Raw genomic sequence first — 72,089 nt, forward strand, 5'->3', positions numbered from 1 at the left:
TTTAGTATGCACCCATTCTTACTTATCATGCATGCAATAGGTGCACCGGACGCGGCAACTTCATTCGAGCTCCAAGTGAACCCCGAGGGCCAAGAGATCAACCCGGAAGTGGAGGTCCAGCAAGCCGGACTCGAGGAGCCCGAAGAAGAGATTGAGTGCCCGAACCACGAGCCTGCATCGTTCATGAAAGGCAAGCCCCGGAGCATTTTAAGTCTCCCACTTTATTTTCGAAAGCTTACTTGATTATGTTATATCTATTGATGCATTACGTATAGGAGTTGTGATGAAACCCTTGCTGCATCTTACTCATTCCTTGTCAAGATATCTTACCACTACCTGGTTATAGAGTTAGGATCGAGTAGCAGCTTAGCCATGCTTTAATCGGTAGAAGTCGGGTGATATCATGTAACCTGCGCGAGATAGGGTTGTGTCGGATCACGATTGGCTATATGTGCTATCGTGGAAGGAACCTGATTAATTTGACTTAAGCCGGGCAGAGTTTTGCAAGGTTGTAGTAACTCCATCTGTGGCAGCTAAGGACCGATCGTTGTATGTCCTCTTGTCATGTTGAACCCATGCCTAACACTTAGTTGGCCGGATAACTCGTTCCGACTGCGAAGCCTAGTAGTATGACTCAGGCCGGAAGACCGGCAAGTATAAAGTGCGCACTACCGGAGGAAGTGCGGTGTGCAGGGGACCATTGGCGTAAGACCAAAGGCAGGTGAGTTAAAATTCCTGACCTCCCTGACAGAGTGGTAGCCCTGGGAGTGCGGCGCTGATCGGAGCCGCGATTCCTGAGTCGTATCAAAGGTGACCCGCTTGCTCTCTGACGGGGGATGCTTGGGTGAGTGCTAGGAATAACCCTCCAGCTGGATAGGAATCGATTCGAATCGCCGTCTCTCCCGGATAGTGAGAACTTGACAGAGCAGCGGCAAACGTAGCGTTCACTAAGAACAATGGTTCGTGATAATGATGATAGCAAGGGAGAACATATGATGAACTTGATATGGTTATTATTGCTTGTAATAATCAAGTGAGGTGCTTAGTCTAGGTGCTAATCTAGTGATAGGCTAATGATGATTAATATAATGCTTTTACACATGGTGTAGTAATCACTTAAGCTTTTGGCAAATATGGAGTCAAGCCAGCTACACTTTATACTTAGCCTTGCATGATCCTTGGTGTCTTTTATGTTTAACTAGACGAGTAAGTCTAGCTGAGTACATCCTCATACTCAGGGTTTATTCCCACCTATTGCAGATGATATCTTTTATGATGGCTTCTGCAAGACCTGTCTCCATCCCGCTGGGGATGAAGAATAAACCGTTGGGCACGGTTCTCTAACTACTTAGTATCTGTTGCTTTTGGATGGATGGCATGAGACCCTAGTAGGAACAAAAACTTGTGAAATAAACTTTGGAATGTGAGTTGTAAACTATTTTGCTTCTGCTACTTCAAACCTGTGTTGTAATAACTCAGTAACTCCGATGTGGTGCCGCTTCAACGACAATGAATGACTTTGTAACATTCGTTGTGTTATGTTGAACTATTACGATCTTGGTTTGTTGCAAATTGGTTTGAAGTCCTTCATGATTTCAATTGACTACCGGGATTATATGGGCTCATGTTTGGAAACTTGATTGCTAGTCGATCATTTCTACACTTGAACTCTTATAATTTGGTCGGTTCTGTGACAGTGATATACAAAAACTTTTCATTTACCCTTTATCACACACAACCATGTGTTTGCAGCTTGTAGATAAGTCACTCTGCTACCCCGTGGGAATCATGGAAGAGATCTATGTGCAAGTAGGCAACTCGTACATACCTGCAGACTTTACAATAGTGAACATTGGTACCAATGAGAGGTAACCTATCATTCTGGGACAACCATTCTTGAACACTATTAGAGCTATTATCTATGCCAGCAATGCCAAGATTACTTTCAACATCAAGGGCAATAGGGAATCTTTTTCTTTCAAGAATAGGACATTGTCATTCCTTGCTCAGAAGGAAACTATCAGCGGTAGGAACAAGAGTAACACCCAGAACAAGGCCGAAACCAAGAATAAGGGCAAACAAAAGGCCCACAAGACTGAGACAACATAGATGGTCACTGCAATACGCATGGAGTATGACCATCTGCTCAAGTCTCCACATCTAATCAAGAAGGATGATCTAGGTGTCCTGACCATTCTATACTCCATCAATAGATGCTACTTCTGAAATACTATTTGTGACACCATATTAGGCATCAACATAATAGCCAAGGTAACTTATGAATTTCTATATCGTAATATGCCTGTGGACCCTACCTATGCGCAGCTGCAATTGGCGGACCAGTTTCGCTTCATGGAAGGGATAGTCAAAAACGTCCCTGTCCAGATTTACGAACACTATGTCCCAACTGACTTCTTGGTTATTGACGTGGGAGAAGATGAATAGGATCCACCCATCATCCTAGGAAGACCGTTCCTCAACACCACCAAGGCCATCATATACATTAGAACAGGGGAGGTCCATTTCCAATTCCCCTCAGAAAAGGTACGCCCTCACTTCAATAGCAATTATATAATTGAGGAAGATCCCAAGAAGAATAGGTCAAGGTGAAGGTGATGTACCCACCACTAGAAGAAGAAGAATGTTGTAGATGGATGGGCCGACTATGGAAGGAGAGGTTTCAAGATTCAAAGATCGATACCCCGACGAGAACACCTTCAAAGAGGAGGTACCAGCAGAAAAGAGATAGTGATTCCAGACACTCTCTCCTCCAAGTCACCATCACCAACAGGAGAAGTATGGAAACCAAAGGTAAATTCAGAAACAAATCCTGCACAGGACACAACACCTATGGTGCCATCCGATGTGCCTCTCAATCAGTGAGCGAACAGAAAGGACATGTTCGGAGGACTTAAAATCACCGAACGCCGCGCCAAGAGGTAACTTGATATTTATCTGTATTTTCCTTTACCATATCGTTTTTCTTAATTGCATTAGTAGTTGCATCTTTATTGCTGCATTAGAAAGGAAAATAAATATGTATTGCATTGTATCAAGAAAATGCTAAGCCCCATGTATTTAATATGTGATGTAACAGCTCACAAACTTATCTACTGTGGAGGCATAAAAATAAGTTTTAGTATATTTATTTTCCTGTCTACATACTATAAATATGAAAAGGATAAAAATATATTGATTCAGCTAAAAGATAAATTTGTACACTACAAGAGGTGGGTGGCTTTTTGACGTATTTAGCATGACAAGTCCATAATGTCATTATATTATCTGTTTCATGACATTATATTTTAGACACCTTGACTTAGTGACAAAAAAAATTATATGTCACAACAAATATTATATAACTAGTCCAATTTCATCTAGGGACGATTTTTTGTATGTCATAAGGTCTATTTATATGTCACAACATCTAGTAATGGTATTTGATATGTCATAAGGTTTATTTATATGTCACAAAATACTTATTGAATTTTTATTAGATAATTTACAAAGAACATTGCGAAGTCACCTCATATTTTTCTAAAATTTATGCAAGAAAACTTACCAAGTCACCTCATATTTTTTTTATTTATGTGAGCTCACCATTTTTTCGTCTAATCGAAACAACTATAAATTAAATGAATCCTAAATAAATCTGGTCGAGCCCACAATGGCCCACTAGAAAAATCACCGTACGCCCAATCCTCGACCAGCCCCCCACCAGAAATATCTCCAAAATTGGGCTCGTCCAGTTCCCCACCAGAAAAATCTCCAAAATTGCCAAAAATATTTGTGGGTGCTGAGCTCTGAACCAAACACCTTGCCTTTGCATATATGTACCAACCACTGAGCTACACAGGTGTTTCGGTTACTTGACGCATTTTATTCTATATAACATTATCCAGAGGTGCCAGCCAATGTAAATTAGGCCCATTAGCACCGAAGTATATATATGTGTCAGTAACCCTAAATCCTAGCCCCAACCGCCACTTCCCCATTCTGGCATTCCCTGCCCGATGCCCCGACCCCAGCTGCACCGGCGCTGGTGCGACTACACGAGTCACGCTCGCGCGCATGACGCGTCCCTGTTCCCATGCCTAGCCGCTCGCGCGCGCCCAGCTCCCACAACCCCCACTGCCGCAAGCAGCGCCTGCAACAGATCGGTGCATCTGCAACAGGCAAGGGGCAACACACACATCTCTCTCTCTTTCTCCGTTTCTTTCCCCTTCTTCCAGATCCAGTGGCTGCAGCTCGCTCTTCTCCCTATGCAGCACCAGCACGAGCCGCGACAACAACGACAACGCCACTGCCCGGACAGCACCGGTGCCAGCGCCACCGGCTGGCATGTCTCTGCATCCGAGTGACGAGATCTGCCGGCGACGGCGGCAGCTTGCCGGGGTTCTTGGGGACGAAGAACTGGTACGCGCACGTGGACGACGTGCTCCCGCAGGAGCCGGAGGATGGCGGTAGCGTCTGTGTTCGCGCCGACGCTGGCAGGTGCCGGAGATACGTCTTTGCCTTCTCCGCTTTGCATCCCTCAACCACGTCCTGCTCGGCTACGGTGAGAAGAGCTCCACTAGAATGGCGTTTCGTTCTTGGTGCAGATTTGGTCTTACTTGTTAGGCTAGAAGTGGCTGTAGCTTTCCCTTCCTTTGGTGATTTATTCAAAACTTGGACAACCGACAACTTGGCTTGCGATTAGAGGGTTGTGTTGACTTCTCATTACTGCAAAACAGGAACAGGAGCTCCGTGTTAGTATTAGTGTGCAATATCTACAAAAGCATGTTATATTAGATAAAAAGAGTCATATAAAACATTATTCGTAATCAATCTGTTAATGCCAATCTTGTGGATACTGAATCTGTTCTGCAGCAATGTTTTGAAGTCTACTGTGTGTAATGGGATGGTGTCAAACTGTTCTGCAAATTCAGTTGGTGTCTCTGACTCATTAAAAGGACAACACCAACGCCATGATTTTTGATTTCTTCTCCTAGCTGGATTGCATGCCTCCACCTTCCACTTTTGCAGGTATATACATCTAACCTTCAAGCCGAACAACCTGTTTATCCCAATCTGGAACAACATGAATCGTTCATGTGGAGATGGTCAATTTTGTTACTGTTGTTCAATGCTTGATGATAGGTGACATGTAGTATATACATCTGCACTAGAATCAGGTCATGGATGTGCTCATATGCTTGTAATAGATTCAGTAATTCAGATGTATTTTGACCAATTTACTGTCATGAGGTTTTGTTTCTTGACTGGCCAACATAACTTCAGTGAATTTTGCTTATGAGCTGATATCCTGCTAGCCTGCTGCTTACATGAATTTTGCTTCTAGCAATAATATGCCATGAATTTTGTTTCTAGCAATATACAGAGAGCGCAGCTGAGACCATTTGCAACATGAAGGTAGTTTTTGGTTGCTATTGTTGCTATGTTGAAATGGAGGCCTATCTTGCGATGAACAAGCTTCTGCGATGAACAAGTGTGTGCAAGAACTTGAGAGCGAATTGCAAACTAAGAAGACAGGATCAGTGGCGCTGCGATCATAGGTGGCTGATCTGCAGAAGGAAGTAGAGGACCAGAAAGAGTCCGCAAGGAAGAATGGAGAAGAAACCGAGAAGGTGAAACAACAAGGAAGTGAAATCCAAGCCTTCCTTTGCTCCTTGTTTGGTAGCAGGTGTTCATCACCTGATGCTGACTAGTAATCTCTCTAACCCAAGTAGGATTAGGCTCCGCTGCTGCTGGTCATGTGATGTTATGGATATAGCTGATGTTCTGAAGACATTTGAGATTCTTGATGTGGCCTATGTTCTGTAGACATTTGAGATTCTGGATTTGTAGCCTATGTTCTGCCATCATTTGTGCTTTTGGTGTTGTATTGCAGTTTGAAACCTATATAAAATGCGTATGAAATTCATGGGCTTAGAAAAAAATATGGGCTAAAACGCATGGGCTAAGAGCTATATGGGCTGAAAAATGACTGCGGGCTCTAGCAGGCCAAATTCATTTTATGACGTTTTTCTCCTTCCTGCCATGTCAACAATTCATCTGACATGGCAAGGCTAGGATTTAATGACACCAAACCAGTGTCATAAGATTATATGACAATGAAATCACACGTCATAAACTTATGACATTTAGCAAAATAGATGTCATAAAATCATTTTGTGACAGTGGCTTTTCGACATTACAGTTTATGTCACCTTGATATCATAAAACTCAATTTGTGATACAAATTGCATATATTACGATATAATAGAATGTCAAAAAGCCACACACTTCTTGTAGTTGTATAAGAAAGTTCTAGACTCCCAAAGCTTAGAGGTTTAGTACCAACGCTTAATCAGTTCCGCAAGCTTTGTTATCTATTTGAGCTTCACAGGCTTCAAAGGATCAAGAAGAACTAACATGCAGAAGGACGTCCTGTCCCCTATCGGAGCACTATCCACATCAAACAAGTGTTGTTTCTAATAGCAACTACCCATGACACTTAGGGAGGATCAGTATGCCTTCATTGCCCGTCAGCAACCTCGGCAGACTATGTCAACATCCAGCTTGGAGGAGCAACCCCCGTATACCGAGCTAAGTATCCCTTACTCACTTATCTATTTATTCATAGTACGGTTATAATAAGATAAAAAGATGAATAACCTTAGAAACCCAATAACTATTTTATCTTTCATAATTAATCTTGCTAGGAGAGATCTTAATGAATCTGTTAAAATGAACCTCTAAAATAAATTCTTATATGGAGATGATGAATAGTTGCTCTGTTGTAATTCCTTACAAGTACCTAGCTTTCAACCTTGTACTCTCCCTAGTATTAGACACAACTGTTTAGACCTAAGACTTTGCTTTGAGCCAAAAACTTGTGGGTAGCAATTGCTTGATCTAAGTCTAGATAGTTGATGGATAGGATATGGGAAGGTTTTGAGCTGCTATCAATCTTGCTCCTAGAGATGCTAGAGTTTCGGAGAATTTTATTTTGAAAATCATAAATTGCTACATGATGAGTTCTTATATGATGAGATTAAAATTCCTACCACAGCAAAATACTCATGCTTATTAGATTAGGAAAACCTCCAGTTATATTTTAACCTATAAGCATTGAGGGTAGTTAAGCTGTGTAGACCCTAAGAAACTAGTGATGCTGTTAAATTTGATATTATGTGCTCTCCATCCATTGATCTTAGCTACTTATATCCTTAGAAGTATGCAACCACTTACATCCACCACATTCACTACGTGCTACTGCTGTTCCTGGAAGTACCACCCACATATATGGAATACATTCTGTACTGTTTCTATCCTAGAGGCACGCACTTATGCTACTCATATCCTGGGAGTACACATTTACTTATTCATTCACCCATAAATTCCACAGCCACTTAGAAATTGTTCTACTCCTACATTGGGAGAAGACACCCAAAAATATTTGTTATGTCTTATTCTACTATTCCAATGAAGCTACTCCCTATTGTTATCAGAGCATTAAAAGGGATTGGCTGATCTATGTTAAAAAAGGTGAGAAAAGAAAGAAAGAGGACAAAAGTCCCAGTGCAAAAGAGAAAAAAACAGCCAAGTCCTTGTTTTTAGATTAGAGAGGTATGTTATCCCCAAGGAGCAATTGTAGAACTAGATATACACCATCAGTTATCACCCCTCATAACCACTTTCATTCTTCTCATTTATTCACTGCACTCACATGCACATATGACTTGATTGTATAATTAATTTCTCTAGATCCATGGTTTAACTATGCAATACATGCAAGTAGGTTTGAATTGTCTTTCCCACCTATGAGCTCCACATAAACCAATTTGAAGTAGGGTGAGAGAGAGAAGGCAGTTACGTATTAGTGATATAAATACTATATTCTCACTTGTCTTGGAGAGATCCAAAAATACACATGAGAGACTAGAAAGGGTCATACAAGGAATCTTGGGAAATTTAAGTTTTTAACATTATAGCGAATGGCGACTCCTTAGATAGCACTTTAACTGTTGCTGATACAACTTTACCACTAAATAGAGAGAAGTGATACGAAAATACCATATTTGCTGCTATAGCACGCCAGCACCACACTTCATGTTGGATCTGAGTCAATAGGGGCATGTAAAATGTCCCTCCTACCCCTCCTCTCTTGTCCTTTGTCCCAGACCCACTCTTGCACATGTTGTATCCCTACCGTGGTGGCTCTACCGGGCTGCGGGCACCAGCGCGCCATGACGGAGTCGAGCTGGAGCAAGGTGATGGTGGATTCGAAGTCCTCCTAGCACGAGATTTTGAGGGTGGCGGTCTGTCCGAAGGCAACCTTCTCGGCAGCGCGCTGCATGAATGGTGGCGGCTAGCTGGCAGTCATGAACGGCGGGGACAAGGAGTGCAGTGGCCGGCATGCAAGCGTTGGTCACGGGCAGGCCGACGAGGCGGCCAACATGGCGGGCACGTCGTTGCACAGCCGCCAGAGCTGCTCCCTGAGCTCGCGCACCACCGTCGGGATGTACCCGATCACGGCCTGCGTGTGTGCCAGTGCAAGTGTCAGTAGGGCTTTACGTACACATCAGCTTCAGATCTATCATATGCTAATTGTTGTTTGTACATATAGTATAGTAGTAATAGCTCACGTACGCTTGTGCTCTTGTCCTTGTCGGCGGCGTAGGAATAGTCATTGCTAGAGACCACGATGAGCGCGACCCCGTTGCCTTGGGCTGCTGTCGCTGCAGGCTGCTATTGATCCTGGAACAGATTGATCTGCACGCTGATACTGCGCTGGAAGTTGCTGGTGTCCAGCACGCACACACCGCCGATGGTGAAGTTCATGCCGCAACGCTATTGGCGTTGGCATTCCCTTGGCCGAAGCTACATGCCGCATGGTTCCATTTAAAATTTTCAAGCAGAAACGGACACGAGTTAGTAGCTACTGATAGCACTTTACTTGTAGCAGGAAAAAAGAAACAAAAAACCATAGTACAACTTATACTAGGAGTTGACAATTTGAGATGCACGCGCGCATGTGCTGGGTGTTTAATAAGTGACTACGTAATTACACCATATAGCATGCCATTAGCCACAGATGTAGATTCAGATTGGCCATTTATACTACATATTATATGTAAGGTCCGGCGGATCGCCGGAGCTTGGAACGTGCCGGCACTGACGACGTCGGGTGCGCGGTCACCACAGTACACGAACGCGAGAGCAAGAGAGAGAGCCCGAGACTCGGTGAATTGGTTTCGCTGCGAATGGCGCAGCCTTCCCCGATGCAACAACTTTCATTGATATATGGCTCGATCCGAGATACCAGCCACGGTTGGCAGCTGCGTGGTATGCCGTCATTTGCGGTCATCCACGCGACAAGCACGGCATGCTCACCATGACGGAGTGAGCCTATCCTGGGCATGGTCACAGCGTCGAGACGTGCAAGTCTCCACCTCAACCTGTGATTCTACGTGCTAACCAAATGTTCACAACTTAATTGAACTATTACAATGCATCTAAGAAAGGGAAACATGCACTTGCCATGATTATGATGAGCTCTGCTCCAACATTCACCCGCTTAATTGTGGCAAATCTCACTGACGCCCAACTTCTGACGCATCTCAATGAACTTGACTCTGCCCAATGGCTTTTTCAGTATATCAGCCAGCTGCTTGTTAGTGCCAACGTGCTCCACTTCTGCAATACCATTAGCAACACACTCCCTTATATAATGATACCGAGTATCTATGTGTTTGCTACGTTCATGAAACACTGGATTCTTACTCAGCTCGATAGCTACTTTGTTGTCCATCAGAAGCCTGAATTTTTCAACATTTCTTCCTGCCAAATCTGCAATGAGCCTACACAGCCACACTGCAATATACTCGGCCTCACAACTTGATAGGTACACAACTCTTTGTTTCTGAGAGCACCAAGTTATCACATTCCCATTCAGAAAGAACACCACACCTGAAGTGCTTCTTCTCTTCTCAAGATCACCAGCATGATCACTGTTAGAAAACCCCAACAGTTTCAGCTCTGAAATGGCATAGCTCCTGTATGTGCAACCATATTCAGTAGTACCTGCAATGTATCTCACAATTCTCTTCACTGCAGCTCAATGTTCAACAGTAGGAGTTTCCTTGAATCTACTAACCATCCCCACTGCAAAAGCAATGTCAGGTCTAGTATTGACCAAGTACCTCAAACTGCCAACTATGCTCTTGAATTTAGTCACATCTCTAGCCATATCTGGTTTCCCAGGCAACAGTTTACTGTTTTCTTCCATTGGAGTATCCACTGGATTACAGCCCTTCATTCCACACTGCTCCACTATCTTTGCAGCATATGCTCTTTGGCAAACAATTATTTTTCCTGGTTTCTGACTCACCTCCATTCCCAGATAGTAACTCAAAAGCCCCAAGTCACTCATACTGAAAGTCTTGCTCATCAGATCCTTGAATTCTGCAATTCTTCTCTTGTCAGGACCACAGATGATGAGATCATCTACATACACTCCTAGCAACAGTAGTGAATCACCACTGCCTTTTTTTATAGACTGCATGCTCCTCTTCACTCCTGCAAAACCCCAGCTTTACAAGTTCTTGATCAAGCTTTGAATTCTAGGCTCTTGGTGCCTGTTCCAGGCCATACAGAGCCTTTTCTAGTTTCAGCACTTCCCTATTTGGTTTGGATTCAGAAATCCTAGTGGCTGTTGGACATATACTTCCTCCTGTAAATCACCATTCAAAAAATGCAGATTTTACATCCATATGATGCACTTCCCATTTTCCATGAGCAGCTAGAGCTAGAACCAACCTGACAGTCTCTAGCCTAGCAACAGGAGCAAATACCTCATCATAGTCCACCCCATGCCTTTGAACATATCCCTTTGCCACAAGCCTAGCTTTGTGTTTCAGAATGCTGCCCTTAGGATCCCTCTTGACCTTGTATACCCATTCCAAGCCTATTGCTCTGTGACCCTTCGGAAGAGTTGCATAATGCCAGGTCTTGTTATTCTGAATTGACAGCAACTCACTCATCATGGCTTCAACCCAACACTCTTCTTCCAGTGCCTCATCCACACCTAGTGGTTCATCAGCAGCTAGCATGTAGACCCCACTATATTCATAGTCCTGAACCTCTTCAGTTGTATCAAACAAGTCATTCAGCGTCCTAAATCTCAGTGGCCCTCCAAAAGTTTCTTCAGAGTGCTGACTTGGTGGTGTTGCAAAGTTGTGCCCAGTAGGTGCTCCTAGGTTGCCTTGGGGGCTTGGTGTAGCCTCATCATGACCCACTACACCTCCTTGAATAGCAGGTCCACCCCCTAATTCGTTTGCTGCAGGAATATCAATGTTATCACCTATTGTCGGATTTCTGTCAGCCTGCTACAATGCATCTATGAAAGGGAAACATGCACTTGACCGATTATGATGAGCTCTGCTCTAGCATTATAGCAGCATGACTATGATCATCAGCAGAGTACGAAGAGAGCATGGGCAGGGGCAGCCGTGGTCATTTATCACCCGAGGCTGACCTAGATCCAACATGAAGTGTGGCGCTGGCATGCCACGTCAGTAAATGTGGCAATTTTGTATCACTTTTCTCTATTTCGTGGTAAAGTTGTATCGGCAACTCTTAAGATGCTATCTGAGGAGTTGCCACTCGCTATAATGGTAAAAAGTTAAATTTCCCAGGAATCTTTGAGTTTTATTTGAAAATCTTGAAAAACTCTGGAATAATAGTTGATCAAAGAGCGAGAAACATAGTGTGTGACTTAACTATTCTACCTTTCAACTGCTCAAGACCTAAGTGATAGCTATAAGCCCCATGGTGAAAGGTAAAATGACTGAGTTTTGAGTTAGAATAGTTCACTCTAATCCAAAGGAGAGTCCTTGTTTGAACGCATGTGTACCTGTGAGGTGTGAAAGTATTGTAGCAACTCCTCATCCATCACTGAGCAAAAGTTAAGCTTGGGGGAGTTTGTTGATAGTAGATAAGTAGTCTTTTTTAACCATCAATGTAGCATGAGGGAGGACTAAAATCTGAATACTATCTAGCTATAGGGGTTATCAGTAACAGGATTCTAGAAGTTTTGGTGATTGTCTATTTCTGTATTGGGTTATCGGAATAAGAACAAAAGAAGGTCCACGTGACAGATTTACATAGAGAGAAGACCTGAATGTCAATTCTTGAATACTCTAGAAGACTCAGGAAGACACCACCTAGGCCCACCTCTTATAGGCAAGGGGCGGGCGCCCCACCTGCTAAGGGCGGCCGCCTGAGGGTAGAAGCCAATAGCTTCAACCTCGTGGATCCTGCTGTTGGCAATTCTTAATGCAATCACCAGAGGGAGACACAAAGTCTAGTCCCTGGCAATGGTGCTAGAAATGCTGGTTGACACTTCTTAGTAGTACTAGGGGAGGTCAGAGGTTAACTACTATCCTAGAAGCATTGGGTTGATAGTTCTTAGCTACACCTAAGGTCAGGCTTGAGTTGGCTAGTCCACCAATGCCTAGCAGGGTTGTCACTAAAGGACTTAAATCAAAATATTATCTAGCTATAGGGGATATCACTAATAGAATTCCACGAGTTTTGGTGATTATCTATTTCTACAGGGGGTTATCAGAATAAGAACAAAAGTCAGTCTATATGTCAGATTTACATAGAAATAATACCACAAACTTCAACTCAGGAGTAATCTGGAAGGTTCTAGGAGGCTCCAGACCAAATGGGAGCTCGAACCAGCTCGATGGCCGGGCGGGTGCCCCACCTGTCAGGGGCGGCCGCCCGGAGATCTCCACTAATCACAGCCAGCCTCGTGGATCCTGCCTCCACCACCTTTGAGGAGTAATCTTGAGTGCACGTTTAAGTCGGTTTGATCCAAGGGTTGTGGTGCTTCCTATGGGGCTATAAATACAACCCTAACCCACCTAGAGGCATCTCCTTCATTAGCTACATCTACAACAAAAATTAGGCATCTAGTAGAGAAGTAGAGGTCCCTCCAGTTCATCTAATTTTAGTTCTAGTTCATCTAGTTCTAGTTCTAGTTGTCTAGTTGTATCTAGAAAATAGGGAGAGAGGAGGAGAGAGCTGAAGAGGAGCCAGATCTGTTGGATCTTCCTCAACATTGTATTTTGGCAGCATCTGGTTCGTTGCTCAGCAATCTCCAAATTCCTTAATTATTATTTCTAAGTTCAGTTCTTTATTTCATTCTTACTTCATTATACTCACTTGATCTATGTTCATATTGAGTGCTCTAGTTATTCTAGATAATTAGAGTAGTAAATGCTAGCATAGACGTGGTGTCTAGGCTATAGTTTACCTGAGTTTGTGCTCAATCCCACGGATAGTTGTGGTAGCCCCAGGGGTGACAGCCCTATCAGGCCTTTATATTCCACCATGTTTGGGTTGGTGTTTCGTAGAGCTTTTGGCAGCCTTCTCCCGACTACTTTCTTCCCAGTCTTAATCGAGTGTCGGAAAGGACCTGCTGCTCCATGGTAAGTATAGTATAGTAAGCCTGATCTTGATAACCCAATCAACTTAGAAAACATTAGAAGATTCCTCTGTACCCACCAAAAATATATATATCTTTCTTCTCTTATCATTATCCTTGGATGACCTTGATTCTCTAGTAAACTTCATGTTCCCCGTGGAAATCAATACTCTGGAATACTCTCGGGTGAAAGCTACATCAGTATCCGTGCGCTTGGGGATTTTTCTATGTGCATTTAAAGTACTCAACAAAATGACATTCCAATGTTGCAATCCGTAAAGACTTCACTGAGTAATAATTTTTCTATGAAGGATTTAGGAGAAGTAGCATAAATTTTGGGCATTAAGATCTATAGAGATAGGTCCAATAGGCTAATATGATTAAGCCAAGATATGTTCATAGACAAGGTGTTAAAACTGTTCAACATGGAACAATCTAAAAGAGGGTTCTTGCCTATGTCACATGGTATACATTTTAGCAATAAGCAGTATCCTTCATCAAATGAAGAGCACAAATACATGAGTAAGGTTCCATATGCTTCGGCAATTGGTTCCATCTAGACCCTAAACCCTAAACCCTAAACCAATCTAGGTGAAAGTCACTAGACACTTGTTAAAACCTTAAGTACTTGAGAAGGACTAAAGATGTGTTCCTAATCTATGGAGGTGACGAGGAGCTCATTGTAAATGGTTATACCGATGCTAGCTTCCAAACTGACACAAATGATTCACAATTTCAATTAGGTTTTGTGTTCACAATAAATGGTGGTGCAGTAAGCTGGAAAAGTTCCAAGCAAGCGACGATGACTAATTCTACAACAGAGGCCGAGTACATCACAACTTTTAAATCTGCGAAGGAAGGTGTTTGGATGAGGATGTTCCTCATTGAACTTGGTGTGTTTGTGAATGCGTTGAGCCCATTGAATCTACATTATGACAACAATGGGGTGATTGCACAGGCTAAGGAGCCAAGAATCACCAGAAGAACAAACATGTGCTATGGAAGTTTTACCTCATTCGAGAGTTCATTAGGCAAGGTGAAATCAAGATGTGCAAAAGACATACAGATTTGAATATTGCAGATCCTTTGACAAGGGCTCTTCCACAGCCTAAGCATGAGGCACACTTGAGGTCTATGGGTATTAGATATCTTAGAGATCAACTCTAGTGCATGTGGGAGATTATTGGAAATATGCCCGAGAGGTAATCATAGAGATGATGATATTATGAGTGTATCCATAACATATATTATGAGTTGATTGAATATCCATTATAGACAAACTTATATTGACTGACAATTATGTGAATTGTTTGTGAAACTCTTTTACTTATATGGTTATTCTAAAGTTGTCCCTGATTAGAGTTCGTGTGAGGACACACATGAACATTAGATTAGCACATATATTAGTTGATAACTATGTTTCACAAGTCATAGACATAGAGATATCAAACTAACAATGTGGCCACATGTATGACATGGGGCTGGACTGACCCAATGTAAGATGTTCTTATTATCTCTTTATGCATCATGTACGTTATGCCCATGGACCTAAGATTGTCGTATGTTCTCAAGATGTGAAACGACCTACTTAGGGACTATTAAACGCTACTCCGTAATAGGGTAGTTATAAAGGTGGTCTTCGGGTTTGTCAGTAAACATGCTATGAGACATAGATAATGAAGATGGAACTTGTCCCTCTCTATGTGTGATAGATATCACTGGATCACTCAAGTGTTTGGATCAACAAATGCATGGTCATGCTTGGGTTAAGTGTTAACCCATGAGTTGGACCAAATATCGTGTGGCAAGGGAATAACATGTATGTGTTTGCAGTGGTTTGTCTAATATGATATTCGTGTGCGTATAGGACACTACAAACTTCTGACCCTTGCGCAATGATGAGAAAATGTTGTAATAGGCCCAATTTGGTTGCAAAATGTAGTTCTTGCCACCGAATCGTGTTTGTTTCCCATGGTTGCAAAATATCTTGTTGCAATAAGAACTTGCAACCATTGCTAGTCTGGCATTGCAATAGTTAGCTTTTGTTGCAACCATAGTTGTCCATTGCTAACCATGGCAATAGGACGTTATCGCAACATTCACTAGCATGGCAATATGTGCACTTGCCATGCTCTTCTTCGTTGTTGGAGGTGGTAAGTGCAACAAGCAATAGTGTAGCAATAGAATTTTGTTGCCACGCTCGAATTTTGTTGCCTAAGGTGTTCTTGCAACAATCGTTATGTCGTGGCAAGTAAACTGTTTGCCACATTTTTTATTCATTGCAAGAGAGGCTACATTATTGCCACAATCACTGTGGCGTGGCAAAAGTATCATTTGCCACACCTGGTTATTGGTTGCAAGAGATTATACGAAATTGCCACGGTTTTGTGGCATGGCAATAGTATCATTTGCCACAGAAATTTAGTCGTTGCAAGACACCGTACGTTATTACCATGATCATGGTGCCATTGCAACAAGACTATTTGCCACCCAATTGATTTCATTGCAAAAGGTTAACGGTTATTGCAACAACAACCATGTTGTGGCGATAGTATTATTTGCAATGTAAATAAATTTGTTGCCATGAGCATATTGCCACACATCATGGCTCATAGGCCTAGCTTTGATTGCAACGCAAGTAACATTTAATTTAGGTTTCATAAATCATCAATGCAATTCAATAAACCATAACAAAAGCAATTGCACTCACATATATATTCAATATAATAATCATTCGATAAGTTAACAAACCACTTAAAAAGTAGCTAAATCATAAAAAGTTTACAATTCACTCATTTGACTACTTTTTAAATTGTTCTAACATATATGCAGCGCTCGAGTATCCTAATAGTGCCATACATCATCGTCTTGGCTGTGTCCTCGCTTCGTTATGAGCCTCCCACTGAAACCTTGTTCTTGCTTCCTGCACATGAGTAAAAAGACATTAGCACATGGCATCATGATACATAATAGTATAGGTGACTACCAAAATGTTTACATGTGTTTCCAATGCAAAAATAAACGGAGAGCAAAGCAACTACTTGTTATTAAACCATACAGCCACATGTATATTTGGAAATATATGTCTTATCTCAAATTATTTTGACTAAATTGATCCATAGTTGCTAGAGAGACAAACGATGGTAACCACCACATGCCCCTGCCACCATCAGCCATAATGATGTCAGGAATCCTCCACTCTACATGTTCTAAGCAGAACCACAATGACCTGTAGTCGGTTCCAATGATGTGCCAATGATGTGCACACAAATATGAACATCTTAGAGAGAATAGCACATCTGAATCTATTATGACGAAATCTCACTTGTACTTAAGTAAATATGCATGTTGTAATTATCATACGACTCTAATGATGACTGCATATTTCATTAGCTGAAAAAACTAAATCCTACAGCCAGTGTTGATGCAGAGCTGTTTGACATGCCAATTTCATTAGTAGGAAATACTAAAACTGCAAGCAGGCAGAAGACCTATGGCCAGCAAATTTTGGTCGTGTTGCCCTGAACATCGCATCCATGAACTGAACAAATCCCATAGAACAAAAGGAAATTGGTAGCATCAGAGTAAGATTTGTGGGAGGCAACAGAATTTTGTGGAGCCTCGTTTTTAGTAAGGCATATAGATAACATGTGACAAAAATCATAATGAAGCCACACTGAAAGTCTGGAAAACATGTTTCATTCAATATAGATTCATGAATAGAAGCTAATTTTTCTCACCTCTTATTTTTAGTGCTTGTTGTTTTATCCCATTTTATGTCCTTCATAAGTTATATCTTCAGTTCTGCAAAATGAAGCATGGTCAAAGAGGCAATAGTATATCATTTGAAAATACTTTCCTTGTATCCTTCCCAAAAGTCACTTGTTGGAAACTCTCGAAGTCTCTCAACACATCCTCACCAGTGAGCGGTACTGGAGCTTCCCTGGTTTCAACCTTGTTATTGAAGCTAGCCTTGTTCCTTCGCCACTTATTGTTCATGCGCAAAAATCGGCGATGTCCCAAGTAGCAGTGCTTTGAACCATGTTTTAACCACAAATAGTCAGTATGCCTATGACAATAAGGACAAGCAAACTTACCTTTTGTGCTCCAACCAGATAGCATGGCATATGCGGGGAAATCATTAATTGTCCACATTAGAATTGCGTGTAGAGTAAAATTCTTCTTCTCCTTTTCATCCCATGTTAAAACTCCATTAACCCACAGATCATGTAGCTCATCAATGAGAGGTTGTAAATATACATCAATGTTCACTCTAGGAGATTTAGGCCTAGGTATCAACATCGACATCATCCAATAAGGTTGTTTCAAACAGAGCCAAGGTGGCAGGTTATAAGGAATCAGTATCACAGGCCAGCAAGTGTAATTAACATTCAACATCCCAAATGGATTAAAGCCATCAGATGCAAGTCCGAGTCTAACATTCCATGGATCTGAGTCAAACCACTCATACGTGTTATTCACATGCTTCCACGCCAATGAGTCCGCTGGGTTGTTGGGTATTTTAAACGCAAACAGAAAAATCCGCAAGCGCACGGATACCGATGTAGCTTTCACCCGGGAGTATTCCAGAGTATCGATTTTCCACAGGGAACGTGAGTGTACTAATTAAGATCCAAGATCGCCCAAGGATAACTATATAATTATTTTTGGTGGGAAGAGAGGAAGTTTCCTGAGAGTTCTCTAGTTGATCTAAGATTCAAGAATTACTTCAAGATTATCTATATCGGGACATCAGAGCACTAACCACAGAAAGAGATGAGAAGGGGGCTAGGAAGGTCTGACTACGGTCCTACAAACACCGATCCGAACGAGGTGGAATACGTCGACCGTTAGGGCTGTCACTACCCTAAGGCTACCACAACAATCCGCAGGATTGGGTGCAATTCTAGGTAATTGCAAGACTAAACACCACGTCTAATCTATTAATTACTACTCTAATGTTGCAAAGATTAGAGCACTTGATGCAAGCGGGAATCCAATAAATAACTTGAATGTAAATAAAAGTAATTAAAGAACTCAGGATTATGAATTGAAGAACCTAGAGAACGATGAAGAACGAACCAGTTGCTGCAAAAGTACAATGTTGAGGAAGATCCGACAGATCCGGCTCCTCCTCCTCCGCTCTCCTCTTCTCTCTCCCTATTTTCTAGATTACAACTAGAACTAACTAGAACTAGAACTAGAGGAACTAGAACTGGAACTAGATGAACTAGAACTAGATCTAGATGAACTAGAGGTAGAACTAGAAGAACTAGAGGGATCCTCTCTACTTGGATGAAGAATTGAAACCCTAGCTTTGATTCTGTAGAAGAGGTATGATCTCCAGGGGCCAGGGGGTCTGGTTTTATAGTCCCTTCAAGTGAATCTGGGCCGTCGGATCAAACCGACATTGATCGCATGGTTTTCCTTGATCCTTTAGGTCGGTGGAGCATAATCTGCGAAACGTGTCCTGATTGGGCACTGTAGCTGGGCGGGCGCCCAGGAGAGTTGGGCGGGCGCCCTGCCTCCGAGCCCGATTTCCTTCCCGTTCGTTCCCGTGGCTTCTGGAGTCTTCTTGATGATAGAAAATTGCGCGACACGTTAATATCTCTATGTAAACCCGACGTGTGGGCCTTTCTTCCATATTTCCTGATAACCCCCTGCAGAAATAGACAAACACCAAAACTTGTGGAATTCTGTCAGATAAAACCCTAAGTCTAGGTGTTGGTTGCATTTGGATCCTTTTCCATGATTAGTTGATGGTTAAATGTGAGCATTATGGACCGTCAACAAGCTCCCCCAAGCTTAACCTTTGCTCGTCCCTGAGCAAAGCTAAAATCAGCAAGAAATCAGGGGTTACTTTTATGCCTCTTACTACAGGGTTTTTTTAAGTTATTACTAAGGTCTTAAGTGATTGAAAAACAGAACGATCAAGTCAAGCACTATGTCTTAAGTTCTTCTGTCTTACCTTTGTTCTTGAGTTTTTTTTTAATAAGTCTGCAAAATAAAACTGAGGCATTTACCTTCTTCTCGAAAGATATATAAGTAGAGCTTTAAAAGTTTTAGCATACTTACTTTGCATTTTGCTATGTCAACGCTCGGAGTAAGGGAGAGGAATGTCATACTCCTAGATCAAGATCTTTGACCTTTTTGAAAAGTTTGTCATCTCTTACTGGCATATTGCTTATTAGAGGGACCATGGGCTATCATTTTTTTTCTTTCTTTTTTTTCTTTTTTTTCAGTCTCTCTTTTTTTTCAAGTGGGCAGCAAGTACCCCTAATTCTACTGTCGGACACATGTCCATTTTTTCCACTCAGGTGGGTATCTTTGTACCCCTAATTCTACTTTGGACACTTGTCCATTTTTACCTCTCGTCTCACTCTCTTTTCTTTCGAATCAAATTTTTGCATAGTCCCATGCCTCTAACGCAATGATACTTCGCAAGAGTGAATCTTTTATATTTTTAAAATAAAAAGATCTTGATCTTGGGAGCATGATAATTCTCTCAACCAAAACTACAAGAATTAACAATGGCTTGAACAAAGCAAGTGCCCACAGTTTTAATATTTATATCTCATAAGACTCTAGGTACTATGATCTCATATATTTTTTTATGAATTTTTAGATTTTCAAAAGATAAAATCTCCAGAACTCTAGCAAAACTTGGAACAAGTTAAATAGTAGCTCAGACCTGCTCATATCATGTTTGTCAATTACCTAGACTTGGATCAAACTTTTTATTTTTATTTTTATTTAAAACTTAGAATTACACAAAACTATTGTATATTACTCAAAAGAAAAACTTTGTTTGGTTTCATGGTTATGCATTTTTATTTATTTATTTATTTCCGAATACTAGAAAATAAAACCAAAGGAAGAAAAGTAATACTTATCTAGATACACGTGGGGGTGCCTCCCCCAAGCTGGATGTTGACATAGTCGTTCACTCTTGTGGCCTGCATGGTTGGTCTCACTCTTCTTAAGCCTCAAAATCTTACACAACCCAAATAGACAACAAAACTTGTGGAACATGTTAAGGGTTAGGTAATTGTCTAGAGCTTATGAGAGCTTAATGTGAGAATTCTATGAACTCCATCACATCAAGTTCCTCTACCAAGTTGTTTTGTGGCTCGAGATAGATTTTCAAGCGTTGACCATTTACCTTAAAAGTGTTACCTATGTCGTCTTGGATGGTAATGGCTCCATGAGTTGAAGTGTCAATAACCTTGTATGGTCCATCCCACTTACTTCGTAGCTTACCATGCCCAAAGAGCTTAACTCTTGAATTGAATAGTAGAACCTTATCTCCAGGCTTAAACTCCTTGTGCTTGATTCTCTTATCATGCCATCGTTTTGTCCTCTCTTTATAAATCCTTGAATTGTGGTAGGCTTTCTCTCTCCATTCTTCTAGCTCAGATAGTTGCATCAGACGATTCTTGCTAGCAAGGTGGAGATCCATGTTCCATTTCTTGAGTGCCCAATGAGCCTTAAACTCTACTTCCACAGGCAAGTGACAAGTTTTTCCATATACAAGTTGATAAGGTGACATGCCTATGGGTGTTTTGAATGCAGTTCTATATGCCCAAAGTGCATCAGGAAGTTTGTCCTTCCACCCCTTACCCATCTCATCTACGGTCTTTTGTAAAATATTTTTGATTTGTTTGTTAGATGTTTCGGCTTGACCGCTAGTCTGAGGATGGTATGGTGTTGTGACGTTGTGTCGAACTCCATGATTGGCTAGGTACTTCCGGAAGATTTTGTCGATGAAGTGGGAACCTCCATCGCTTATAACTATCTGGGGTATACCAAAGCGAGGAAAGATTACTTCATGGAACATTCTCTTGGCATGTTTTGAATCAGCTGATCGACAAGGTAGGGTTTCTACCCATTTGGACACGTAGTCCACAGCTACTAAGATATACTCGCAATTTCCGGACATAGGGAATGGCCCCATGAAATCAATGCCCCAAACATCGAAAAGTTCTACTTGAAGATTATTTGTGAGAGGCATTTCATTTCGTGAGTTGATATTCCCATGTTTTTGACATCGGTGGCATCTCCTAACAAAGTCCTTTGTATCTTCATACATCGTTGGCCAGAAAAAGCCACTTTGCCAAATTTTAGCATGGGTTCGGAATGCTCCATAGTGTCCTCCATATGACGAGGCATGGCATCTTTCCATAATTTGAGTAGCCTCAGCCATAGGAACACACCTTCTCAAGACTCCATCGGCGCAGACTCGGAAAAGATATGGCTCATCCCAAAGGTGGAAACGACTATCGTGAAGCAACTTCCTTTTGTTTGCACCAGGTGGGACATAGCCTTTTACTATAAAGTTTACGATGTCTGCGTACCATGGATCTGCATGTGTTACCTTAAGTAGGGTGTCATCCCTTAGGTAGTCATTTATGGGAAGTTCATCATGTGTTTCCTTATATTGAAGCCTAGACAAGTGGTCGGCTATGGAATTCTCAACTCCCTTCCTATCTCGGATTTCTATGTCAAAGTCTTGGAGTAGAAGAATCCATCGAATTAGACGAGGCTTAGCATCTTTCTTAGTGAGGAGGTACTTGAGAGCAGCATGGTCTGAATAGATGATTATCTTTGCCCCCACTAAGTAAGATCTAAACTTGTCTATAGCAAAGACAACAGCTAAAAGCTCTTTTTCAGTTGTAGTGTAATTGAGCTGTGGTCCAGACAAGGTTTTGCTAGCGTAGGATATGGCATAATGCATTTTATCCTTGGTTTGTCCTAAAACGGCACCAACCGCAAAATCGCTAGCATCACACATGGTCTCAAAAGGAAGATTCCAATCAGGTGGTTGGATAATCGGGGCTGAGATGAGTGCTTTCTTAAGAGTTTGAAAAGATTCATGACACTCATCACTAAAGATGAAAGGTGCATCCTTAGCTAGGAGACTAGTTAGGGGTATAGCAATTTGAGAGAAATTCTTGATAAAGCGTCTATAGAACCCTGCATGTCCCAAAAAGCTATGGATTCCTTTCACATTCGTGGGAGGTGGAAGTTTTTCAATAACTTCAATCTTTGCTTTGTCCACCTCTATACCACGTTCGGACACTTTATGTCCTAGCACTATTCCTTCCTGAACCATAAAATGACATTTCTCCCAGTTCAGGATTAAGTGCTTTTCTTCACATCGCTGCAAGACTCTATCTAAATTCTCCAAACAATGATCGAAGGTTTTGCCATAGACGGTAAAATCATCCATGAAAACCTCCATGATCTTCTCAATTATGTCCGAGAAAATAGACATCATGCACCGTTGGAAAGAAGCTGGAGCATTGCACAATCCGAACGACATTCGTCGGTATGCATAAGTTCCATACGGGCATGTAAAGGTAGTCTTTTCTTGGTCATCTGGGTGGATTGGGATTTGGTGATATCCAGAATAACCATCAAGGAAGCAAAAGAAAGAGTGGTTTGCAAGCTGTTCCAACATTTCATCAATGAAGGGTAACGGAAAGTGATCTTTCTTTGTAGCCTTATTGAGTTTTCGATAGTCAATACACATACGCCACCCAGTGACAATTCGTTGAGGGATAAGTTCATTCTTCTTATTCCTAACGACCGTCATTCCTCCTTTCTTTGGCACTACTTGGACAGGGCTAACCCACTCACTATGTGGCATAGGATAAATAATCCTAGCACGATAGAGTTTGAGGACCTCTTTCTTAACAACCTCTCGCATAGCATTGTTAAGTCTCCGTTGTGGTTCCCTTGAAGGTGTAGAATTGGGATCAATAGGGATACGATGAGTGCAGAGAATGGGACTAATGCCCGTGAGATCCTCGAGAGAGTAGCCAAAAGCTGATCTATGTCTTTCAAGAACAGTGACAAGTTGTTGTGTTTCATAATCGGAAAGCTTGTCACTGATAATTACTGGAGTTTTTGAGTTGTTGTGCAAGAAGACATATCTAAGGCCAGAAGGAAGAGGTTTTAATTCTATCGAAGGAGGTGAGGGTAGTTCATTTTTGTCTAGCTCAACGGGTTCTATCAACTCTTCTTCTTCTTGAACAAAGTGTTCATGATTAAAGAATGGTTGGGTCATCTCCTCTTGAGTCACCATTAAGACCTCCTCAATAGGATCTGGGTCAAGTTTGGGTTCCACTATCGTGTTAATTGATCTAGCTAGAGGAACAACAATAGTGGAATTCCCAACTTTGAAGTGAAAATGACCTCGTTGTGGTTGTTCTTCTAGAAGTTTCATGATTGGTCTACCAATCAAGAGAGGAATCTCCGGTATGTCAAAAATGTGAAAATCTAGACCTATTCCAGAGTCCTTGATTCTAATAGGAACTGCCCTTAATACCCCATGGCTCTCTAGAATTAATCTAGATGGACTTTGTAAAAGTTTTTGAGATGGGGTTATGGACTCGTTGGGATAAAGAGTGCCAGCTAACTCCTTGGAAATAACATTTATCCCAACATATGGATTGTAGTGGACCTTCCTAGGGGACCCTCTAATTTGGCACAGAAGAATGGTTGAAGGAGTGATGATTCGAGCTACCTCAAGAGACAGCTCTGCTTCTGTTAGCCATTCATAACTCAGAATAGCCGAAAGGCTTTTGATGTGCTCTATGTCAACAGATTCTACTCTTAGAATGGATTGAGTGGTCCTTGCTAGAGGTCGTGTTTGGATAGGAAAATTCGAGGTGTCTACAAAAAGATCTTCCTCGAATTCAAAGGGATGCTGTAAAGGTGGTGGTTCATCATCCTTTAGTTGGTTTTGCATTCCCTTATCAGGAGGTTTCTCTACAACCAAATTAATAGGTGGATCAGGTGGAATTTCTAACTCAGTTGCAAGTTCCTCTTCTTTTGGTTTAGGATTAGGCTCGACTTCTTTTTCTTCTTCAGGAAACTCATCATAAAAGCCTGTGTAAGGGGTATTTTCAAGGATTCTTTCTAGGATAGCTCTCCCCTCATCTGTGAGTTTGTGTGTGAATGAGCCACCAGAAGCAATGTCGAGGTGAAGAGCAGCCGCCTTATTTAGACCACGATAGAAGTGGTAGTATAGTACATGGTCAGGCAGAGAAAGGTTTGGACCGGAATTGGTAAGGCTTGTGAACCTAGCCCAAGCTGCTCCTAAAGTTTCCTTCTCTCTTTGTTTGAATGTAAGAATTTCGATTCTAAGGTCAGCGATTCGAAAGAGTGGGAAGAAAGCGAGACAAAAGTTGTCCCGAAGTTCATCCCAATTTCCATTAACGCCTCCTACAGAATGAGCATACCACTTCTTTGCTCTTCCCAAAAGGGAGAACGGAAATAATTTCCATTTAAGGGTTTCTTGTGTCATGCCAGAAATAGATCGGCAAGAGCACAACTGCTCAAATTCTCTAAGGTGGGTGTATGGATCTTCATCTGCTTGCCCAGAGAAGGGTTGCTCCTGAATCATGGCTATTAGATCAGGGCCGAGGTCGTAGCCATCTGTAAGAATCGGATGTGATGATGGTGGTGGCTCTAATAACTCGCCCTTTGGAGCAAAGAATTTATAGATAGGAGTGAAATCCATGTGGTGTGGTGAAAATGGTAAGGTGAGTGTGGTAAAAAAAGGAAAAGAAAAAGGATACACGGACGACTTGGTTCGAAACTAGCACAGCTACCGTTCCCCGGCAACGGCGCCAGAAAGCTTGTTGGGTATTTTAAACGCAAACAGAAAAATCCGCAAGCGCACGGATACCGATGTAGCTTTCACCCGGGAGTATTCCAGAGTATCGATTTTCCACAGGGAACGTGAGTGTACTAATTAAGATCCAAGATCGCCCAAGGATAACTATATAATTATTTTTGGTGGGAAGAGAGGAAGTTTCCTGAGAGTTCTCTAGTTGATCTAAGAATCAAGAATTACTTCAAGATTATCTATATCGGGACATCAGAGCACTAACCACAGAAAGAGATGAGAAGGGGGCTAGGAAGGTCTGACTACGGTCCTACAAACACCGATCCGAACGAGGTGGAATACGTCGACCGTTAGGGCTGTCACTACCCTAAGGCTACCACAACAATCCGCAGGATTGGGTGCAATTCCAGGTAATTGCAAGACTAAACACCACGTCTAATCTATTAATTACTACTCTAATGTTGCAAAGATTAGAGCACTTGATGCAAGCGGGAATCCAATAAATAACTTGAATGTAAATAAAAGTAATTAAAGAACTCAGGATTATGAATTGAAGAACCTAGAGAACGATGAAGAACGAACCAGTTGCTGCAAAAGTACAATGTTGAGGAAGATCCGACAGATCCGGCTCCTCCTCCTCCGCTCTCCTCTTCTCTCTCCCTATTTTCTAGATTACAACTAGAACTAACTAGAACTAGAACTAGAGGAACTAGAACTAGAACTAGATGAACTAGAACTAGATCTAGATGAACTACAGGTAGAACTAGAAGAACTAGCGGGATCCTCTCTACTTGGATGAAGAATTGAAACCCTAGCTTTGATTCTGTAGAAGAGGTATGATCTCCAGGGGCCAGGGGGTCTGGTTTTATAGTCCCTTCAAGTGAATCTGGGCCGTCGGATCAAACCGACATTGATCGCATGGTTTTCCTTGATCCTTTAGGTCGGTGGAGCATAATCCGCGAAACGTATCCTGATTGGGCACTGTAGCTGGGCGGGCGCCCAGGAGAGTTGGGCGGGCGCCCTGCCTCCGAGCCCGATTTCCTTCCCATTCGTTCCCGTGGCTTCTGGAGTCTTCTAGATGATAGAAAATTGCGCAACACGTTAATATCTCTATGTAAACCCGACGTGTGGGCCTTTCTTCCATATTTCCTGATAACCCCCTGCAGAAATAGACAAACACCAAAACTTGTGGAATTCTGTCACATAAAACCCTAAGTCTAGGTGTTGGTTGCATTTGGATCCTTTTCCATGATTAGTTGATGGTTAAATGTGAGCATTATGGACCGTCAACATGGGTGCCGCATTTTCCCATCACTAACTAATTCTTCCTTGTGCCACCGCATCAATGAAGATGTTTCTGCTGACATATAATATCTTTGCAATCGAGGAGTAAGTGGAAAATACCTTAGGACTTTGCAAGGAGTGCGCTTGTTTGCTCCACCACTTTCGCTAGACTCGCCAATCTCTTCAGAATTTGTATCCCCTTTCATCCACCTACTCTCACCACATGTCGGGCATGTGTCCATATCAGCCAACGGCCCACGAAATAATATGCAGTCATTCACACAAGCATCGATCTTAATGTATGTCAGGCCAAGGTCACGGATAATCTTCTGTGCTTTCTTAATAGTGTCTGGGAGACAATGCCCAGGGGGGAGTGAATCTCTCCATAGGCTAAGTGTCTGCTCTGCATTCTCGTTGCTCCATCCACCACTGCACTTAAGCTGAAATAGTTTCACCATGAATGATACCTTAGTAAGATTTGAGCAACCTGGCCATAACTCTTGCTGTGCTTCTTTCAACAAATCAAAGAATTTCTTTGCACTCTCATTGGGTTCTTCATTGGTATTACCACAGCTTGCACCCCTAATTAATGCAGACACAAGATTATTGGAGGATGATGCATCATCTGGCTGGCCTACATTCAGATCACTATCATCATTCAAAATTAGGCCAGCATCAACTTTCTCTTTGCGAAAATTCTCATCAAAACCTTTAGTTAGCAAGTCCAACTGAACTTGAGGTTTTGTTTTGTACACGACTCTACGACACCTTGAACATGGACATGGTGCAGTCTCCGCAGCATAGGTGCCTTCAAACATAGTGTCAATAAATTTATCCAGACCTTCTTGCCACTCACGTGTTGACCGATCCAACATCATCCAATTCCAATCATCATCATGTGCCATTAATTCAATCTTCCAAATTTCACAAGGATTTCCTACAACACGTAAAATTGAAGGGATCATGACATTATTATAAACTTTATATATCAAATATAGAGAAAATAAAAAATCTGTGAATTTGTCAAAATTAGATTCAACAAGAACCTGATCAACGTGCGAACTGCAACCTACTCAATTTCAACATAAAACCAGGAATAATGAAAATTGGATGTGAGGCTTAACTTGATTGAAATACAAGATATACAAATTGAGGTTTGATTGCTTGACTTTTCTAATTAAAATATATTTTCTTTTCTTGAGAGATATTTCTTGGCAACATCTATCACGTCTACAAAATATATTTAAATTAAAATTTAGAAAATTAGATCAAGGTCCATGCCCTTCTGATGAACATGAACTGAGAAACTAAAACTGATCAACCATAATTTGCTAGTAGCTACTGCTTGTGCTTTAGTGCTGCTCAAAACTGCTGACCGTCTATCTGTCTCTGTCTGGGTCTAGGAGTGGGAGTGGGAAACAGCTAAAGGAACGCTCGCCTGCGCCGATGGCCTGGGATTGGGAGAGCACCGATCGCCGATCGCCTGGGACTAGGAGAGTGCCGATCGCCTGCGCCGGGATGCCGAAACTCATATTGGAGTATTACACATTAAGTCATAATAACTAATTAACAGTGCTAGACCAAGCCAAAAACAAAACAGCTAGACGTCAGCATAACCATAGTACCATTGGCTACGAATGGAATATTTTTGCACTGAACCAGAGAAATAAAAAATTGTGTGGATTAGCCAACACATGTGAATAACAATCTTGGAATAATTCCTTTGGATTATCAACAACAGCAAGTAATTTGATATAGTCAAGTACCAAATTTAGCAGTAATATATAGAGAAAAATCTTAGCAACAATGCAAGCATACGTTATTTTCTTAAATTTACACGTTGATAATCGCTGGCCAGCTGCTGATTGTCTCTCTCGTGGATGATGAAGGGTGCGAGGTGAAACTAGTTCAACGCTCTGTCCCCTCTTGCGTGCCGATGAAGGACTGGTCGGTGCTCCCTCTCCTGATCTCGTCGATGATCTGGAAGAAACTAGGGCACCAATATGCCGTAGTCGCTGCTGCAGGGAATTCAAGAGCCGTGACGACTATGGCCGTAGGGAAGGGGTGCTGCCATGACAGAGGCTTCAGGAAGGCCGTGACCACATTACCTGTTGGTGCTGGCTGTAGGGATCAGGGGGCCTCGATCATGTGCTTTGCAAGGAGACAGCTCGTGGGGGAAGAAGAGAGGCCGCAGGAGAGAAGGAGCCGCGACAGGAGCTACTGGCTGAGATCTGTACGTGATCTGTAAAATTAGATTAGATCATTTTCCAATATAACTTGTCAACGTTAATTCATATATGGTACTTTAGCTATTTCTAACTGAAAAACAGACCTAGCCTAGTGGTAGGAGCTTACTTTAAAGGCAAGAGGTCTCTGGCTCGAAACCCATGTTGTTTTAATTTTTTTGAAAAAAATATGCAGCCATTACAGAGGAAAGGCTTAGGTATTGCAATGATATAATTTTTCGTTGCTATATCATAACCTTTTTGCAATGAACAAAACTGCTATATACCACGAAACCATAATCGTTGCAACCTTAATGATTGCGACAAACTATTTTTTTTGTTGTTATATGTACCAATTTTTTGCAACGCAAGCTAATATTATATGCAACGGAACATGTTCGTGGCGATATAGATGGGCTATTGCAACAATCAAGTAAAGAGTTGCAATATCACCTTAGAATTGCAACGGAAAAAAACTTACCAGCAACGCAAATCAAATCGTGGCCACATTAATCACTTATTGCAACCGTTCAATAATTTGTTGCGATAAAACTTACTTTTTGCAACAAACTCTAGACTTGTGGCCACAAAACAATCTTCGTGGTAAAAAAAACAATATATCGCAACCAAAGTGAAAATCATTGTGATAACAACCCTTATTGCAACAAAACCTTGCCGTTGCGATAAAAAAGCGTGGTATTAGGGCTAGAAGTTAGTAGTGGGAGTTGTCATGCCTTGCTAGAGGCCACTGTCAACTATTGGGCGAGTAAGGAGTACTCAACCCATGTCTATATATACGTGAACCCATAGGGTCGCATGCTTAAGGAGCTAAAAGCCTAATACGGGTTGGACCCGAATCAGACAAGGCATAGGGTTTTCTAATTGGGCCTCCAACATGGGGCTGATTAGGGGATGTCTATATAAGAGAGTGAGGGGGCACGTCTAAGGTTAACTCACGCCATTAGGCAGCCACCACCGCTCACCCATGCTTGCGCCTAGCACTCCTCGCGGACCTAGCAGTCCGAAGAGGCGACGCTTCTTCCCCGCACGTGTGGGATATCTTAGAGGTGCTGCATCTAGAGCACAAGGACGAACCGCATGAGAGGGATTGACATGGTGGATGACTACGTATCTGCACGACACTGCTATTACACGCACGACTACACCAAGTCGCTTCCGCTGCACCTACGCATCTAGTGGTAATCCCATGATCTATAACTAGCAGTTGATCCTGTTTTATGAGGTCAAAATGTTTGTTTTCTGGCTAGCGTAGCGTCCTCATAATCCCACACAAATAGGATCGCAAGAAAACGAAGTGATAGTCGAGTGCAAGGAACCAAAAGTGGTGGTGTAGGAGGCCACCAAAGGTAGAAGAGGAAGAAGAGGAGCTTCTAGAGTGTCTGGACCATTGTCCAAGCTTGTTCGAAAAAGGCAAGCCCCAAAGCAATCTAAGTTCACTCTAATTGTGCCAACTATTTATTCATATATGATATAATGGTTATATTGTTGCATTAAGTTATAGAAGTTACTTATAGCTCTTGATGCATCAGACATCCCTTGATTATCACCACTCTTATATAACTTCTCCTATTTAGTACAGGCCCAAAGTTAATGCTTAGCTATGCTTAGTCCAGTATAAGTTGGGTGATTCCCTATCACCTGTGAGCTATAGGTGGTTACCTAAAGGGGTTGGCAATAAGTTTGTTGTTATGGTTCATAACCAAGTGTTGAGAAATAAGTTGAAATTGGGCAGAGCCTTATGGAGGTTTTGGACCATAGTGGTTCTATCTGTGTCGATTAAGGACCAGTCATTGACGGTCCTCTTGCTATGTGGAATTCGTGTCCCACATTTAACTAGGAAGATAACTTGTTCTGACCATGAAGCCGGGACACTAATTGGGCTAGGAATTGACCTAATGTATGTACCATATTGAAGTTGGTTAAGGAGGCCACGGGGGCATGATGTTGAGACCAATGTGCGTCCTAGTAGTCGGGTGACCCCTAAGTATGGTGGTGCCTGTCGAACCCATGACTTGACCAAGATAGTGCGTTTGGTGACCAAAGTGACCCTGACGGGGGAAGCATGGTTTATGTGGGAAGTAAATCACCAGCTGGATAGGAATCGATTCAAATCACCATCGCTCCTAGATAGAGAGCACTTGACTTGAGCTTCGTCATCATAGTAATGCTTATGGAACACTCAAATGGTTATGGTATGATGATGATGATGTTGGAAATGTTGCATTCAGATTGGTACTACTATTATGGGGAATCAAGTGATTGCTATAGTATAGGTGCTAATCTAGATGACATGTTAATGATTATTAAATTGAGCTAAATACCTAAAAGTTACTGACTAGGTGGCTTAAGCTTTCATGCAAAAAGTGTGTCAAGCAAGCCCACTATAAAGCCTTATATGATCCTTGGTGTCATTATTTTTGGTTTAAGACGAGTAAGTCCAGCTGAGTGTTGACACTTGCTAATACCACTTGAATACTAGGTTGTCATCCCCAGCATGGCACTAGAGTGTACTATGGTATTTATACGCACACAGATAAATCCACAAGCGCACGGATACCGTTGTAGCTTTTAACTGGTTAAAGGTTTTATCGTACCCACAGGGAAACAAGAGAACTGATCTACGCTCTAACTTAACCTAGATAGATAGGTAGGTGTCAATAGGAAAGATGGTAGAATTGAATAAGAACAATATTAAAGGTAAGATAACAATGGGTGATAATATGGGAATAGAGAGTAGAGCAATCTAGTATATGGGCGATGGTAGGAGAATAGAGACGATAACTATGGTTTCTCGACATCAATGGGGTATGTCTATTTCTGGGGCGAACCACGTGATAATAATACACCACAAAGGATGCTTATCCATAGCCGATAAACTCTAACAGTCCGGCTAACAGGAGGTGGACTACAGGGGACCAACGTAAGAGTCACCTACGCGGCCTACCAGACGATCTGGCTAGACAGGGGATATCCACAAGTAATCTAGGTCTAAGCACCACGCTTACACCTATACTACAACTCTCACCTATAGCGTCCTATATATAGATTAAAGTACTCAAAAGAGTTGTGAACCAAAACATACATGGATAGCAATTACATAATGAAATAAGAAGTAGATTACCAGAGTCATCCCATGAGCAAGCTTGATTAGAGCTTGATCATGGCGAAGTACAACCGGAGGAAGAACTGATAGGTCGGCCTCTCCTCCAATCCTCCCTCGCTCTCCATCTCGCTACTATCTAGATCTACTCTAGTTTAGAGATGAGAGGAGAGCTCTCATCTCCAAACCCTAGCTTTTGCTCTATCTATGAATAATGAATAAGGATGAAGGGGTGCCTCCTCCAGGGGCCAGGGGGTCTGCTTATATAGGCCCCTCAAGTGAATCTGGGTCGTCGGATCAAACCGATATTAATCGCACGGTTTTCCTTGATCCTTTAGGTCGGTGGAGCATGATCCGCGAAGTTGGTTCTGATTGGTGGAAAAAGTAGGGCGGGCGCCCAAGGGGGGAGGGCGGGCGCCCTACCCCCGAGCCCGCTCGGCTTCCCGTTCGTTCCCGTGGCTTCTGGACTCTTCTAGATGATAGAAAATTGTGCGGCACGTTAATATCTCTATGTAAACCCGACGTGTGGGCCTTTCCTCTACATTTCCTGATAACCCCCTGCAGAAATAGACAAACACCAAAACTCGTGGAATTTTGTCAAATAAAACCCTAAGTCTGGGTGTTGGTTGCATTTGGATCCTTTTCTTTGTTTATTTGATAATTAAATTTGGTACTTAAGGACAGTCAACAACTCCTCGAAGCTTACCTCTTGCTTGTCCCTCAGCAAAGATGGACTCAAGAGTTTCTGCAGTGGTTTCATGCCTTAAAGGTACACATGCGTTCAAACAAGATCTCATGGTTAGGGTAAACTGTTAACACTTAAAACTTACTCATTATACCTTTCACCATGGGGCTTGCAACCGTCACTTCTGTCTCGAGCAGTTAAAAGATAGAACAGTCTATTCAAGCGCTATGTCTCTTATTCTTGATTAGCTATAGCTTTGGAGTTTTCGTAAATTTTCAAAATAAAACTCAGAGATTCCTTGTATGACTCTCTCTAGTCTGTCTTTTGTTGTATTTCTGGATTCTTACCAAGGCAGTGATGGTATATGCCTTCTCTCAAAGTATGTGGTATTTGTGGTATGAGGCATAGTGATATTGCCTTCTCTCTCACCCTACTCTAATAAGGTTTTGATATCTGGAGCTCATAGGTGGGAGATAAAGTATACATACTTACAAGACATTTATTGCATAGTCAAACCATGGATCCAGAGAAACAAGTCAATAAGTCAATATCAAGATGTGCATGTGTGGCAAATGAATGATGTATGGTGATGATGGTGATAATGGTGAAAACAATGGTGAAAGTCTAATTCTACTTTTGCTCTTTTGAGAGGATACATACCTTTCTTGCACTTTGAAGCTTTTTGAGGAGAATGAGATGCTCTATATTTTGTTTTTCTTTTCACTCAGGTGGGTATCTTGTACCCCTAATTCTACTATCGGACACTTGTCCATTTTTACCTCTCGTCTCACTTTTTTTTATTTTTTTTTTATTTTTTTCGAGGTTCCGGGCACTTGCCCCTTTTTATTTCCTCATATTTATTTTTTTTCAGAGCACTCACCCTCCTGGAATAATGTAGCAAGTGGTACTAACCAAAATATCTTGAGTATTTATTTCATGCGGAATAATAGGGATAGGATAATGTTTTTGGCTATTCTCTCCTTGATAGGAGTAGAATAATTTTGGGTGAATCTAGAGATGGAAAGGAGTGGATATATGTGGATGCGTACTTCCGGAGTAGAAGCAGCATGTATGAGTGAATGTGTAAGTGAATCTTGATTTTAACCGCATGACAAGCTCCTAAGGGTCTACACAGCTTGACCACACTCAATGCTCATAATCAGTGAAAATTAAATGTATGGTTCATAGTCTAATAAGCATGTATTTATGGCTATGCATCATGCAACATTTTAAAGATTTTCAAAGATAAAATTCTCCAGAATTCTAGCATCTCTAGGAATAGATAAACAGCAGCTCAACCTTCCCATATCATATCCGTTAATGACTTAGACTTTAGATCAAGTACTCTTCCCACAAGTTCAGATTTAGAGCAAATCTTAATTCATAACAGTCATACCTAAACTTGAGAGAGAATTCAATTTTGAGAACTAATCATGGCAGAGCAACTATTCATCATTTCCTTGTGAGAGCTTACCATGAGGGTTCATATCACACTTTGTTTATTTATGTATTTAGCAAACTAAGCGAAGATGTATATATAAGCACAAAAATCTTTATTTGGATTTTTATGATTATACATCTTTTTATTATTTGAGTAAAGTATAAACGCGAGTAGAAACACTTAGCTGGATATATGGGGGTGCTCTCCCCCAAGCTGGATTTTGACGTAATTTCTTCTGATGTAGCTAGCAGGTGGCGGAGGTGTATTTGAAAGTCGGCAGCACCCTGACAGCGATTAGGATGTCCTCCGTCTGCTAGTCTTCCTTGATCCTTGAATTCTGTGGAGCTCAAATAGACAACAAAGCTTTGTGGAACTAGTTAAGTGTTAGCATAAATATCTAGCCTTTATCATGTTGAGCTTCCTCTAAAAAATATTACTCTCTTTGGTAGGATCATAAATTTATTTTTATATTTTCATTTCTATAGGACAGGAATATATTTTTTTATTTTTACGCCACCACAGTGAATGTACTTGTGGGTTTTATGCCACGAGCATACTGACATGGGGCTTACTATTTTTAACATTTTTATTTTCTTTTCAAGATAGCATGATTAACTAATAAGCTATTTAAGGAAAGTAAATAATTTAAGAGAAAAGGGAATGCAGAAAGGATAAATATGTATCGATTTTACCTTTCGGCGAGGGTTCAATGTTTTAAATCTTCTAAACAAGACTTCTCACCGTGTTCATTCTTTAGGTGCGTCATTTGATTCAGGTGCGGACCTTGACGTCTGCACCTCTTGATACGGTGTCACCCATGTTCTTCGTTTGCCCAGCAGTTCGAAGTGCGGCATTGGCAGTATCTTGCTCAGTGTGTTTGTACTCGTAGATCCAGGTCCTTCACTTGGTGGAATCTAGGAGTTGTAAAACTCCACCATATTTTGCTCCAAGTGTACGTGCTCATAGAGACAAGGCAGAGATCAAGTGCATGGGTCCTGTTGGTTGAAAACACCAACAGAACCAAAAGTATATTTATTCTTCTCTATCCTTAAGCATAGGGAGCAAGTCAAAGTTGATGGGTGATAAGTTCATGAGTGTAACAGAAACAAAAGTTTATTCTTCTCTATCCTTAAGCATAGGGAGCAAGTCAAAGTTGATGGGTGATAAGTTCATGAGTGTAGCATTTAAAACATTTGTCAGATCAGATGGAAAGATAATCTATCTATATTTATGTTTTTTATATATCTTCCAAAGATTGAGTGTGCAACATTTTAGCTCATATGATTAGGAGGGTGGGATCATGGAGGTAGTACTAGGAACAAAGATTAAAGGACTAAACATGCTAAATCAGTTGGGTTGGTTAATTTGAAGTTATAAATAATACATGTTTGTCTCTTTATTTATGTGAACACTAGAACCAAAGAGAAGCTTATAAAAGTGATAGTCAAGTACCTTAAGATGTTACCTTACTTGAAGAGTGATGGTACAGTATCACCTTGTGGAAGCTTTCCTTTCTTAGCAGTTGTGCATCGTGTTTGTGGCACCCTCCAAGGATCATCTCTTATGAGCTACGTCTTCCTTGTGTAAATTGTTAAACTTGATGTGTCTCTCTCTTTGTCTCCAATGTGAGTTTATCTCAGGACTTTCCAGGTCGATATTGAAAGTTTTCCAGTAGGGGTTAGTACAACAAAATATCCAATATCTACTATAGCATACTATCGGCTCAAAAATCAACCTAGACACCATGTCTAATTTGATTTAGGAGGGCATTTTAACCTAAAGCACCATGCTTAATTTAAAATCCCTTGGAAGTATGATCATCATTCCTAAACTAAGCACCATGCTTATTTAAGAGATAACTGAAACTACTCCAAACCTAGACATATACTAAAGCAAATAAAGGTAGCATGAGAGCATTTATAGAGATCTACTCAAGTGGAGATGAAGTAGTGTGATTAGTATTTAACAAATTAAGCATGTCTCAAAGGTAGGGACAACCAACATAGCAACATGGCAAATGATATTTTTATGTAAAGTACTCCCCCAAGCTTGAATTTTGCAAAATTCAAGTTTGGATGAATTTTATTCAGTGTTGCATGATGATTGGTTGGACATACCTTGTGCTTGTCATTCATCCGATCTTCTTGCTCCAATCCTGGAAAGGTTAGTGACAAGAATACCCAAAGGAATATTTTTACAATTATCCTTATATGCTCAATAAAAGGTAATGTTGCAAATAATTAAAAGCTCATGTTACGATCTGACCAGTGCTCATTTTAGGACACTAAGCTTGTCCTTGGGAAACCATCAATTTGTGTCGACGAAGTGGTTTCCCTTCCAACACTGACCTATATCAAGATCAACTCAACGAGATTTGCAATATTTATTATAGACATATGCATCGACAACTGTGGTTGGAGATCTCAAATTTGGTGATGTTTGAGAGACCAATAGATTGGGAAGATGTTGTATATGATCATGGAGTAAACGAAGTGGCTATGAAATAAATTTCATGCTCGTTAATGTTATCTTCATCTCTAATCTAAATGTTCGGAGTTTCGCCTAGATTGGTCTCACCTATGTCCTCTTCTGTGGTTGGATAAATCTCATCTTCAAAGGGAGTCAAGAATTCACCATTTGAAATTGAACCAAAGTCAGAATCCATTAAGGCTTCTTCCTTATCGATCCATTTAGAACTTGTGATCAAGAAAGGGGAGGTGTTAGAATTTTCTATATGGCTTAGCTCTCCTTCTATGACATTACTTGACATGTTATCCTCATGGTCTTTATGACTCCTATGGTTTGATCGGCTTGATGGATTGCTAGGATCATCATGAGACTGAAAAGGAGAGGGATAAGAGGGGTCTCTAAGGTTAAGGATGGATTTAGAATTTGTGAACATGGAAGGGGAGCAGCTAGAATCTTCTATATGGTTTAGCTCTCCTTCACTTGATATGTCATCCTCGACTTCTTTATAACAGGAACTAGGACATTCTCTAAGAGAACCATTATTGCAAGGATTTGAATTATCCCTGCTTGAAGGTCTCTTATGGAACCAGAAGTCTAAACCATCAGCATCTGAAATATTTATGGTCGGAATTCCTTCCTCCCTTGGAGAATTTTGGGGTATTGATGGTTTAGGATCGATAGCTAAAGTTTGGTATTGAAGTGGTTGTGATCTGGCTATTGAAACTTCTTCTTCTTGTCTAGGAACTGGTTCTTTCTCTTTCTCAGGGATATAAATGCTAGGAAACTTTCCACTCAATGAATCAATTAAATCCCTAGCTTCACTAGCAGGTAGGTGATAGAAGGATCCTCTAGAGGATGTATTCAAGGTTTGCTTATTTTCCCTACTAAGGCCCTCAAAAAAGTGAATTAGAAGAACTTCTTCTGGAATAGAAAGCTTTGGGCCAGTGAGAGTAAGGTTAATAAAGCGGACCCATAATTTACCAAGAGATTCTTCTTCCAGTTGTCTAAAAGAAATAATCTCATGCCGAAGTTCTGCCACTTTGGAGATTGGAAAATATTTAAAAAGAAAACTATTATATAACTCCTTCCAATCTCCATGAACACTCCCTACTTTGAGTTTGTACCAATGTCTAGCTTTTTCCTGTTAAAGAGAATTGAAAGAACTTCCATTTAAGGGTCTCATCGGACATGCCTTCTATGCGAAGGAGGTCACAAAATCGATAAAACTCTCTTAAGTGTGTGTATGGGTTTTCCTCACCTTCTCCTGAGAAAGGTTGTTTTTGAACAAATTCTATGTATTCGGGGTCTATCTCAAAACTAGATGCTATGATAGGCTTTGAAGATTTTGGTGGTTCGAGATATGTGCCCGTAGGTCTATGAAATTCATAGATAGACATGTTTGAATTCATGATAGACCAGAGATCAAGGATTAGATAAGAAGAAAGAATAGCAGAGATAAGGCAAAAGATAAAAGGAAAAGTATATTTTTTTATTTTTTTTAGAAAATGATTAAGCTAGTTCGTAGTCAACTCAGCAACCGTTTCCCCGACAACGGCGCCAAAAAGCTTGTTGACACTTGCTAATACCACTTGAATACTAGGTTGTCATCCCCAGCATGGCACTAGAGTGTACTATGGTATTTATACGCACACAGATAAATCCGCAAGCGCACGGATACCGTTGTAGCTTTTACCCGGTTAAAGGTTTTATCGTATCCACATGGGAAATAGGAGAACTGATCTACGCTGTAACTTAACCTAGATAGATAGGTAGGTGTAAATAGGAAATATGGTAGAATTGAATAAGAACAATATTAAAGGTAAGATAACAATAGGTGATAATATGGGAATAGAGAGTAGAGCAATCTAGTATATGGGCGATGGTAGGAGAATAGAGAGGATAACCATGGTTTCTCTACTTCAAAGAGGTATGTCTATGTCTGGGGCGAACCACGTGATAAGAATACACCACAAAGGATGCTTATCCATAGGCCGACAAACTCTACCAGTCCTGCTAACACGAGGTGGACTACAGGCGACCAACGTAACTGTCACCTACGCGGCCTACCACACAATCCGGCTAGACAGGGGATATCCACAAGTAATCTAGGTCTAAGCACCACGCTTACACCTATACTACAACTCTCACCTATAGCGTCCTATAGATTAAAGTACTCAAAAGAGTTGTGAACCAGAACATACATGGATAGTAATTGCATAATGATATAAGAAGTAGATTACTAGAGTCATCCCATGAGCAAGCTTGATTAGAGCTTGATCATGGCGAAGTACAACCGGAGGAAGAACCGACAGGTCGGCCTCTCCTCCAATCCTCCCTCGCTCTCCATCTCGCTACTATCTAGATCTACTCTAGTTTAGAGATGAGAGGAGAGCTCTCATCTCCAAAACCTAGCTTTTGCTCTATCTATGAATAATGAATAAGGATGAAGGGGTGCCTCCTCCAAGGGCCAGGGGGTCTGTTTATATAGTCCCCTCAAGTGAATCTGGGCCGTCGGATCAAACCGACATTAATCGCACGGTTTTCCTTGATCCTTTAGGTCGGTGGAGCATGATCCGCGAAGTTGGTTCTGATTGGTGGAAAAAGTAGGGCGGGCGCCCAAGGGGGGAGGGCGGGCGCCCTGCCCCCGAGCCCGCTCGGCTTCCCGTTCGTTCCCGTGGCTTCTGGAGTCTTCTAGATGATAGAAAATTGCGCGTCACGTTAATATCTCTATGTAAACCCGACATGTGGGCCTTTCCTCCATATTTCCTGATAACCCCCTGTAGAAATAGACAAACACCAAAACTCGTGGAATTCTGTCAGATAAAACCCTAAGTCTGTGTGTTGGTTGCATTTGGATCCTTTTCTTTGTGTATTTGATAATTAAATTTGGTACTTAAGTACCGTCAACACTGAGTACCTACTCATACTCAAGGCTTTATTCCCATGTTGTTTTACAGATGGCCAATGGTACTATGAGTATTGCATTAACTACCTCTACCCAGCTATTGGTGATGCATAGACCAATCTTTTGCTGTTGTGGGATGATCAAACTTTGGCATTGTAATTGGACTAAGTGTGTGTGTGTGGATTGAAAACTATTTGCTTCCGCTATCACTTTAAGACTTGGTATTGTAATAACTTTATTTGAATTTTGATGTAATTGACTCATTTGTCAACTTTATGTAATGTATGGACGACGACCGCTGAACTTATTATGATCTTGGTTATATGGTTAAAAAGTTTGAGATCCTTTGAGATTTCATGGACTGCCAGAATTATATGGGCTTAAGACTGATGGTTTGACTACAAAATTGGTCGCTGTTAGACTTAATCTCTTATAATTTGGGTAGTTATGTTAACACGACCATCTTGGGAAATGATGATACATCAGAAAGGGTCATGAAATTTCTATCAACTATGAAAAAAGAGTCATTTGATAGAAAGACTACAAATGTTGACTCATATTTCTCTGTAATGATTGCCAAAATCCTTAAAAATGATCCAGATCCAAAGACCATGGCAGAGTGCAAAACGTGCTCGGACTGGAACCAATGGAAGTATGCAATCCAAGCAGAAATATTCTTGCTCGCAAAAGGGTAGGTATTCTCTCAAGTAATATGTACACCTCCACAAGTATTCCCTATGGGATTAAGTGGATTTTCATTCAAAAGTGAGACGAGAGTAATGAGGTGGTGAGACACAAAGTGAGGTTTGTAGCACAAGGGTTCATGCAGAGACCTAGCATTGACTTCAGTGAAACATACTCTTCAATCATGGGTGCAATAACATTCCAATAGTTAATCTATCTAGCCATACAAAATTGTCTATCTGTGTAGTTGATGCACGTAGTGGCTGCATATCTCTATGAGTCACTTGATTCAGACATATACATGAAGGTTCATGATGGAATCCCAATACCGAATCAAAACACAAGCTTCAACATGTATTGTGTAAAGCTACGTAAATCACTCTTTGGCTTAAAATAGTCAAGAAGAATGTGGTATAACTAACTCAGTGAGTACCTTCAGTAGCAGGGCTACTCCAATAGTGATGATTGCCCATGTGTCTTCAACAAGAGATCCCAAACGGAGTTTTGCATCATATTGGTGTATGTTGATGATCTAAACATCATCAATCTCAAACAAGATATTGATGAGGCATGCAATCATCTTAAGAGAGAGTTCGAGTTGAAGGATTTCGACAAAACCAATTCTACTTAGGCCTATAGCTTGAGCATCTTTCAACTGGAATCTTTGTGCACCAAAGTGCATATTTCTAGAAAGTATTGGAGAGATTCAATATAGACAAAGCATATCCTTCCGAAACCCCCATGGTTGTTCGATCTTTATACTACAAGAAGGGTGAGGCTTTTTGACGTTCTAATAGGTCATAATTTATAGAATTTACGTCACTACTTCAATTTTTTGATGTCCAGATGATGAAAATCCAAACATCAAAAAGCCATAGTCACAAAATTATTATATGACATTTGTTTTGCTTAATGTCATAAGTATATGATGTCTGATTTTTGTGTCATATAATCATATGACATTGGTTTAGTGTTATTAAATCCTAGGCCATGCCACATGGGCAAGTGCCACGTCGGATCAATTGCTGACATGGCACGAAGGAAAAAACGTCAAAAATAAAATTTCGCCTGCTAGAGCCCATATACCATGTAGTTGTCTTTCAGCCCATTTAGCCTTTTTAGTCCACAAATTTTAGCCTATATTTTATTCTAGCCCACTGATTTCAGCCCATATTTTTTTCTAGCCCACGAATTTCAATCAAATTTTTTTCCTAACCTTAACAATTTGGCTCATATCTTTTTCCCAACCAAAAGAATTCAGCCCACCCTATTTCCAGCTCATAGAATCTAGCCCATCAATACAATTCAGCCCAACTTTTTTCCCCAATACACAAAATACAATTCAGCCCATAATTCAACCCATACAATATCCAGCCCACATACAATTCAGCCATTGTCGAGGGTGTCAATAGGGGGGACACCAACAAACATTCATAACGGAAAGATCCAAAGACATGTCGAGGATCAGACTCGACAATCCAGTACAAACACAGGTACACCAAAGCCATAGCTCGACCCACAACGTGATATCGACCCTAGCCTCAAATATAGAAATACGGTCGAGCGAATGATCCAGGGCTCGATAGTCAACGACTGTCGATTACTGAAAGGGCATCGAGTGAATCGGTGGGCCTCAAGCGCAAAAGCGTTCCCCCGTAGCCTGTCGTGGGTATAGAAGCCAGGACATTTAATGTGGCTGAAATGCTCCCACCTAACCAGACAGTCACGAGAAGCGTGATAGGGGAACGTGCACCTGTCAAATCCCCACTTTTCCAGCTTTATCCTCAAGAAATGAAAAGTACAAACCGGCACAGTACAGTAGGCGTAATATCCCATCAAGACACCCCTCAAGACGTTAAGGTCACCGCTCCTGCATAACAAAGTCGCCTGTGCCGCCGGAGCCTTGAGCATGCACGCACCTTCCCAGGGAAGGATTGAACGATAGAAGTCAACGCTCTAACCACTCTAGTCATGACGACAGTCCCGACGTACAAGCGTGCTCATGCCCAAGCCAATACCAGACGACATATAGGAGATAAGATCAGGAAACACACGCGCCATCATCACCAAAGTACCCTGTAACAAGATGGCTCGAGGCCACGCCGGTACGGAGGTCTCGAGTAGGTCAGTGTCATACCCCTATCGAGGCCTACACAAAACACCTATACCCTGTAACCTAAGCCTCCCCTTGGAACTATAAAAGGGGACGCTGGGGGCATCACAAGCAAGAAGAACAACATATGTAGAACATGATTCATACATCACCACAACCAACTAGGACTTAGAACCCCCGGTTGGATCCACTTGTATTCGCCCCTGTACAAGCACTTAGGTGCAAGATAATACACACTCTCCCCCCCCCCCACCGCGGGACGTAGGGCCTTCCTTTGCCCGAACCAGGATAAACCCTTGTGTCATTCTTGCATAACCATCCAAAAAAGGGAGCACGCATACAAATTCACTCGTTGGTGTTACCCCCGGGGTTAAAACACCGAAAGTTGGCGCGCTAGGTAGGGGTCATATGTGTTACTGACGATTTCCCATTTTTTCCGATGGCTACCCACGTTTCACCGATCCCACGCTCCACGGTGATCTGGTTTGGGAGCCTTGAGTTCATGTCCACCGGCTTCGGCTACGACATGATCCAGCTCTCAGTCAGAGGACCTGGAGGGGCTCGCATCATGCCCGCACGATCGAAGGCCCCATGGTGGCCTCATCACCACGCTTCCCCACATAGGAGGAGGCATGATCAGCATCATCACCACCCCACCGCTGCTGCACGATCGTCGCCTCGTGTCCAACAAGCCAACCTCCCCGCAAAGGGGCTGATAGCCTCGCGTGTCGAGACAGCCGTTACGACGGCTAGCCAGCGGAGCGGCCACCTGACGGCACCAAGGGACAACGTACCCCGTGCACCATCACCGCCAGCTGCCCTACTACCACATGGCTTGTTCGCCACTAGGCGGATGCTCCCATTCGGCTTGGACAACGCCACAACATCGCTCGCTAGGACAATATGTCTATGCGCCAGCACGTGCGTGGAGCGGCCACTAGCCCTCCCACGCAACATGGGGACGCGAGAGGAAGCTCAATAGGTGCATGAATGTCCAGGCTTTCCCTAGATACGTAGGCCTCGACGCCTGGGACCTGGGCGACACACCCTCACCACGCTCAGGCAGCAGTTGGCGGAGGAGTGGTGCGGACGCTTCTACACTGCCGAGCTAGATCCTAACTCCGAGTCCGATAGCTACGATCCCACAAGAGACTGCTTCAACATCGACGGAGCTGTAGCTACCATGGATGACATGGAGGATGCCGCCGCTGCAGCTCGAGCCCCAGCAGCAGGGGGAAACCCTAGGACACCTGGGAATGGGGAACAGGCGGACCTACCCCCTCAGGACGACAAGGCCGCACACCTTGCGCAGTTACACGAGCTAAAGGCCAAGCTCGACAAAGACCGAGAATGCGTCAATCAGCTAGAGCGGGCCCTCGAGTAGGACCAACCGCACCCACACGGCGGGGGTGCGCATGGACGTGCATGAGACGTGTACCGCTAGATCGTTGGGGATGAAGAGCCTGAGCAACTCATCAGTCGCTTCCCTTGAGCCGGTCGAACATCATGGCAGCAACCATGCTGCTACACAACATGCCTAAACCCTCGAACTCCCAGGCACGACGCATTCAGGACGAGGTGCAAGGTTTGCTCCACGTGGCAGCAGCTCAGTAGGCCGAGAGTTCGGCTTCTCGACGACGAGGGGCGGCCACAGAAAAGCGCCCTGAGCCAGCTCAAAACGAGAGGAAAGTGTCGGTTCACCAGGAGCCACCACCTCGAGGCAAGAATACATTGCCGATCTAGGAGCATCTCGTTGAAAATCGAGGTCCTCACGATGCTCAACACGACATCAATGAGCATCGAAGCTGCAAACATGGGGACGCTGAGGAGCGGGGCTACCGCACCCATCGCGGCGGACGCTATGACAACGACGAGGATCGAATGGTTCTAGAGCCACCGGGCCCTCGAGTCTTCAGCAAGGCGATTAACAATACGCCGCTGCCAAGCCCATTCCGACCCCCACCATCATCACCAAGTACAATAGCGAAACCAAGCCAGAACTATGGTTGGTGGATTTCCGTCTGGCATGCCAGCTAGGGGGCGCTTGAGGGGACGATCGAGCCATCATCTGGGAGCTCCCACTTTTCCTCTCCGACACTGCCAGTAGGTGGCTCGAGGAACTCTCGGACAACCAAATCCACGACTGGACTGATCTAGTTTGGGTGTTCGAGGGAAACATTAAGGGGACCTACATCCACCCCGGCAATTCATGGGACCTCAGCAAGTGCAAGCAGAAATCTAGAGAATCCCTTCGAGAGTACGCTTGATGCTTCTCCAAACAGCACACGGAGCTCCCGCACATCTCCGACCATGACGTCATTCTGGCGTTCGTCTCAGGCACCTCCTGTAAGGATTTGGTGTGCGAGTTGGGTCGAAATCGACCACAAACCATCGACGAGCTGATGGACGTAGTGGCAAACTACACCGCCGGCGAGGGGTAATCTGTTGGTAGTCATTATAGACCAATCATATACAGCCACCTTGATCCAAAAGGAGAAGAAGCAATCATATTATATACACACATGCATTTTATTACTAACAAGTTCCACTTGTACCATAGTTATTATATTTTGCAGGAATTATAGTGCAACAAGTGAAAATGTGCCATACCACGAAGAAAGCGCAAAGTACCAAAAGACATATTCAAAAATGCGCAAACCAAGAAAATAGAGAAAGGCCCGAACAACGCAGAACTGTGTCTGATCGTAACCACGGGAGAGATCCAGGCCTAGAGCAAAACCGACCACGCGAAGGCGGTGGCCAGGGGGTCCCACCCAGGGTGCGGCTGCACCCTGGTGCAGGCGCACCCCTAGAGGCGGCAAATCGGGCCCATCTTTCTCAGGCGGTTGCATGCCACCATGCATAGGACGGTTTCACCTACTACCAAATTTAGATGCGACGAACCGTCCTAGTTCCACTATAAAAAGAGAGGCACTCCCCCTTTTCAACACACAAATCATTTGGAGTCAATACACCTCTCACTTGTATCTTTAGTCTAGATTTGTAGTAGATCAAGGCAAGAGCTAGCAAGGAGAGCTTGTCTCCTTGGAAGAAAGGATCTTCTTGGTATCAATAATATTCAATCTTATTCCATGAGCAAGTTCTATTCATCTTTATATGATTATGCATATGAACTAGAATATAGTTGTGTTCTTATCATGTTCATAGTATATGAACTAGTTCTTAGTTCTTGTGCTATGTTCTTGATATGTTTATCATTGTTCTTCATTGTTCATCAGATTAGTATGATTAGGATTAGAATTAGGAATGGGATGATGGTTCACTGTGCTGTGATGGTTGCTCTTAGCCTAGCCTGTCACTCCGAAAGGGGTGGGGCCCGCTGGGGTTAGGAGTTGTTTCCAATTACGTGAACATGGTGTTCAGGTATGCGGGAATCAGTGGATGTGCGGGTATCTTTCGGGTAGAGGGGTAGGTGGCAGGGTAGTGACAGCTATGTCATCCTTTGTATTCCCCCACGATCAGGTATTCCAGTAGGAGTTATGTAAAGTCTCTATCGGCTGGGTATCTAGCTGCGGGGATCTCCCCTCATCTCAGGCTTAGCTCTGACTCTATTTATTGCTAATTAGATGATCCGCTAACAGTTCGGTGTATAGTTATATGTGACCCATGCTTGCTCAAGTAGATTTATTTCTTTATTCTTTATTTATTATTTCTCTTCTATTTTATCCTTGAGGTTGATCCAATGTGTGTCCACTATCTTGAATATCATGTTTATTCCTGTTTACTCTATGTCTACCAAGCATTCAATAAGTAATCATGTTTACACCATGTTTGATCCCTTTGCCTTCCTACGGGAATTATAAATTTGACACACTAGAATACTCACGGGTTGAATTGCTACAATGATAGTTCTGTCCACTTGCAGTTATATTACTTCTTCATTCATACACTATCGATTGGCGTACCTAAGTACCGTTACTTAAGATTGTAATCCTTGTGCACTTTCAAGCGTAGTGCCATAGCTTTGCATATTGCAAGTAAGGATGGTTAGGAAGGCCAATCCAACATTCCTAATTATTGTTACCAGACTACACTACTAAGGCCGGTGCCCTCAAGTTGCCTTGGGTTATCTCTCTGATGTAGCGATAGTTACGGTATGCCAACACCCAACATTTCTGGATCCAATGCTAAGGATGGATCTATGGTCTATTTTTAGTAGTGACGCTAAGAAATGCCAACAAGCATTTCTGGCGACGTTGCCGGGGAAGGAAAAAATCATATTGGCATAAACATTGATTGCATAATAAGCATTGGTAGCCATAGATTAAGCAGGATAACTTTACTGTTTTCTTCCTCTTTTTATTGCAATGAAAACAGGATAGTGTATGAGCGGTTTCAACTTGCCGACAAACTTCCATAGTGATCCAGAAACACTCCTAAGGAAGAGAAGGGTTCATGTCGTCTCTTCTTCTGCTACACAACCGGCAAGCGAATCAACCATTCCAGCACCAACTGCACCAATCGCTATGGCAAAGACACTCCGTGACTACTCCACTCCCACTATTGCCAACGTGTCGACTGGGCCCAGTGTCAATGTGGGGAATCGAAGCTTCGAGATCCGCACTGGCCTCATCTCTACGGTGCAGGCAAGCCAATTCTGTGGCCTCCCAAGCAAGTATGCCAACGCCCACCTTTAGAACTGACTTGAGCAGTGCAACACCGTCGTCAGGCTCCGTCTGTTTCCCTTTTCCCTCGCTGGAAAGGCGAAACAATGGTTTTATCAGAACAAGGAAGCTGTTGACACATGGGAAAAGTGCTCTGCGGCATTCCTTACCAAGTTTTTCACCATGACCAGGACCAGCGCTCTAAGGGGGAAGATCTATAACTTCCAGCAGTCTTCACTTGAGTCCATACCCGAAGCATGGGAGAGGCTCCAGGAGTACATCCGGGCCTGTCCTCATCATGGAATGGAAGACTGGCTTGTGCTCCAGAACTTCTACGAAGGCCTCACGGCCATGTCAAAGGGGCACGTAGATGCCGCAGCTGGAGGTGCATTCCTTTCTCTCACCATTAATGAAGCTACTGCCCTCATAGAGAAGATGCTGGCAAATCAAAGCTTGGGAGAAGGAAGGAAAACACAAAAAGGCTCGCAATCTACGAAGGAGGCAGATGTGCTTGCCGCAAAAATAGACTTGCTGCTGCAAAGGATGGACAAACAAGTTGTCGGTGTTTTCCCCATGGGGGGTCACACCAACGAGTAAATTTGTATGCGTGCTCCCTTTCCCAGATGGTGTTGCAAGAAGACACGGAGATTTATCCTGGTTCGGGCAAGAGAAGGCCCTACGTCCAGCGGGTACGCCCCTTGGCTTACAGGGGAAGGAGGTGGCCGTGGCGGTTCGCCTTTCTGCCCGTTGGGCGCGCCTTTTGAGGCGGATGACGTTATGACACTAAGTCGGCGTGGAATTCGGAGCGCCCCGCCTATGTGGGGAAAGAGACGGTTAGGTGGCGCATTTAAAGGGGGGAGTTACCTTACTCCTCGGATCTGTCCGTTGGCGGTGTTGACGGTCCTTAAGTATCAAATTTAATTATCAAATAAATAAAGAAAAGGATCCGAATGAAATCAAGATCTAGACTTAGGGTTTTATCTGACAGAATTCCACGAGTTTTGGTGTTTGTCTATTTCTGCAGGGGGTTATCAGGAAATATGGAAGAAAGGCCCACATGTCAGGATTACGTAAAGATATTAACGTGCTGCGCAATTATCTTACATCTAGAAGACTCCAGAAGCCACAAGACCGAAGCGGAGGTGAAACGGGGCCAGACCCTGGGCGGCCGCCCAGTTGGTCAGGGCGCCCGCCCACCCCCTGTGTCCAATCAGGACTCTGCTTTGCGGGAAGTCTCCACCGACCTAAAGGATGAATCTAAACCATACAATCTATGTCGGTTTGATCCAAGGGCCCATATTCACTTGAAGGGACTATAAAACCAGACCCCCTGGCCCCTGGAGGAGAGAGCCTCTCAACCCTAATTCATTGTTCCATCAAGGGAGAAGAAGCCTCTGATCAAGATTAGAGCCACCACATCAATTAGATATCTAGATTAGCATAGCTACATAGGATTAGAACTAGAAGGAGTCAATCTTCGATTGGTTTCCGGATCTGTCAGGAGGATTCTTGGTAATTCTCTAATTGTGCTTCTAATTACTTTCTAATTATCTTTGTTCTTCAATATTATGAATATGACTTTGTTCTACTTCAATATGTTGCTTATGACTTTGCTCTACTTGCTTATATTCAAGATTATATTGTTCTTAGTTTATCATAGTTATGTACTTGGCTTAGTTAGATATGATCTATATACATGCTTAGGATCGTATAGCGTTTATCCATCGGATCCATGGGTAAATGATAGATATTGTGTAGGCGTGGTGCTTATACTGTATTTATCTGCGATTGTACCCAATATGCCAGATCGTGGGGTAGTTCGTGATAGTGACAGCTTCATTGATTCTTATATAGTCCCCCTCTCGTGTATTGGGCTGGCAGAGCAACATTATTACAGGGGAGTGATTGCTATGTTTCTCATATTCCTTGCTAATATCACTATGCATGGGCGTAGTCTTGTCTCGCAATGATTGCTAAGTATGCTTGCACTAACTATGATAATGCTAGACTATATAGTTGAGAATAACTTAGGGAATATTCTTGTAGTTCGTTCTAATACCATGCTAATGACTTTCTAGAGTATCTAATTGAGGTGCTTATCATATTTATTATGTGGCTAGATCAGATTAGTTATCCTTGTCACTATAATTATTTCATATATCTTTTATGTGACACTTATCCCTGTATGAAGAGTTAGATATAATGTTCTCAATTATACATGCAATGATAGATGCTCAATCTCATATTCTATTCTGTAATCAATAGTGATGATTGCTAATCCCTTCCCAGTGGTAAAAATATAAATAACGATACCTAGAATACTTCCCGGTTAAAATGCTACATCGGTATTAATCTGTGCGCTTGCAGATCCCATTCATTATTTATTTAGAAGAGCAATTGCATATTTCAATACCGCGTCTCTCATATCATGCTGGGGATGACAACTTGGCTTAAGTGGTGTGAGGGACAGGTTTGACATTTTTGGCACCGTTACTAGATTTAGAGAACTTAGTCTACTTTTGGTAATGATGTTAAGAATACCCAACAAGCATTTTTGGCGCCGTTGCCGGGGAAGGTTGATTACTAATCAGGAATGGAATAAAAGATTTTGAGTTATCATTCGCATCACTAATATGATTGAACTTATCTATTCTCTCATACAGTTTTACCCCGATATTTTTCTATTTTATCTTATGCAGGGGAATGTATGAATAGAAGACATCTTCCAGGGAATTTTGTTGACGATCCTGAAGCATTATTCAAGAAGACAAGGGCCAAGCTAAAGAAATCATCAACACTTCAGCAAGAAGCTTCATCCAATCAAGAAGATCACCGGAACTTGTCTTCAGAGTTCGAAGCCATGGCGAACAAATCAATCCGCGAGTTCTCAGCTCCCACTACGGACAACATCCGCACTGGACCTGCTGTAGAGATCGATGGCAACTTTGAGCTCAAGCCTGGACTTATCAACATGGTGCAATCCAACCAGTTCTGTGGGAAGGCACACGAAGACGCTAGTGCTCATCTACAACACTTCCTGGAGATTTGCAACACATTCACCATAGCAGGAGTTTCCAAAGACGCTATACTACTTCGCCTCTTCCCATTCTCACTGTTAGGAAGAGCGAAGCAGTGGTTCTACGCTACAAAGGAGAAGAATACTACGTGGGCACTCTGCTCAACAAACTTCCTGACTAAGTTCTTTCCCATGGGCAAGACCAATGCTCTCCGTGGGAAGATTACAAGTTTTCAGCAACAAAATGATGAATCTGTTCCAGAAGCATGGGAGCGCTTTCAAGACTACATCCTAGAATGTCCCCATCATGGAATGGAGAGTTGGCTATTGATGCAGACATTTTATCATGGGCTCAGCGACAGTGCCCGAGAGACTATGGATGCTGCAGCTGGAGGAGCATTCTTATCACTTACTATACCACAAGCCACAGCTCTTGTGGAGAAGATGGCGTCCAACCAAAGCTAGAATGAAGAGAGGACCCAGACACGCAAGAGAGGTGGAGGTATACATCAGCTGAAGGAGGTAGACATGCTGTCTGCAAAGCTAGACCTGCTCATGAAGAAGCTCGACGATAGAGCTGGAGACAAGAAAGAAGTTATGCACATCTACGACTCTCACATGACTTGTGAGGAGTGTGGAGACACTGGACACTCAGGCAACCACTGCCCAGAGATGCTTGAGGATGTGAACTACATCAACAACAACAACTACTACAACCGTCCTCAACAAAATCAAGGTTGGAATCAACAGAGGCCTAACTACTCAGGTAATTATCAAGGTAACAATTCTTACAACAATAATAATAATTTTCCACCTTTGAGAGAGTTAGTGTCTAATCAAGGAAAGCTAATGGATAACCTATCTAAGAAATTGGCATCTAATGATAAAATGCTAGAAAATATAAATAATAGAATGGATAATTTTTCTACTGCCATCAAGAATCAAATTAGCTTTAATAAAATGATTGAATCTCAGTTAAATCAAATAGCTGCTGCTGTTCCTACTACTAACCCCGGTATACCATCACAACCGGAAGGATTAGAATCTGCAAATCTTGTAGACACGTTTGATGCAGGTAATTGGAGTAACCCCGTCACTAAATTTTCTACTGACCATCTGCCGGTCAAGAGAGGCGATCCAGGACGCCCCGTCATCCCGATCTCCATCGGCATGGTGGACGTCCTAGAAGCACTCTGCGACTTTGGCTCTAGCGTCAACATTATACCCAGGGTACTCTATGAAAAATTCTTTACATATCCTTTATTAGAGACAACCATGTGTTTGCAGTTTGCAGATCAGACGATAACTTTTCCAAAAGGAATAGTGAGGAACCTTTGTGTCCGAGTTGGTACCTTGTATGCACCAGCAGACTTCGTAGTGGTAGAGACCGGAAATGATGAGAGAGCACCTATCATCTTAGGGAGGCCATTCTTGAACACCACGGGAGCTATCATCTACGCTAGTGCTGCCAAGATCAGTTTCTACGTCAAAGGGAAGAAGGAGACATTTTTCTTCAAGAACAAGACTACACAAATTCCAAATCAATCCAGACGTGAATCAAGGAAGAGGACCAACAGGAGAAACAGGAACAAGCAAGTGTGGACCGAGTCAGCTAAGATGGTCACTGTAGTTCATGGAGGCCAAGATCACCAACTGAAGTCACCTTTTTTGACCAAGAAGGACGACCCAGGAATGCCAAGCATTTACTGCTCCATAAATGGATACAACTTGTACAAGACGATTTGCGACACCGGATCGGGCGTCAACATAATGGCCGCAGTCACCTATCGACTCTTGTTCGGGACCATGCCACTAAGACCAACATACATTCAGCTCCAGATGGCAGATCAGACATTTCGAGAAGTTCAAGGAATAGTATCTGATGTCCCAGTCAAAATAGACGATCACTTTGTCTACACAGACTTTCAAGTTGTTGACATGGGAGAAGACGAGTATGATTCACCCATCATCCTTGGAAGGCCGTTCCTCAGCACCGTTAAAGCAATTATCTACATTGGAACCGGAGAAGTCTATATGCACTTCCCCTTAGAGAAGGTACGCCGTTATTTTACTGACCCTAACTATATCGTTGAAGAATCTAAGCAGGTCAGAAAGAGACGCAACTGCAACCAGAGGAGGCAGATCATCAAGGACGGATGGGCAGACTATGAAGGAGAAGTTGTAAGGTCAGAAGACGTAGAGTTTAAACAGAATTATCCAGAGGAGATTGAAGCACCGAGTCAGGTATGGAAAATGAAGATAACTATACAAGAAGAGGAGGCGCTGCCGGAAGTACCGACTACGCCACCCAACGAACCTCAGGACAATTAAGAAATTGGAGAGTCCCGTTCGGAGGACTTAAAAACACCAAACGCCTTGCCAAGAGGTAAACTTGGTAGTTACCCTTTCCTTCTCAATTATTTCAAATAGTTTATTTAGTTAAACATGTTCATGCTATCCTAAAAAGAAAATAAAAATATGAAAAACAGTAAGCCCCATGTGAGTATGCGAGTGGCATAAAACTCATAAGTACATTCACTGTGTTGGCATAAAAATAAAATAAATATTTTTCTGCTTTATAAAATAAAAATATAAAAACAGGGAGTAATATTTATTAAGGAGTCTCAAGATAATAAAGGCTAGATATTTATGCTAACACTTAATCAGTTCCACAAGCTTTGTTGTCTATTTGAGCTCCACAGAATTTAGGAATCAAGAAGACTAGTAGACGGAGGACATTCTAATCGCTGTCAGAATGCTGCTGACTTTCAACTACACCTCTGCCACCTGCTAGCTACATCAAGAGAAATTACGTCAAAATTCAGCTTGGGGGAGAGCACCCCCATTTATCCCGATAAGTATTTCTATCTTTCTTTATACTTATACTATTTTAGATTATTAAAATACACGTAAACTATGGGAAAACCAAATAAAGATTTTATGCTTATATATGTCTTTTGCTTAGTGTGTTTAATAAATAAATAAAGTGGCTATGCTAATCTGTATCTAAATAAAACTTAAGCATGGATATGATAAATAGTTGCTCTGCCTAATTTGCAAATTTTAAGTTCTCTCTCAAGTTTAGACATAATTGTTATAATTTAAAGCTTGCTCTAGACCTAAACTTGTGGGATGAAAACTTGATCTGAAGTCTATGTTGTTAACGGATACGATATGGGAAGGTTGAGCTGCTGTTTATCTGTTCCTAGAGATGCTAGAATTCTGGAGAATTTTATCTTTGAAAATCTTTAAAATGTTGCATGATGAGTTCCTGTATGATGAGAGCTTAAAAATTCCTACCACAGCCGTATATACATGCTTGCTAGACTTTGAGCCACACATTTATTATTTACTGCTTATGAGCATTGAGTGTGGTCAAGCTGTGTAGACCCTTAGGAGCTTGTCATGTGGTTAAATCAAGATTTCACTTGCACGTTCACTCATATATGCTACTTCTACTCCGGAAGTACCATCCACATATATCCACCCATTCCATCTCCAGAATCACCCAAAAATATTCTGCTCCTAATCCGAGAGAGAATAACCAAAAATATTTCTGTTTTCCCCTTGTGAGATAAATGCTCAAGCTATCTTGTTACTACCACTTGCTATATTATCTCAAGAGATGAATGCTCTAAAAAAAAGAGAGAAAATAATACGAGGAAATAAAAAGGAGCAAGTGCTCGGAACCTCGAAAGAAAAGAAAAAGTGAGACGAGAGGTAAAAATGGACAAGTGTCCGACAGTAGAATTAGGGGTGCAAGATACCCACCTGAGAGAAAAGAAAAAGAAGAGCATCTCATTCTCCTCATAAAATTTCAAACGCAAGGAAGGTATGTATCCCCTCAAAAGAGCAAAGTAGAATTAGACTTCCACCACCATTGTTTTCACCATTGTTATCACCATCATCACCATATACCATTCATTCGCCACACATGCACATCTTGATTAAACTTATTGACTTGTTACTTTGGATCCATGGTTTGACTATGCAATAAATGTCTTGTAAGTATGTATACTTTATCTCCCACCTATGAGCTCCAGATATTAAAGCTTTAGTAGAGTAGGGTGAGAGAGAAGGCAATATCACTATGCCTCATACCACAAATACCACATATCTTGAGAGAAGGCATATACCATCAATGCCTTGGTAAGGATCCAGAAATACCACAAAAGAGAGACCTGAGAGAATCATATAAGGAATCTCTGAGTTTTATTTGAAAATCTGCAAAAACCCCAGAGCTATAGCTGATCAAGAATAAGAGACATGGCACTTGGCTAGACTGTTCTATCTTTTAACCACTCAAGACAGAAGTGACAGTTACAAGTCCCATGGTGGAGGTAAAGTAAGTAAGTTTTAAGTCTTGACAGTTTACTCTAACTCGGAGATGAGATCTTATTTAAAAGCATGTGAACCGTCAAATTTTTTAAAATATTGCAACAACTTATGATCCATAGCTGAGTCTATCCTTGCTCAGGGACGAGCAAGAGGTAAGCTTGGGGGAGTTTGTTGACGGTCCTTAAGTATCAAATTTAATTATCAAATAAATAAAGAAAAGGATCCAAATGAAATCAAGATCTAGACTTAGGGTTTTATCTGACAGAATTCCATGAGTTTTGGTGTTTGTCTATTTCTGTAGGGGGTTATCAGGAAATATGGAAGAAAGGCCCACATGTCAGGATTACGTAAAGATATTAACGTGCTGCGCAATTATCTTACATCTAGAAGACTCCAGAAGCCACGAGACCGAAGCGGAGGCGAAACGGGGCCAGACCCTGGGCGGCCGCACAGTTGGTCAGGGCGCCCGCCCACCCCCTGTGTCCAATCAGGACTCTGCTTTGCGGGAAGTCTCCACCGACCTAAAGGATAAATCTGAACCATACAATCTATGTCGGTTTGATCCAAGGGCCCATATTCACTTGAAGGGACTATAAAACCAGACCCCCTGGCCCCTGGAGGAGAGAGCCTCTCAACCCTAATTCATTGTTCCATCAAGGGAGAAGAAGCCTCTGATCAAGATTAGAGCCACCACATCAATTAGATATCTAGATTAGCATAGCTACATAGGATTAGAACTAGAAGGAGTCAATCTTCGATTGGTTTCCGGATCTGTCAGGAGGATTCTTGGTAATTCTCTAATTGTGCTTCTAATTACTTTCTAATTATCTTTGTTCTTCAATATTATGAATATGACTTTGTTCTACTTCAATATATTGCTTATGACTTTGCTCTACTTGCTTATATTCAAGATTATATTGTTCTTAGTTTATCATAGTTATGTACTTGGCTTAGTTAGATACGATCTATATACATGCTTAGGATCGTATAGCGTTTATCCATCGGATCCATGGGTAAATGATAGATATTGTGTAGGCGTGGTGCTTATACCGTATTTATCTGCGATTGTACCCAATATGCCAGATCGTGGGGTAGTTCGTGATAGTGACAGCTTCATTGATTCTTATATAGTCCCCCTCTCGTGTATTGGGCTGGCAGAGCAACATTATTACAGGGGAGTGATTGCTATGTTTCTCATATTCCTTGCTAATATCACTATGCATGGGCGTAGTCTTGTCTCGCAATGATTGCTAAGTATGCTTGCACTAACTATGATAATGCTAGACTATATAGTTGAGAATAACTTAGGGAATATTCTTGTAGTTCGTTCTAATACCATGCTAATGACTTTCTAGAGTATCTAATTGAGGTGCTTATCATATTTATTATGTGGCTAGATCAGATTAGTTATCCTTGTCACTATAATTATTTCATATATCTTTTATGTGACACTTATCCCTGTATGAAGAGTTAGATATAATGTTCTCAATTATACATGCAATGATAGATGCTCAATCTCATATTCTATTCTGTAATCAATAGTGATGATTGCTAATCCCTTCCCAGTGGTAAAAATATAAATAACGATACCTAGAATACTTCCCGGTTAAAATGCTACATCGGTATTAATCTGTGCGCTTGCAGATCCCATTCATTATTTATTTAGAAGAGCAATTGCATATTTCAATACCGCGTCTCTCATATCATGCTGGGGATGACAACTTGGCTTAAGTGGTGTGAGGGATAGGTTTGGCATTTTTGGCACCGTTACTAGATTTAGAGAACTTAGTCTACTTTTGGTAATGATGTTAAGAATACCCAACAGGCGGATCGTGGCTTATAAATACGTCGCGGCACCGCCGCCGTTCTTTCTTCCGCCTCCCATCTTCACTCTTGCCTTAGCCTTCTTGTCGTCTTAGTTCTCTCGCCGTCTCACGCGCACACGCCTCCTTAAGCAGTAGCGGATCCACCATCCCTCCAGCCGAGATGCCCGTGAGACTCGTCGCCGCCGACGACTGGCGCCCGTCGTCGATGACGGAGCGCCGGTTGTTAGAGCTTGAGAAAGAGGGACTGCTGCGCCACCGTACCTCGCTGTCGTCGCCGGGGTGGATCGCGCCACCGGCGAGTCACAGGGAGCCCCAGCCGCCCGAGGGCTACGTGGTGTCATTCGCCAAGTTCCACCGCCATCGGTTGGGTGCTCCCCCGAGTCGTTTCATGCGGGCGCTCTGCCACCATTACGGGGTGGAGCTTCAGCACTTCTCCCCAAACACCATCACCGTCGCGGCGGTCTTCACCGCGGTGTGTGAGGGCTACTTGGGGATGATGCCCCACTGGGAGCTGTGGCTCCACCTCTACAGGGGTGAGCTCTTCAACGCCCCCACTGGGACCACCGGCGTGAGGAAACCTGTGCGGGCGGGTTGCCTCAATCTCGTACTGAAGACGGGGAAGTCGGAGAGGCCGCGCGAGTACATCCCGGTGGGACTGTCGACTAACCACGCCGGCTGGGATTCCGAGTGGTTCTACTTGAGGAATGACGACGACCTGCTGCCTGCCTACACCGGTCGTTTGATCACGGAGCGTCCGGAGAATTGGACGTACGGCGTCGTCCAGGCTCACCAATCTCGGCTCGACCCCCTCCTCGACGCCATGAAGAAGCTGCGCTCGGAGGGCTTGACCGCCGCCCTCGTCCTCTCGGCCGTCCATCGCCAGAGAGTTCTCCCTTTGATGTCTCGACCGTTGAGGATGGATGAGATGGGCCCTGGCATTTCATGTCGTGACCTCGAGGCGTGCCGGACGTCCAACGAGGCTCCGGCGGATGACGAAGTCGCGGCCCGAGTCAGGGCTGCAATTGCCGGTGATTTTCAGCCGAAGCATGTTAACGACTTCCCCATGAGGCCAGATGCTGGCTCGATCGATCTGGTATGTTTTCTTCTTGCGCGCAGCCTCGATTTTGGGTATCCTTTCTTCCCCTCTCTTTTTCCTTTCTAAGTCTGCCTTTGTTTTGGCAGGGTCGGATTGATGTCCGGTCCTCGAGGCCTCCGGTAAAGGAGGACGAGGTCGATCGCGACAAACGGCGCCAATCTGCCGAAAAGCTAAAGTCCGCCAAGGACTCTGCCAAGAAGGGGGAGAAGAAGAAGAACCTCGACCGCCAAGCATTAGAGGCGCGTCGAGCCAAATCCAGGCAGAGGGGGGAGCCTGAGGAAGAATCCCCCAACGACGACGACGATGACGACGAGGACAGCGATGACTCTGAGGGGATGGCGTCGCGCCTCGACCGAATCCTCGAGGGTCCGCCTCGAGGTGATGTCGACGCCCCCCGGACGGAGACTCCAAAAGAGGGTCCGAGCGGATCTCACCGCCCTCGGGCCGACACCCCTCCTGCGCCCAAGGCCGGTCAAGTCGCGCTGCGCCCTCCCCCGGCGCCCAGGGAGAGCGGTCATGCTAGGCCCCAGGCGACGGGGCCATTGACTCGCGGTCACGCCGCGGCCTCCGAGAAAGGAGAGGCCGGCCGCAGGAGTGCCAGTCCTGGCGCCCGCCAGGCGGAAACTGACGCGCCTAGGCCCGCGCCTGCCCTCGAGGGACCTGGAGTCCTGTCGCGGGGTGGCTCGAGGCCCGCCGGTCGGGGCGGCGGGAGGCGAGCTGTTCTCCCTGTGGGGTAAGCCTTTTCGATGTTGTGGCTTTTGTCTTCCTGCTCCTCTGCATTTCCTCATATGCCGATCTTTTCTCAGGCTAAAGCGGACCCTCGAGCAAGCCCAGCCGTCTATGGCAAAGAGGCTCAAAACGGGAGCCGCCTCCAAGGAACCAGGTTCGTAGTTTATTTTTGGGCCTTGTAATGTTCTTGTGTCGGTCACTATAGCGTCTGACCTTTACCCTATGCTTTGTAGGCTCCTCCGACTCCCAGCCCCCAGCCGGCGCTGAGAGTGCTCCGCCTCGTTCCGAGCCTACCCCGTTGTTGACGGTCCTTAAGTATCAAATTTAATTATCAAATAAACAAAGAAAAGGATCCAAATGAAATCAACATCTAGACTTAGGGTTTTATCTGACAGAATTCCACGAGTTTTGGTGTTTGTCTATTTCTGCAGGGGGTTATCAGGAAATAAGGAAGAAAGGCCCACATGTCGGGATTACATAGAGATATCAACCCACCGCGCAATTTTCTACCATCTAGAAGACTCCAGAAGCCACGGGAAGGAAGCGGAGCCCGAAAGGGGCCAGGCCCAGGGCGCCCGCCCTGAGGACCTAGGCGCCCGCCCACCTCTGGACTCCGTTCCGGACTCTCTTCGCACACGACGTTCCACCGACCTATTGGATCCAGAATAACATAGTACCACCTCGCCTATCGACCCAAAAACGCATAGAAGGGGAGGACTATATAAGGAGACCCCCTCTGGCCCCTGGAGGAGACAAGAAATTATCATAGAGATTGAGGGGTGCCCTCGAAGGAAAACCTCTTCTCTAAATAATATTTCTTTTTAGGCTTAGCAACCAATGTAAAGTAGAAATAGATCTTCTAGTTTCTACTAGATTGAGAGAGATAGAGTGGAGGTGTGGATCGGAGGAAGGCCGGCCTGTCGGTGTCTACTCCGAGTTGTACCTACGGGATCAAGTCTCCTAACCCGACGCTTGCTTCTAAGATTCTTCAGTAATTCGACTTCTAATACTAGTAAGTTCTTGTTTTATTGTTCTTTGGTTTATGAGTTTACTTTAATCCTCTTCCGGTTGAGTATTAGAGTAATCACTTGTTAGCGTAAACATGGTGTTTAGGCTAGGGTACTCATAGATATCCCCTGACTAGCTGGACCGTGGTAGTAGCGAGGAACGTGACAATTCCGAGTTACCTTTGCAGATCACATCTCGTTAGCAGGACGGGTAGGGTTATAGGTGCGGGTCGAACATCCTTTGTGTTGTCTAGATTCCGTGAGCCTCCCCAATAGAACAGTAGATTATCCTTACCAAGGTTAGAACGAGACTACGGTTGCAGTCTTCTCTATACATCACTCACATCGAGAGACATTCATTGTAGCCTAAAGGGATAGTAGCAATAGATTTGGTTAGTCAGATGCACCCTTTCTCCCAGTGGTAAAAATATAAATACGATACTCTGGAAAACCTCCCGGGTGAAATGCTCACCAATATCCGTGCGCTTGCGGATCATTTTCTAATTGCGTTACCAAATATCAACAAGCATTTCTGGTGCCGTTGCCGGGGAGAAAGACGGTTTGCTGAGATAACTTTGAGTCTTGCTATTATCTTGTATTATACTTTTATACTTTTATTCTTTTATCTTTTTATTTTTATCTTTATGGATAACTCAAATTCCATACCTATTATTAAATTCTTTGCACCTTCGGAGACCAGCCATAGACCATGGGAGTCAACACGTCCTGCCCCTAATTATGATCTGTGTCCGGAGTTGATTGCAATAGGTCAAAACCAACCCTTTTCTATAGCTGAGGTCCTATCTTTTAATCAAAAAGATAATGCACTTTTAGCTACACCTAGGGAATCTATTAATCTTTTTATAAATTCTGGTTTAGACCTAGCCCTACAAGACCATGTTTTTTCTCGATATTTTCACATTGGTCTTAATCATATAACCTTTGGTAGAGTCTTTCTTTCTTTATCTATTAGTAAAGGAAGGTATGTCTTCATTTGTGGACATCCTTCTTGTACTAGTCTTCATAGAAAAATCATAGAGATAGAGAAGGAATCATCTCCCAGACGAGGAAAGGAAGTTTCAATAGCCAATTTCCAAATATTTCAATCCCATAATTCGGCTATCCATCCCATCCTTGAGCTTAATAAATTCTACTATGCTCTTTCTCTTAAACCTCCCGATAATCATATGAATTTCTCTAGACATCCCCTGCATAAGAAGGAGGATCGAGAAGAGCAACATCAATGGCTAGAGGGCATTAAAAATCCATGTGCTATCACCATTGAATGGATAGATAAAACAAACTTGAGAGACAATCCTAGAGGAATTTTAAACATTCATGAAGAATCATCCTTGGAGTTTGAGAATGAGAGAAACAACAGTGAGCATGGAAGTTATTTCATAAATACCTCACCCAGTCCTTGCTCATATAAAACATCTCTCCAATCAATTAATCTCTCCATCCTTATCACATTTGAGATCTCCAACCCTCTCTTCTTTTCTATTTATAAAAACTTTAAAAGAGTGGTTGTCGATGCATATGTCTATAATAAATATTGCAGATCTCGTTGAGTTAATTGATGGTTTCCCAAGGACAAGCTTAGTGTCCTAAAACAAGCACTTCTAATTATTTGCAACATTGCCTTGTGTATTGAGCATATAAAGATAATTGTAGAAATATTCCTTCGGGTATTCTTGTCACTAACCTTTCCAGGATTGGAGCAAGAAGATCGGATGAATGACAAGCACAAGGTATGTCCAACCAACCATCACACAACATTGAATTAAATTCATCCAAACTTGAATTTTGCAAAATTCAAGCTTGGGGGAGTACTTTACATAAAAACATCCTTTGCCATGTTGCTACGTTGGTTGTCCCTACCTTTGAGAGATGCTCAATTTGTTAAGTACTAATTACACTACTTCACCTCCACTTGAGTAGATCGCTATAAATGCTCTCATGCTACCTTTATTTGCTTTAGTATTTGTCTAGGTTTGGAGTAGTTTCATTTATCTCTTAAATCAAGCATGGTGCTTAGTTTAGGAATGATGATCTTACTTCCCAAGGATTTTTAAATTAAGCATGGTGCTTAGGTTAAAATGCCCTCCTAAATCAAATTAGACATGGTGTCTAGGTTGATTTTTGAGCCGATAGTATGCTATAGTAGATATGGGATATTTTGTTGGACTAACCCCTGCAGGAAAACTTTCAATATCAACCTGGGAAGTCCTGAGATACAAACTCATTGGAGATAAAGGAGACACATGAAGTTTAACAATTTGCACAAGAAGGACATAGCTCATTCATCATAAAGAGATGATCCATGAAGAGTGCCACAAACACGATGCACAACCGCTAAGAAAGGAAAGCTTCCACAAGGTGATACTGTACCATCACTCTTCAAGTAAGGTAACATCTTAAGGTACTTGACCAACACTTTTATAAGCTTCTCCTTGGTTCTGGCATTCACATAAATAAAGAGACAAACATGTATGATTTATAACTCCAAATTAACCAACCCAATTAATTCAACATGTTTAGTCCTTTAATCTTTGTTCTTAGTACTACCTTCGTGATCCCACACTCCTAATCATATAAGCTAAAGTATTGCACATTCAATCTTTGAAAGATATAAACAAAACATAAATATAGATAGATTATCTTTCCATTAGGTTGAGCCATCTGATCTAACAAATGTTTTAAATGCTACACTCATGATCCATCAACTTTGTCTTGCTCACTATGCTTAAGGTTAGAGAAGAACAAATACACTTTTGGTTCTGTTGGTGTTTTCCACCAACAGGGCCCATGCACTTGATCTCTGCCTTGTCTCTATGATCAGGACACATTTTGAGAAACGTGAAGGCGTTTTACAACTCCCAGATTCCATCAAGTGAAGAATCGGGATCTACGAGCACAAACACAATGGAGATCAGACACTTAGTTTCCCAAAGGAAATATTGAAGAACCTCTGTGTCCGAGTTGGTACCTTGTACACTCCAGCAAACTTCGTGGTGATAGAGACTGGCACTGAGGAGAGGGCACCCATCATCTTAGGGAGGCCATTCCTAAACACCAGAGCTGTCATCTACGCTAATGCTGCCAAGATCAGTCTCTACATCAAGGGGAAGGAGACTTTCCTTCAAGAACAAGACTACACAAACTTCAGAGCAATCCTGACATGAACCAAGGAAGAGGACCAACAGGAGGAACAAGAACAAGCAAATGTGGACCGAGTCAGCTAAGATGGTCACTGCAGTTCAAGGAGGTCAAGATCGTCGACTCAAGTCACCTTTCTTGATCAAGAAGGACGACCCTGGTGTTCCAAGAATCGAATGCACAAACAATGGATACTCTTTTTAGAAGACACTCTACGACACCGGATCTGACGTCAACATAATGGCCGGAGTCACTTATCAGCTCCTGCATGGAACCATGCCCCTACAACCAATATATATTCAGCTCCAGATGATTTTTAGATCATTGACATGGGAGAAGACGAGTATGATCCACCCACCATCCTTGGAAGACCGTTCCTCAACACTATCAAAGCCATCATCTATATTGGAACCGGAGAAGTCCACATACACTTCTCCTCTAAGAAGGACAAGAAGAAGACAACGCAACCGCAACCAGAGGAGACAAATCATCAAGGACGGATGGGTAGACTACGAAGGAGAAGTGATAAGGTCTGAAGACATACAGCTTGAACAGAACTGTCCTGAGGAGACCGTAGCACCGAGGCAGGTGTGGAGGGAGAACATAGTTATACACGAAAAGGAGGCGCCGCCAGAATCACCGACTACGCCACCTAGCGAATCCCAGGACGACTGAAAACACAAGGAGTCCCGTTCGGAGGACATAAAAACACCGAACGCCTTGCCAAGAGGTAAACTTGGTAGTTATCTTTTTCCTTTCAATTATTCAATTATAGTTTGCTTAGTTAATCAGGTTCATGCTATCTTGATAAGAAAAAAATAATGTTAAAAAAAATATATAGTAAGCCCCATGTGAGTATGCTCATGGCATAAAACCCATAAGTACATTCACTGTGGTGGCATAAAAATAAAATAAATAAGTTTTCATCTTATAATAAAAATATAAAAATAATAAGTGCATGATCCTGCTAAATAAGTAACATTTATTGAGAAGGCTCAACATGATAAAGGCTAGATATTTATGCTAACACTTAACCAGTTCCACAAAGCTTTGTTGTCTATTTGAGCTCCACAGAATTCAAGGATCAAAAAAGACTAGCAGACGGAGGACATCCTAATCGCTGTCAGGGTGCTGCCGACTTTCAAATACACCTCCACCACCTGCTAGCTACATCAGAAGAAATTACGTCAAAATTCAGCTTGGGGGAGAGCACCCCCATTTATCTCGATAAGTATTTCTATCTATCTTTATACTTATATTATTTTAGAATATAAATACACATAAACTATGGAAAACCAAATAAAGATTTTATGCTTATATATATGTCTTTTGCTTAGTGTGTTTAATAAATAAATAAAGTAGCTATGCCAATCTGAATCTTAATAATAAAACTTAAGCATGGATACGATGAATAGTTGCTCTACCTAATTTGCAAATTTGAAGTTCTCTCTCAAGTTTAGATATAACTGTTATAATTTAAAGCTTGCCCTAGACCTAAACTTGTGGGATGAAAACTTGATCTGAAGTCTAAGTTGTTAACGGATACGATATGGGAAGGTTGAGCTGTTGTTTATCTGTTCCTAGAGATGCTAGAATTCTGGAGAATTTTATCTTTGAAAAATCTTTAAAATAACACATGATGAGTTCCTGTATGATGAGAGTTTAAATTCCTACCACAGCTATATATACATGCTTATTAGACTTTGAGCCACACATTTACTATTTACTGCTTATGAGCATTGAGTGTGGTCAAGCTGTGTAGACCCTTAGGCGCTTGTCATGTGGTTAAATCAAGATTTCACTTGCACGTTCACTCATATATGCTACTTCTACTCCGGAAGTACCATCCACATATATCCACCCATTCCATCTCCAGGATCACCCAAAAATATTCTACTCCTAACCCGGCAGAGAATAACCAAAAATATTTCTGTTTTCCCCTTGTGAAATAAATGCTCAAGTTATCTTGTTACTACCACTTGCTATATTATCTCAAGAGATGAATGCTCTGAAAAAAAAGAGAAAAAAAAAGAGATACGAGGAAATAAAAAGGAGCAAGTGCTCGGAACCTCGAAAGAAAAGAAAAAGTGAGACGAGAGGTAAACAATGGACAAGTGTCCGACAGTAGAATTAGGGGTACAAGATACCCACCTGAGAGGTAAGAAAAAGAAAATATAGAGCATCTCATTCTCCCCAAAAAGCTTTTAAGTGCAAGAAAGGTATGTATCCCCTTAAAAGAGCAAAAGTAGAATTAGACTTTCACCGTTGTTATCTCCATCATCACCATACACCATTCACTCGCCACACATGCACATCTTGATTTGGCTTATTGATTTGTTTCTTTGGATCCATGGTTTGACTATGCAATAAATGTCTTGTAAGTATGTATACTTTATCTCCCACCTATGAGCTCCAGATATTAAAGCCTTATTAGAGTAGGGTGAGAGAGAAGACAATGTCACTATGCTTCATACCACAAATACTACATATCTTGAGAGAAGGCATATACCATCACTGCCTTGGTAAGGATCCAAAAATACCACAAAAGAGACCTGAGAGAATCATACAAGGAATTTCTGAGTTTTATTTGAAAATCTACAAAAACCCCAGAGCTATAGCTGATCAAGAATGAGAGACATGGCACTTGACTAGACTGTTCTATCTTTTAACCACTCAAGACAGAAGTGACGGTTACAAGTCCCATGGTGAAGGTAAAGTAAGTAAGTTTTAAGTCTTCACAGTTTATTCTAACTCAGAGATGAGATCTTGTTTGAATGCGTGTGTACTTTTAAGAAATGAAACCACTGCAGAAACTCTCGAGTTCATCCTTGCTCAGGGACGAGCAAGAGGTAAGCTTGGGGGAGTTTGTTGACGGTCCTTAAGTATCAAATTTAATTATCAAATAAACAAAGAAAAGGATCCAAATGAAATCAACATCTAGACTTAGGGTTTTATTTGACAGAATTCCACGAGTTTTGGTGTTTGTCTATTTCTGCAGGGGGTTATCAGGAAATAAGGAAGAAAGGCCCACATGTCGGGATTACATAGAGATATCAACCCACCGCGCAATTTTCTACCATCTAGAAGACTCCAGAAGCCACGGGAAGGAAGCGGAGCCCGAAAGGGGCCAGGCCCAGGGCGCCCGCCCTGAGGACCTGGGCGCCCGCCCACCTCTGGACTCCGTTCCGGACTCTCTTCGCACACGACGTTCCACCAACCTATTGGATCCAGAATAACATAGTACCACCTCGCCTATCGACCCAAAAACGCATAGAAGGGGAGGACTATATAAGGAGACCCCCTCTGGCCCCTAGAGGAGACAAGAAATTATCATAGAGATTGAGGGGTGCCCTCGAAGGAAAACCTCTTCTCTAAATAATATTTCTTTTTAGGCTTAGCAACCAATGTAAAGTAGAAATAGATCTTCTAGTTTCTACTAGATTGAGAGAGATAGAGTGGAGGTGTGGATCGGAGGAAGGCCGGCCTGTCGGTGTCTACTCCGAGTTGTACCTACGGGATCAAGTCTCCTAACCCGAGGCTTGCTTCTAAGATTCTTCAGTAATTCGACTTCTAATACTAGTAAGTTCTTGTTTTATTGTTCTTTGGTTTATGAGTTTACTTTAATCCTCTTCCGGTTGAGTATTAGAGTAATCACTTGTTAGCGTAAACGTGGTGTTTAGGCTAGGGTACTCATAGATATCCCCTGACTAGCTGGACCGTGGTAGTAGCGAGGAACGTGACAATTCCGAGTTACCTTTGCAGATCACATCTCGTTAGCAGGACGGGTAGGGTTATAGGTGCGGGTCGAACATCCTTTGTGTTGTCTAGATTCCGTGAGCCTCCCCAATAGAACAGTAGATTATCCTTACCAAGGTTAGAACGAGACTACGGTTGCAGTCTTCTCTATACATCACTCACATCGAGAGACATTCATTGTAGCCTAAAGGGATAGTAGCAATAGATTTGGTTAGTCAGATGCACCCTTTCTCCCAGTGGTAAAAATATAAATACGATACTCTGGAAAACCTCCCGGGTGAAATGCTCACCGATATCCGTGCGCTTGCGGATCATTTTCTAATTGCGTTACCAAATATCAACACCCGTCGCTGCCGGCGTGTGGCGAGGCGCCCCAGACGCAAGTGCCGGAGGGAGCCCCCGAGCCTCCTCGATTGGGGGTCGAGGGGGAACCCATCACCATCAGTGATACGTCTGATGGTAACGAAAGGCCTGGAGGCGCCCGCCCTATGGAGGAAGAAGCGTCGACCTCTCACGTCGCTGGACCGACTCCCTGGCCCGCCGGCCTCCGCGCCCTCGAGGAGCAGAAGAAGAAGAGGGAGGAAGATGAAGAGCGGGAGCGTGAGGCGGCGCGGCAGCCGCAGGAGCAGGAGCAGGGCCGCGAGCAAGAGCCGCAGGAGCATGAGGCGCAACAACATTAACAGCAGCAGCAACAGAAGCAGGGGGGCCAAGAGGAGGGACTGCTCGAGCCCCCACCCCAAGGTTCGGCCCAGCCAGTACCGCCGGAGCCGCAAGGGCCCGGCGAGCAGGAAGAGGATCTGCCGGTGTACGGCCCCCCGACCCCAGCGTGGCTCCTCCCGGGGGCACCTGCCGCGATCCGGGCAGAGCCGGGGCGAGCGGATGGAGTGGTGGCGCTCGCCTGCATGATGCGCACCCCCACCGACCCCGAGTCCGAGATCAAGAGGACGATCTACGGCATGGACGGGATCGCCCCAGGGTTCCTCCAGGAGCGTCGGGCATGGGAGGACCGCTTTCCCTCCGAGGAGGATGAGATCGGGACGTCGGGGACCAAGGACGGAACGTGGAAGACGGTGGACGACGACGGGCGGTTCCCATGCCTCGTCGACCTGTTCCTGCGCCATGGGGGCTCTCTCGAGACTGTCGAGGACCTCATCCGCGGCGTCAAGGCATGGGCCGACCGGGAGATGGAGCACTGGTGCCCCGATCGGATCCGCATCCGGGCTTCCCACGACCCGTCCGAGCCTAACATCTTCCTGGACGATAGGAAGGAGGCGGAGAAGTGGGAACACGTTGAGGAGCTCCGCCTTTGGATGAAGCATGTGGTGGGGCTCCTAGCAGACGTTATCAACAACGGGCTCGGGCCGGCTTATTTCATAAGTGTTTTTCGATCTTCAATCCTCATGGAGCCTTTCGCTTTTGTGCTCTAACCGTTCGGTCCTGGTTCGCAGGATATGAAAGAGACCTCCCGCATCAAGTCGAGTTTCATTCACGCCACGAGAGGTGGCTGGGAGCAACTCCCCCTCCTTAAGGATCAACTCCTCGAGTCGCAGGAGAAGCTCCTTCAGGCCTACAAAGACCTCATAGCGCTCAAGGAGGAGAAGGAAGCGAGGGAGGCTGCCTTGGTCAAGGCTCGAGAGGCCTCAAGGAGGGCAGAGGAGGAGATGACGATGCTGCGGGAGCGGGCTCTTACGGTCGAGGAGGCCGCGTCCAAAGCCCGGGAGGAGGCCCTGTCCTACAAGAGCGTTATTGCGGACCTGGACAAGGAGAAGGGCCTTCTTAAGACCGACCTGGACACCCTCCGCGACTCCTTTCAAAGGATGAAGGTGGCGTATGTGGATGGTGAGGTCGCCAGGTGTTGACGGTCCTTAATGCTCACATTTAACCAACAACTAATCATAGAAAAGGATCCAAATGCAACCAACACCTAGACTTAGGGTTTTATCTGACAGAATTCCACAAGTTTTGGTGTTTGTCTATTTCTGTAGGGGGTTATCAGGAAATACGGAAGAAAGACCCACACGTCGGGTTTACATAGAGATATTAACGTGCCGCGCAATTTTCTATCATCTAGAAGACTCCAGAAGCCACGGGACCGAAGCGGAGGCCGAGAGGGCTCGGGCACTGGGCGCCCGCCCTCCCAAACTGGGCGCCTGCCCTCCCCCCTGGACCAATCAGGGTGAAGTTCGGGGATCATGCTCCACCGACCTAATACTTCAAGGAAAACCACACGATCAATGTCGGTTTGATCCGACGGCCCAGATTCACTTGAAGGGACTATAAAACCAGACCCCCCTGGCCCCTAGAGATCATACCTCTTCTACAGAATCAAAGCTAGGGTTTCAATTCTTCATCCAAGTAGAGAGGATCCCTCTAGTTCTTCTAGTTCTACCTCTAGTTCATCTAGATCTAGTTCTAGTTCATCTAGTTATAGTTCTAGTTCCTCTAGTTCTAGTTCTAGTTAGTTCTAGTTGTAATCTAGAAAATAGGGAGAGAGAAGAGGAGAGCGGAGGAGGAGCCGGATCTGTCGGATCTTCCTCAACATTATACTTTTGCAGCATCTGGTTCGTTCTTCATCGTTCTCCAAGTTCTTCAATTCATAACTCCTGAGTTCTCTAATTACTTTTATTTACATTCAAGTTATTTATTGGATTCCCGCTTGCATCATGTGCTCTAGTCTTTATAACGCTAGAGTAGTAATTAATAGATTAGACGTGGTGTTTAGTCTTGCAATTACCTGGAATTGCACCCAATCCTGCGGATTGTTGTGGTAGCCTTAGGGTAGTGACAGCCCTAACGGTCGACGTATTCCACCTCGTTCGGATCGGTGTTTGTAGGACCGTAGTCAGACCTTCCTAGCCCCCTTCTCATCTCTTTCTGTGGTTAGTGCTCTGATGTCCCGATATAAATAATCTTGAAGTAATTCTTGATTCTTAGATCAACTAGAGAACTCTCAGGAAACTTCCTCTCTTCCCACCAAAAATACTTATATAGTTATCCTTGGGCGATCTTGATTCTTAATTAGTACACTCACGTTCTCTGTGGAAAATCGATACTCTGGAATACTCCCGGGTGAAAGCTACATCGGTATCCGTGCGCTTGCGGATTTTTCTGTTTGCGTTTAAAATACCCAACAAGCTTTCTGGCGCCGTTGCCGGGGAACGGTAGCTGTGCTAGTTTCGAACCAAGTCGTCCGTGTATCCTTTTTCTTTTCCTTTTTTACCACACTCACCTTACCATTTTCACCACACCACATGGATTTCACTGTAAGCATTAATGAGCATGGAATTTATTTCATAGCCACTTCATTTACTCCATGCTCATATGCAACATCTTCACAATCCATTGGTCTCTCCAACATCACCACATTCGAGATCTCCAACCCCCTCATCCTTTCTATTTATAAAAACTTTAAAAGGGTGGTTGTCAATGCATATGTCTATAAGAAATATTGCAGATCTCGTTGAGTTGATATTGATATAGGTCAGCGTTGGAGGGGAAACCACTTCGCCGACATAAATTGATGGTTTCCCAAGGACAAGCTTAGTGTCCTAAAACAAGCACTGATCTGATTGTAACATGAGCTTTTAATTATTTGCATCATTAACTTGTGTATTGAGCATATAAGGATAATTGTACAAATATTCCTTCGGGTATTCTTGTCACTAACCTTTCCAGGCTTGGAGCAAGAAGATCAGATGAATGACAAGCACAAGGTATGTCCAACCAATCATCATACAACATTGAATTAAATTCATCCAAACTTGAATTCTGCAAAAATTCAAGCTTGGGGGAGTACTTTACATAAAAACATCATTTGCCATGTTGCTATGTTTGTTGTCCCTACCTTTGAGACATGCTCAATTTGTTAAATACTAAACACACTACTTCATCTCCACTTGAGTAGATCTCTATAAATGCTCTCATGCCACCTTTATTTGCTTTAGTATATGTCTAGGTTTGGAGTAGTTTCATTTATCTCTTAATTAAGCATGGTGCTTAGCTAGGAATGATGATCTTACTTCCAAGGGATTTTAGATCAAGCATGGTGCTTAGGTTAAAATACCCTCCTAAATCAAATTAGACATGGTGTCTAGGTTGATTTTTGAGCCGATAGTATGCTATAGTAGATATTGGATATTTTGTTGGACTAACCCCTGCAGGAAAACTTTCAATATCGACCTGGGAAGTCCTGAGATAAACTCACATTGGAGACAAAGAGAGAGGCACATGAAGTTTAACAATTTACACAAGGAAGGCATAGCTCACAAGAGATGATCCATGGAGGGTGCCACAAACACGTTGCACAACCGCTAAGAAAGGAAAGCTTCCACAAGGTGATACTGTACCATCACTCTTCAAGTAAGGTAACATCTTAAGATACTTGACTATCACTTTTATAAGCTTCTCCTTATTTTTGGCATTCACATGAGTAAAAGAGACAAACATGTAAGATTTACAACTCTAGATTAACCAACCCAATCGATTCAATATGTTTAGTCCTTCCACCTTTGTGATCCCACACTCCTAATCATATAAGCTAAAATGTTGCACACTCAATCTTTGGAAGATATATTTAAAAAAACAACATAAATATAGATACATTATCTTTCCATAAGGTTGAGTGATCTGATCTGACAAATGTTTTAAATGTTACACTCATGATCTTATTATCCATCAACTTTGTCTTGCTCACTATGCTTAAGGTTAGAGAGAACAAATACACTTTTGGTTCTGTTGGTGTTTTCCACCAACAGGGCCCATGCACTTGATCTCTGCCTTGTCTCTATGAGCAGGTACACTTCGAGCAAAATATGAAGGACTTTTATAACTCCCAGACTCCACCAAGTGAAGAACCTAGATCTACGAGCACAAACACACTGGAGATACTGGACACTCAGGCAATCACTGCCCTGAGATGCTTGAGGACATAACTACTGTGTAACCCTGTTGTGGAAGTAATTACTGACCTTCTGCTGGTCAAGAAATACAATCCAGGACGTCCCGTCATCCCGATCTCCATCGGCATGGTGGACTTCCTAGAAGCACTCTACAACTTTGGCTCCAGCGTCAACATTATGCCCAGGGGAATATTGAAGAACACATCCTTTACTAGAAACAACCGTGTGCTTGCAGCCTGCAGATCAGACACTAAGTTTCCCAAAGAGAATATTGAAGAACCTCTGCGTCCGAGTTGGTACCTTGTACGCCCCAGCAGACTTCGTGGTGATAGAGACTGGTACTGATGAGAGGGCACCCATCCTAGAGAGGCCATTCTTGAACACCTCAGGAGCTGTCATCTACGCTAGCGCTGTCAAGATCAGTTTCTTCATCAATGGGAGGAAGGAGACGTTTTCCTTCAAGAACAAGATTACACAAATCTCAGAGCAATCCAGACATGAACCAAGGAAGAGGACCAACAGGAGGAACAAAAACAAGCAAATGTGGACCGAGTCAACTAAGATGGTGACTACAGTTCAAGGAGGTCAAGATCGTCGACTTAAATCACCGTTCCTGACCAAAAAGGACGACTCAGATATCCCAAGCATCCAGTGCTCCATTAATGGATACAACTTCTAGAAGACACTTTGCGACACCGGATTACGCATCAACATAATGGCCGCAGTCACCTATCAGCTCCTGTTCGGAACCATGCCCCTAAAACCGACATACATTAAGCTCCAGATGGCAGATCAGACATTCCGAAAGGTTGAAGGAGACCGTTCCTCAGCACCGTTAAAGCAATCATCTACATTGGAACCGGAGAAGTCTACATGCACTTCCCCTTTGAGAAGGTACGCCGCTATTTTACTGACCCTAACTATATAGTTGAAGACTCTAAGTAGGTCAGGACAAGAAGAAGACAATGCAACCGCAACCAGAGGAGGAAAATCATCAAGGACGGATGGGCAGACTACGAAGGAGAAGTAGTAAGGTCCGAAGACATACAACTTGAACTGAACTATCCTGAGGAGACCGTAGCACCGAGTCAGGTGTGTAGAGAGAAGATAGTTATACATGAAGAGCAGGCGCCGCCGGAACCACCGACTACGCCATCCAGCGAATCCCAAGACGACTGAGAAAACGGAGAGTCCTGTTCGGAGGACTTAAAAACACAAAACGCCTTGCCAAGAGGTAAACTTGGTAGTTATTTTTTTTTCTTTTCAATTATTTTCAATAGTTTGCTTAGTTAATCAGGTTCATATCATCTTGAAAAGAAAATAAAAATGTTAAAAATAGTAAGCCCCATGTGAGTATGCTCATGGCATAAAACCCATAAGTACATTCACTGTGGTGGCGTAAGAATGAAATAAATATATTCCTATCCTATAAAAATGAGAATATATAAATAAGATTGTGATCCTACTAAAGAGAGTAACATTTATTGAGGAGGCTCAACATCATAAAGGCTAGATATTTATGCTAACACTTAACTAGTTCCACAAAGCTTTCTTGTCTATTTGAGCTCCACACAATTCAAGGATCAAAGAAGACTAG

The 72,089-nt window shown here is 42.9% G+C and overlaps 1 protein-coding gene across 1 annotated transcript; it reads right to left on the reverse strand.

Annotated features, from left to right (window-relative positions):
- On the reverse strand, positions 10,690 to 42,999 carry LOC110437246. Its single transcript, XM_021465625.1, has 3 exons — positions 42,837 to 42,999; positions 10,804 to 11,323; positions 10,690 to 10,717 (listed from the first exon to the last, which is right to left on the reverse strand). Exons 1-3 carry the CDS (start codon positions 42,997 to 42,999, stop codon positions 10,690 to 10,692), a joined length of 711 nt encoding a protein of 236 aa, XP_021321300.1.

The sequence above is a fragment of the Sorghum bicolor genome, chromosome 7 (genome assembly GCF_000003195.3).
Source record: "Sorghum bicolor cultivar BTx623 chromosome 7, Sorghum_bicolor_NCBIv3, whole genome shotgun sequence".
In the NCBI taxonomy this organism is placed as follows: Eukaryota; Viridiplantae; Streptophyta; class Magnoliopsida; order Poales; family Poaceae; genus Sorghum; species Sorghum bicolor.

What these genes read in the sequence shown, in the direction of transcription:
- LOC110437246 (XM_021465625.1), bottom strand. Translation starts at nt 42,999, where the DNA reads ATGTTGCGTGGGAGGGCTAGTGGCCGCTCCACGCACGTGCTGGCGCAT. An exon ending in TGGCGGTGATGGTGCACGGG is followed by an intron (nt 11,324 to 42,836) that starts GTACGTTGTCCC and finishes ATATTCCTGCAG; the next exon opens with CAAACGAATTAGGGGGTGGA. An exon ending in GCTAGGCTAGAGACTGTCAG is followed by an intron (nt 10,718 to 10,803) that starts GTTGGTTCTAGC and finishes GGTGATTTACAG; the next exon opens with GAGGAAGTATATGTCCAACA.